We start from the raw sequence: 62,616 nt of genomic DNA on the forward strand, positions 1-62,616 counted from the left end.
AGGAAGCTATGAATCTTGGTAAGTGTGGATCGATAATACAAAGCAAGAGAAGAGAGACCTGCAAATCATAGGGACTAATCTCAATTCTAGCATCCTTGTGTTTGATAATCTTGATGAATTAAGAACACAAGTTCTCTTCTTCATTGATGAACTAATTTGCAGGTCTGAATCAGTTTGTATGCTCCTCTGTATCGCATACGATGCTTGGAGGCAGAGGTCTTACCGGAGAAGAAGACATCCCCTATTGCAATGACGAGACTAGAGGAAAAGGTCTCACCGGAGAAGACTACCTCCCCTATAGCCAATTGCACACACCCACTCTACAAAATACTTTTCTTGTTTCTTTGCCCTCTCCCATCAGAAAGCCCTAGATGGGTTAAACTTGTTAAAAACTGATGAAACCTGTTAAAAACATTAAATGAAACTAAATGGGCAAATTTAAGGCATTAATAGGAAAAAAATCTACTTTGGACATAACCGTATATTTGTGTAAAATTAAGGGCTTTTATGACAATAGTCCGAAAAAGAATTATACTAATAATTTATTTAGGGGTCTATTGGGATACCCCATGGTGATACCGAGTCGAAATCCCACCCCCTAGAGTTTAACGTATTGTCAAAGACTTACAATAGTAATGGGCACAATAAAGAAAACATCAACATATTCAAACTAGTTTTTAGTTTTTAGGATTATCATAAATATATATTGGAAAACAAATATAACTCCTAAAAATCTCTTTTCATATTTGAGTTGCTGAATTAACAAATAATCCATTGAAAGGCTGTCTGTCTTGCTTAATCCTGTACAAGTGTTTATTTAAAGGGAAAATTTCATGTATACCCTTGTTAAATAACAAAATATCGTATTTATCCAGCTTAAAACCTAAATATCGTATTTGTTCTTCTTGACTTTTAAAATATCATATTTACCCAAATTTAATTTTTAAATATTTTTAAAAATCTTTTAATCACTTTTAGTATTTATAATCAATTTAACTTAAAGTTTAAAGGCTAATTGACCAACTTGCCCTTTGATCTTAAACCTTTTTCCTGATTACGTAATGGAAGCTACGACTATGATCTGCACCAACTAAAACCAGCTTCATCCAATGTCGCCATCAACAACATTTGTACAACAAAGAAGCGGGAAGATGGGAATTAAAGTCGGATCAAGTAATTGAACGTGAAACATAGACTGATGTTGTCAATTTTTATAATTGATCAAACAATTCTGATTCATAACATTTTGATTGGAATTTCATATTATCAAAATTTGATTGAAAGTTCTGATTTTTGATTACTCAACTAGTAATTAAGTAGATCAATGTTTTTCATCTTGAATTACAACCTATGCGTTCTCTGTTGTTACTGATTCTAAAATCCAATCATTTGGCTACAATGATCCACTTATCTTCCTAATTTCCAGACAAATTACTATTATCATTTGTTTTGAAATAAGTTAATCCGTTCACCTACTAGATTATCCTTGCATTTTGAACCCAAAACACAATTATTTCTAGAATTAGGTACCATATGAACCATAACCAAGCATGAAGTACCATTGTAAGAAGTGAAAAGGAACCCAAACCTCATATGTAGACAAGAAGAAGAAGCACATAACTTATTAAAAACCAAAACGAAATTTGCCAAACTAGGGCTCAAAATTACATCTATGAAAGTAAATGATCAAGCAATTGATCCTCTCAATTGAGGTGGTTAAGGAAGGAATTTACGCCATGTATGTGGAAAAGGTTTCAAACATGAAAACCCATCTTGCTAAGAGTAAAATCAAAGGCCACCGACAATTTGTTGGTAGTTAATCGATGTGGTTAAGGAACGAAATTCACCTTATAGAAAAATTGGGAAGTCGGTTGTTGGTGTCACCTTTATTCCTCCTTGTGATAAATACCTAGTTATTGATCAATTGGTTTCTTGAGAAAAGGCATAGTTTGAAGCCTGCATGAATTCGGTGATACAGTACTTGATTTCCAAGGTTAGTAGTAACTTGGTCATGTGAAAATGGTTGTAATATTCAAGGACAATATGGTCAATTTATATTTTTGTTTTAAATATAATAATTATAAAACACAATATTTGATTATAAATTATTAAAAAATATTTAAAAATAAGATTTCGGGTAAATATGATATTTTAAAGGTTAACAAGGACAAATATGATATTTAGGTTTTAAGCTGGGCAAATACGATATTTTATTGTTAACAAGGATACACACGAAATTTTCCCTTATTTAGATATGGACTACAATGAAAAGATAAATACGTGATATAATTTGTAAATCTTTCCATACAAACAAAGTTTAAGGTGAGTGATAAATTAATCATGATTTCTACCGTGCAATTGCCAAAAAAATGGTCGAACCAAAGTTCCCACTCTAGACGACAATGCTAATCATTCTTTTTTCTTTTCGATTTGGCCATTCCAACAGAGAGATACTTGTTTATTGAGTGCAAAATATAAAATTTTGATTATTATGATGGAAAGGTTCAACGTCCAAAAGTATAGGGGGTCAAAATGTGGGCTTCGAAAAATTTGAGATGATAATGACCGGATTCCGATACTTGAAGGCCTATTCCCCAAAAACAGAAGGGCAAGTTCACTACGAAACGGAGCAGCAGCCGGATCCAATACCGATATGCTATCGGTAAACTTCGATTGAACTCAAAGTCTCAAATAATTGGTTGCTTAGCAAAACCTACAATTAGGGTTCTTTCAGAAGCAAAATTTCGTACCTGAATCCACTTGACGATCTTAAACAATAGTTTTCTTATCCGACATATTATGAACTGCGAAGTTTGTCAACTCAAAGAACTGGTAATTTCTCATTTTGATTAACGCGGATTCATGCTTTATGGCGGAATCTAGTATCCAATATACATGATTATACTGGGTTATGGATAATCCGAATGGATTACTGTAGATTAACTTCCCTTGCTTGTACTTAGGTTATTTTTCTAAAAGATGAATTTGTCTTCTGTTCGCAGGATGTTGAGTACTTTGAGATACGGGAAGTTCTTCAATGTAAGTTGTTTGTGTGGATCATATCTTCTTGTTTTCCCAATTTGTTCTTATCTGATTACCGAGCCAACTGTACTTGTAATCTTGTATATCGGTGGTTGAAGTACGCCAAGCCAATCCACGAAATGAATTTATGTTAGGGTTTAAATGAGCATTCTATATATAGTATCGTCTTCTTGATGATCTCCATTTCTTCCCGATCTACTTTTACATCCTCAAAAATCTCCTAAAGTTCAAATCGCAGTCATTTTGGTATACGTCTCATATAGTTTCAGGCTTCTTTTGTTGATTTTAAAGGTGGAAGATGGAAGATAAATTGGTTCATCATTCAAATACTGAACTGATCCATCTTCTCATCTACTGATACACTTGCAGGCATCCTGCACACAATTTTCTTTCACAGAGCATTAGGTCTGGTGCGACCCAAAGACATTGATTTGCAACTGTTTGAAATTACATATGTAAGTAACATCTACTTCCTTTATTGATACATATGTCATCTTCATTTATTACTTCATCTATCAATGTATCTATAAATGTAACATATACATCCTTATTACATCATCCATCAATTTATTACTTCATCCATCTTCATTTATTACTTAATGCTGGAAACTTGTTTTTCTAGGTGCAATGTGGTGATGCAGAGCTTGAAAAGAAAGTAGATGAGAAGATTGATCAGTTCATTGATAAAGTAGAGAAACACCCAAACAAGAAAAACCAGGTAAACATTCAGAGAAATAAAACTAACACAAATGATCACTTACATCAAAAGTTTTAAATGATGCAGATATGTTTATCTTTCTTTGAAGTAAAGAACAAACAAGCAACATGGTTTACACACAAAGTTGAACATTTATACTGGGAACAATGGTATATAAATATAAATGTTGCCCAACATCCAAAACCAATTTCTGGAAAGTCTCATCATTCTAAATTGGTTTTAGACCCTGGAGGTATTAAACTATACATATTACCCCTTTTTTTTTTTTTAACTATCACACTTTATATAAAAAAAATTACTAATTTTACAGAAAGTGCATCTGAGGAGAGAAATGCTAGGCGAGCAACACTAGAATCCTCTTTGCATGAAGTTTTATTCCAAATAATCAAATTTGTAAATGAGAAGAAAGATCATATTCCTCCAATACCAAATATGGAGGGAGTTTCATTTCCCTATGAAATTACAATCTCAAGGTTAGTAGTTTTTATTATTTTTTAGTTGGAGTAATAATAATTATATTGTTTTTAACATGAATTTCTGCCTTATTTTTAGTTCATCAGATTCAGCGTTCGGGATGGACATGTTTAAGAGGATGCTCCAGACTGGGCATCCTACAATGCTCAGCTGATTTTATTAAAAAAAAAAAAAATTCTGGATATGCAAAGTGGTATGTCTGTAAAAAATGGATAGTAGTTGTGTAAAAGGGTAATTTGGACATTATTGCATTTGTTCAGATGTACATATTGTTTGATGTTAGCATTTGTCTTGTATGTTATCCTTTCTAGTATCACTGGATATGGTGATGATTGAACAGTTAAATAAATATGAAGAAAAAATATTATATTTGCAATATTATTATGAATTTTTGATTATCTCATGTCTTTGACTACTCTATGAGTATTTAACATTTGATGGAAAGTTGGCCTCATTTATGATTCCAATTCCTTTTAAAAACTTGAACCAAACCTGCCCTAAGAGTATATTTGAAAAACTTACAAAAAAAACCCGATTAGCTCATAAATAAGCTATCTCAATTTTTTTTAAAAGCTAGCTTATAAGATATTTTAATGGTTTCATAAAACATTATATTGAAATAAAGCTTATGCAAGCTAAACATAAACATATATTACAACAAACTAAAAAAAAAAATAAGTTTGCTCTACAAGACCCAAAACACAACCTAAGGAGGTTGGGGGTTCGCCAGCACATAAAAATTATGTGCAATTTATATAGATAAATGTTAGGTAATAAATAGGGAAATTTCTAGAAAAGCTACTATATTTTCAACCTTCTATCTAGGAAGCACTACATTATTATTTTTCATTCAAAACTCATTAACATTTTAAATGTTTTCAGAAAGAGAAACTATTTTGACTTGTTATTTGGAACAAATTAGAACCGGTTTAGGGTAAACGAGTGACTTGTGGATCGAACCGTTAAGCATATATCGATGCCGGTTCTGGTTTTTTGGTTTTTGGACCGGTTGGACCAGTAAAACATGTAATACAGCGGGTACAAGCCATTGAAGCAGTTGCTATCCCATGGTTTAGAACATTTACAACTTTAGATGAAATATTTGAGTTGTTGTCTTGAATCTGTTTAACGAGTTTTTTTTTAAAGAAAACAGATTTATTTAAAATGATGTTTCTAATGTTTATCATGCAATCATAAGATGATGTTTTTGTTGGATTAGTGTCTATGTCCATAACTATTTTGGTATATACTTGACCCGATGGTGCATGGTTCTTTTGGGTTGCCTTCACCAAAGCAACTTGATATGATGAATTATGGAGAGAAAGGATTAAATATGATTTATTAATATATTATGAGAATAATATATTAAAGGAGAAATCATATTGTTTAATTAATATTAGTCAAGAATTAATAAGAATTAAGTTTGTGACTAAAAGACATTAATTAAACTTAAGGGACTAGAACTGTCAATTGTGTGATAGTTGAATATTGGGTTAATGGACTCCATATTAAAGGGGTGGACGAATTCTATGGGGAAACCCATTAGAAATCGTCTAAAGGCCTTAAGGAAAGAGTCCATGGGTTGCTTAGGGCTTAAGCATCCAAATTAGGGTTTCCTTGTTAGATAACCCTAATAGCCTCACTATTTAAGGAACCCTTAAGCCCCAAAAACGTGGTGAACTTGTTCTCTAGGGTTTCCACACGTTTTGGGCAGCCTCCTTCTCTTTTTCCTCTTCATCCTCTTGCTCTTGGTGTTTGTGAACCATTAGAGGAGTGACATTTGTGACTCTAAGCTTTCTAAAGTCAATACAAGAAGGAATTGAGATTGTTATTGCTACATAACAATCAAGGTATGATCTAAACCCTTATTCATATGTTATATTGATTAGATTTAGGGTTTTAAGTCTTGGATTAATGACATGTACAATAGAGAAACCTAGGTCTAAGCTTTAGGGTTTGCATGAGCACATAGGATGTCTTTCGGTTAAAACCCATCAGTGGTATCAGAGCCTAGATTGGTTTCTATTGTATTGATGCATATTTGATCGAAATCAGCACTGAAAATCGAAATTTTTGGGTTCTGAGTGTTTGACTCGCCGAGTCAAGTGTACTCGACGAGTCCAAGTCCAGACTCGACGAGTCGAAACGTCTGACAGCTAATTTTCGCGATTTTCTTCCTGTTTTAGCTTTGGATAATTACCATAAACATATTTTTGTTATAAAATCCGAATTTTATCAATATTTGGTGATTATCCTTACCTAAATAGAAGATAATTGTCAAGATTTAGATAATCTCTTGTTTTATTAGATAAAATTTGATTATTTGTAATTTAGATTTGAATTATCTTGTGAAAAAGTTTCAATTTTTTCCCTTTAGATTTTATAGTTTAAATTTGAACTTAATAGTTTTGTTTTGAAATTTAAATAGTTGAAACCCTAATGTTTTGAAAAGTTTCAAAACTTGCCCTCAAGTTTTGGAATTTAAATTTTGATTGAAAAGTTTAATTTTGAAATATTTAAATTCTAAACCCTAATGTTTTGAAATGTTTCAAAACTTGCCCTCAAGTTTTGGAATTTAAAAGTTGATTAAAAAAGTTTAATTTAGGAATGTTAAATTCTAAAACCCTAGTATAGTTTTGAAAAGGTCAAATCACACCCTTATGGTTTTATTAATTAATTAAGGTGTATAATTAAAAGAGATTTAATAAATCCATATAGTTTTGGTGTACAATTTAATTAAATTAAAAGTATAATTAGAACACCTAGTACTTTAAAAGTGTAAAATACACCCTATACTATATATAACATTACAAGTCTAACATTATATATATATGTATGAGTAAAAGTCAGTCTTACCGTTAGTAGGCCTCATTCACGAAGCTGGTCTATAAGGGGTGTTTAAGGAAATTGCCTATAAAATGGCGATTGAATGGGTATCCACTCTTACCCACCGCACTCTTGACTAGTGGAGGGTCGTTAGCCGAACGGGTAGGATAGGACGAAACCTTCCATTATAAGTATAATGAATTATAAAAGTAACTAAATGTTTTCATAAAATTCCCAATCTTAGTTACTTTAGGCAAAAGTGAATTGATGCAATTCCATGAAATTACACTTTGTGCCCTTGCGAAGACGTTAGTGGAACGCGTGTGGTTAACCGGCACACTAAATGGTTCTAAGCAAAGGTAACAAAGGGTGACTCAATGTTTGTCATAGTTTGGTGGAGCGTGTGTGGTTTACCGGCACATCGAATAGGTGACTGTAACATGTGGGGGCACCATGTAAGTTTGCATGGTTATTCACACCCGCTTTGTGATCCTCGGCATCCCAGTCACAAACTAGAGGGGCATATCGAGATTTAAACATGCCATTGAAATGTTCAATGAATCTCAAAGGATCTAGGAGTTTTCATAGATTTAAAACTTAAAATTCTTTTTCGTTTATAATGGTGGAAATTAGTGAATCGTCATTCACTTACCTTCAAATATTCTGCAACTAGATTACGACATCCCTTTTCTAGGTTGTAGCATATTATGTTGGGTCCTACCCTTAATATCTCATTTGGGTGATTTATTAAGGACTCAATCTATCAACTAACTTGAATTTGTTTTCTCCCGTTTTGTAGATGTCAAAGTTTGACAACTATGGTCTTCCCAAATCCCGTGGAACAAGCATTCCACATGAAGATGATATTCCACGATTCGATCGAGGAACAAGAAATCATGCTTCACTTCCTCCTCCTCCTCCCGTTGTTCTCCCTAACCCACAAGATCGAAGAATTGAAAGGTTCAATGTCACTAAAGCCCTATTGGAAATGAAACATGAAGATGGTAAACCCGTGTGTGCTCACGTCCTAGGAATGAAATCACACATCGATAGGTTGATAATGTTGGGTGCGTCAATCCCTGATGAGTTGGCTATAGGCTGGGTTCTACAGTCACTCCCTTAATCATATAATGAGTTCAAAAGAAAGTATTATATGATGGATCATGATGCAAACCTCATTGACCTAACTTACATGCTTATCGCTGCTGAATCAGAAATGATTTGGCAAAGCAATGGAGCATATTTGTTGGGAAAGTCAACCAACCATGCTTCCGAGGACGTTCTAGGAGAATCGACCTGCGTTTGCTGCCAAGAGAAAGGGCGTTGGATACAAGTCTGCCCTAAGAGCCTGAAGAGTCCAGAAGATGGGAGAGTCAAAGAGTATGACTGTACTTCAGGTAAAATCCACTATCTAACGACATTAAGCTCCTATTCTTTGATTCTTAATACATGATGTGATAAGATTGCATTTGAATGTTTTGTAGGATCAGTGAAAAGAGAGGAAGCTTGATGAAAGAGCAAGATGAGTCTAATCATGAAGAAATGGATCTTGATTGCATGGATTCGAAGATTAGATTTTGAGCTTAGAAAGTTATGATAGAGTTGTTAGGAATATTTATTACATAGTATTTTCAATTGATTTTGCATTGTAAGGACAAATGTTTTCCGCTGCTTTTATAAATAAAATAAATTTTGGTTTGACTCATTTATTTATTTATTTATTTCCTTGCAATGAAATCGTTATAATGAAAAATTGATGTTTGCATATTTCTACAACGAATGGATGTGATTCTTAATTATGTTATTTGTGGAAAAGGTCAAGAATTTACCGAATAAGGAAAGTTTCTCATCGCCCAAGTTTCAATTGGATATAGACTTGGAATCATACAACAAGTGTTGCATGATGAATGAGAAGTTTCATATTTGGAAATTAGACTAATTCGTTGACAAAGTGTCAAGTGAAGGACTAGGAGATCAAGTACACAAGGTTGTGTGTTGATCAAGTCCACCACAAAAGTAACAAAGATATTCGTCATTATTTACTAAGGTTAAGTAAATATGATTACACTTATGAGATTAAGTGCAATTCTTAGTTGATTGAAAAAGGTTTAAATCAATAGCAGAACGAATAAGAAGAATCAAGTAGGCAGAAAGATAAAAGTTTCTCCATTCTATGAAGAAGGGAGAGTACCTTTTATTATGTTTTATGATAGGTCTTAATGATTAAGAACCATATCTCAATTGATCCTCTAAGTGAGTCTTAGTGCAATTATATGTCTAAGAAGAGGAATTAAGAATTGAAGAAATGGTTAAATCAATAAGTAAATCGTACTTCGTTCCAAAACAAGTCTTAGAGTTAAGATTGTGACATTAAGTGACAAATATTAGGAAGGTTTATAACATTCATCAAATATGGAAAGTTGTGGTGTCTTGATAAGACAAAGACCAACTAGGAGCAAATTTTATGAAGTGTTTTGTTTTGATAAAAGCTACACTAACTCTTGAATATTCGTTTGTCAAGAAATGTTTACTGACAAGAGAATCTTATATGTCAAGGAGTCAGTGTGAGTCTTAATGATTTTGAAAGGTTTCAAGAACTAATCAAGAATAAACCTTATCGATCATCACTAGCACATGACTTGAGGTTTACAACCTATCGTGTTGACATTATCTTGTTTTTGTGCCGTTCCAATTGAGTTAATTATGCATGTAAGATCTATGAGTTCTCATTCGAATGCATAAAAGGCAAGGACCTTAATCAATGAAATGTACATTGATGGGAAAGGGTGAGCTGCTTAACTACTTGGAAGACATGGTGGGCAGCCGTGTTACCATAAGGCAAGAAATCAAGATTGAAAAGGTTCAGTCCATATGGGTTTGAATTTGTCATAAACTTTGTTTTTGACGAATTCCCATGGATAGGAACACATACACCATTGAAATCTAAGTGTCATAAGATTTTCTCCCTCATGAAAATGACTGTGAGAAAATGCTTTCGCTAAGAAAGATTTTAAGAAGATAGCAATTGTAAAATTGCATTCTCAAATTTGATTATGGTTACGGTATCCCTCTCCATAATTCGAATTGTGAGATTTGGCAATTAGTCTGAATTGTTTAAGCGCACATATGAGCTATCTTGGATAAAGGTGTATGAGATTAAGAAGCTTAGATAAAAGATTATCAAAGCATTAAGTATTAGAAATATGAACTTAAGAAATTCAATAGCTATTGTTTTTCTGTAAGTTAAGTTGTTTTCTAAATACATGTCAAAGCTAGTAGGAGCATAAGTGTTATGTTTATAATAATCATCATGATAGTGGGAGCATAAATGTTATGATTGTATGATTATTAAGGCAAGTATTGCAAGTTAGCAATATTAATTATAGAAAACAAGAGTCATACTTTGCAAAGTAGTAAAGATGTAAAGTTGTTTTGCTATAATTAAGGGAGAGAATATTATGCTTCATTTCAAATCTAAAAGCTTAGGTTGTGGAATGTTAATAAATTTAGTCAAGAATACATAGTGTGTTCTTAAATTTCGATTATGATTACGACATTCCTCTTCATATTTCAAATTATGAGAACGTAGCACGTAAAATATTACGGCAGAGGATTGATAAAGTATCAAATCTTTATGTAAGACATTATGCATTGTGTCCCATACGCTTTAGGTATAGGATAGATTGCAAATGCTATAATATTTGACCATTCTAAAATTTTCCAAATGTCTGGCGCATTTAGAGGGAAAAGGACAAGAATCGGTTTTGACTAAGATAATTAAACAACTATCAAAGGACAATCCAAAGTTCGCCGAGGATTGGTCGCTTGCGAGTAGTTGGAAGTATAGTATTGGATGAACCATATCGACATTATTATGAATAGATAAGATTCTATTAAGAATGAGTTGTCAAATGGTAAGTATGGAAAGGTTCCATATTGGGAGTTAGATATTGAGAATCTATGTCTAGATTAGAAACTTTTATGCAAAAGGATGTTCAAAGGAATGTACCTTGAGTGAGAGACATCAAATCTATGGAATTTTCTTGTAACAATCTCCGATAGAGGACTTTGTAGTTTCATTGGCAATAGTCCTTGTGACTTTAGTGCAGTGATATTACGAAAGGATCATTGCATAAAATGTTAGAATCTAGCATATTTTATAAGTGGCAAGAATTTGATATTCTTTCACTTGTAGAAAGGATTAGGAGTTGTGAAATGAGTATGATTGGAAATGTGTTCATTTAATCTATATCACAAAGTAAGGTACATAGGTAAACATTGTGTGCATGCTAAGAGCATAGGACAAGTGTAGTAAAAAAATTCACATTGTGTGCATGCTAAGAGCATGGGACGAGTGTAGTAAAATTCAAGTAAGAAGTTGATTACCCAAAATGACAAATAATGAGTAATCGATATGGTGATAAATAAAAGATGTTTTATTTATACTCAAAGGTTTGAGGCCATATGGGATTAGTATTATCCTTGTGTTTCACTTTGCATGTTTTGACTTCCTGAATAATTTAATTGGTTAAGAACAGTCAAATTATTTGAACGGGCCACAGTCGTTCATATGTTGGAAGTAGGTATGAATGAAGACTGTCGTGAATTGGTGTGTGGATTGTCTAAAGAGCATTAGACATAAGCAAATGTTTGCTGCAACGTTCATGAGTGCTTATGAATATGATTGAGCATTGGATAAAACCCACGCTCACTTGGATCACTTCATGGATTTTATCACGAGTGATTGGTGAGACGATAACATCTTATATTCTTGAAACCGAGATGTGTGAGTTGTATCTTGCGAGTCGGTTGCACATTGATAATATGTAAACGAACCAGTAACTTGGTGTTACAAAACATATTGTTGTGTGTGATTTGGTGAGTGAGTGCAAGTGAGCATTGAGTCAAAGTTTATCTGTTCATTTTATCCAAGGTAGGATAAAAGCGATATCTATGGGCCCCTCGATGATTTAGTGATGGCACCTAAGCGCTTGGCCAAGCCGGGACTAAATTGATGTGTTCAATTGTAGTCTGTTGTCAGTCGTCATAAATCTGAATTCGGGAAACAGCACATAGACAGAGAGAATGATTTAGATCCATGTCTCAGTCTATACGACAATATATAGAATGGAGGAACAAATGATCCCTTATCTGAAGGACACACATATCTGATAAGATCAGAGTTGACAACGGCTTTGGAAAGCTACGATTGCAGATCAGGATCTGAAGTCATATGTGGAATAGTTATTAGACTTATCCAAGTGGGAGACTGTTGGATTAGTGTCTAAGTCCATAGCTATTTTGGTATGTACTTGACCCGATGGTGCATGGTCCTTTTGGGTTGCCTTCACCAAAGCAACTTGATAGGATGAATTATGGAGAGAAAGGATTAAATATGATTTATTAATATATTATGAGAATAATATATTAAAGGAGAAATCATATTGTTTAATTAATATTAGTCAAGAATTAATAAGAATTAAGTTTGTGACTAAAAGACATTAATTAAACTTAAGGGACTAGAACTGTTAATTGTGTGATAGTTGAATATTGGGCTAATGGACTCCATATTAAAGGGGTGGACGAATCCTATGGGGAAACCCATTAGAAATCGTCCAAAGGCCTTAAGGAAAGAGTCCATGGGTTGCTTAGGGCTTAAGCATCCAAATTAGGGTTTCCTTGTTAGATAACCCTAATAGCCTCACTATTTAAGGAACCCTTAAGCCCCAAAAACGTGGTGAACTTGTTCTCTAGGTTTTCCACACGTTTTGGGCAGCCTCCTTCTCTTCTCCTCTTCATCCTCTTGCTCTTGGTGTTTGTGAACCATTAGAGGAGTGACATTTGTGACTCTAAGCTTTCTAAAGTCAATACAAGAAGGAATTGAGATTGTTATTGCTATATAACAATCAAGGTATGATCTAAACCCTTATTCATATGTTATATTGATTAGATTTAGGGTTTTAAGTCTTGGATTAATGGCATGTACGATAGAGAAACCTAGATCCAAGCTTTAGGGTTTGCATGAGCACATAGGATGTCTTTCGGTTAAAACCCATCAGTTTTTTTAAGATTTCATCGTCTTCGGGGGACTTTAAGTTAATGAATATACAACTAAATGAGGTGAAGTTGTAGTCTAAAGTGAGGTACAAATAATAAAATATATGATGGAAAAAATATCATGTTATTTTCACTTCAAATGAATGAGTTATGACAGTTTAAAGAATTTTACAGATTCAACATTATACAGAAATGCTGAAAACAATTCAAATTTGATATACCGTGTTTTGGGCTGTAACTCAATGAATATGTAATAATATAAGGTGAAATTATAGTCTAATTGAAGTACAAACAATAAACACATGTTGATAAAAGTATCATGTCATTCTGATTCCAAACGAACAAGGTTTGGACCTTAAAAGAATTTCAAGAATTACCGGTCCAAAACCGGTTTTTACTTGGAATTGGTGTAGCCGAACCAGAAAAAAATTGAGGATTTCATAGTCTAAAAGAAAGTAGAAGGATATAGTGATGCAGGAAGCCTTTAATCGCATTTGTTGAAAAATCTAAAAATCTGGAATTTATCGCAAAGGATGCAGGGCGGCTAGACCTATCAATGAAGCGGGTATGGAGCGAATCATACTTGATCTAAACTCTTTAAAAAATCTAAAAACATGACCCGCCCAGCTCCAATAACCCCCATGGTTTTGAATAATCGAATCCATACCTGTATCCACCAAATCAAGTAATACCCAACCCATTAACCCAACCATTTTTCTATATAAAATGTCTACTTAAACAATATATACATTACTTAATACTCAAAATCCAATAAAATAATAATTATATTTTACTTAAGCATAAAGTTGCATACTTTAGTGTTATATATATATATATATGTGTGTGTGTGTGTGTGTGTGTGTGCACATACATGGATATATAAATGGGGCGGTGTGACATCCCTTTATTTGCAGAACCAATTAAAATTTTCACTTTACGCTTTAAGTTGTTGTGTCGTGGAAAATCTCAGTTTAATTAAAACAGTTTGAGATAACGTAAGTTATTTCATTTTATTAAAATACCATGGCGTCACCATTGATATCTAAACATATGCTATAGCGTAATTTCACTCGACATCCTAACTAGTTTCCAGTAGCCTTAGTTCCGCTAACTTCGATGCATTTAAATTAAGTGAGTCAGGTTTGGGAAACCTGGTGAGATGCATAAGGTTTTCAAGCCCATAATATTCTAATAATAATAAATCATAATAAAATTCCTACAAACAAACATTATATGTGTATATAATTTGATGTAAGACCACCTACCCTGCCCAATCGATTCTCACAAATCCTAATTCGACGATCATCTAGAAGAATCACCTTAAATAATTAATTGTCTGAGTAACTGTTTGACTACACAGCTAAGGGAGTCCTTGGCCAGTGTAAGTCATAATAGAGCAACCAATGTACAAAGTGTTTGATAAATATGGTATTCCATTTTATCTATGTCTGTAGGTTATAAGTCCACACTAGCAACATAACTCACTAGATCACCTGGAATAGCCAGTTATCTGATCTAGACCCACCATTTTTGGTTATCCAAAAAGAGAAGGACTACTACACTTCGCTCTGATCTCACATTCTACCCCAGAATGAGACATATTCTATAACTGCTTATTCAGAACTAAACACCCTTTATTAGTCTATAACTAACCTAAATTAGTAAATTATACTAAAGGCAAATTTGATTCCAATACAGTTCTTACTAAGCAATACTATTATAGTATATAAAAATCACAAAGTGTAATTAATACTATTAACATTTAATAAGCACTTTTATTAAATTATGCTCTTGAAAGTAATTACACTCACCTGACAAAACTGGGTGATTCGAGGTTAGGGCAGCGCTTCGCCTTAACACTTTATCCTTTCAAAAAACCTAGATTTAAATGACACTAATTCTTAATCTATTTTCATATTCCTTGTGACTATAATAATGATAGTATAGATTTCTCAATAATCCAAATCTCCACATCAAGATCTATCAAATAAGGAATAACTGGGTAGGATCATATCGGAGGTAGGGTTCGTTTGGTATACAAAGTATACTGTTTGGAAATCCCACTTTAAACACCTCACTAAATCTAGCCTAGACATAACTCCTATAAGTAGATCAATTGTAACACCCAATCCATTCAGGTAAAATTCCTTCTTTAATCAATAAGCATAAGTGTAAACTTATGATATACGCAGGGCGTAGATTTCCTCTATGTGTTTCGTAGATGGTTACTTGGAGGCGAGGTTTTATAAACTTATGCGTGGCGTACTCAACTAGGGTCCAAATCCTAAATTTGGGGTTTTGAGCCCTATTTCAGCACCTTAACCTTCATGGACACTTTCCATTCTTAGCCTCCATTCCTCCAAACGACTCCTTAAAACCCTAACCCAATATTAGTGCATTGTGAGGTTAAAAGGGTGTTTTTGGTGCCTTTGAAGAAAGAAGAAGGCGGTGGTGGTACTTGGAAGCTTGAATCAACCTTGGATCTGGATGTTCTTCACCCCCATTTATCTCTAGAAAGTATAAAGTTTTTACCTTTATGCCTCCATTGATAGATCTAACTTAGATGTTGAAGTTATGCCATTTTGTCCCATTATTTTGGTCCCTTTGAGTGTGAACGATTCTAGAACTTGTGGAGTGCATTTCTAGAGATATTTAAGGTTATTAAGTCATAAAAATAGAATCTTGGACATTTCTAACCATTCATGCATGAGTTTGAGATCCTTAGAAGTTGTTATGAGATTAAGGCTTGCTCTTGAGCCTTGATTAGCCATGCAAGTGCATAATGTTTGGAACTTTATCACTTAAGACACTTATGTAGACCAGATCTGAGAGACGGACGTGATGCCTTTCTATATTAAGCACTTATGGGATTATTGGCTTCGGTGTGAGTACGCATGGCGTACATATGGGTATGCAACACGTACCCCTATATTGCCCCGCAAAAGCCAAGACACACTCTACATAGGGCGTAGAGTTGGAGTATGTAGGGCGTACTTGGTCTGCATGATGACTTTTAACTTTTGACCGTTGAATTTGACCAAGTTTAACTTTAGGTTATTTGAGGTGATTTGAATAGTAGATTGAGATTGGGTCCCTGTTTATTGTATAGGTGAACTGTAGGGACAATATTTGGAGAAGTGATCAGTTCAACTATCTTTCAGACTATGGGGTGAGTTTTTCCTCATTGTACTTGTGGGTCGAAGGCACTAATGCCGGTCCACTAGGTTATGTATGATGGTATATAGGATGATGTTATGCTGGTTATATGTTCGACTAGTAGATCTATATGATTACATGTACCTACTGGTTATTGATTGTTATTGTATATATCGACATGTTACTGTTTTGTTGGGTTGAGGCGATCTTGCTTAGTGTTGAAGGCCAAGATACTCGGGGCGGTCCAGAAAGGCTGTAGGCCTTGAGAGGCGGTCCAGTTAGGTTGAAGGCCCGGAAAGTGGTCCTACTAGGTTGCAGGCCTTGCAAGGAGGTCCAGTTAGGTTGAAGACTCATATATGCATGTTATCTGTTTTGTTGTGTGGGGGTACTTTGGGGGAACACACTAAGCTTTGGCTTATAGTTTGATTTTGATGGTTTCAGGTACTCAGAGGACAGGAGCAAGGCGAAGGCTTGATTGTGCACTTCATCCTGGATTTTTATATGACTTATGATTTTGGGATACTCTGATTCATGATTATGGTGTTTGGAAAACTATGTTTTGTGTAATTTATGGGTTTTGGAATGGTTTTAAAAATGAACTTTTTCCTTGATTTTTAGGATGTTACATCAATCAGTGTTTTGACTTCGAATCACTAATAAATCTTATTTATGGGTTCATAATAATGATTATGATTATAAATCTAAGTTACACATAAATTAAAATAAGTGCAACCTAACTTACAGAGTTTTCTAGCGAGAACCGGTAACTGTGCGGACAAAACTTTAACCTGGGAACTTCTTTTTCTTGGGCTCTCTGATGTCGTAGGGCCTCACTAAAGTATTCGGGAAATAAGGAGTAAAGGGATAAGGGGTTGGAACCAGAGAGATTGGATGGAAATGGCGTGAGGAAATGGCTGGAAAACGCACATATATAGGCTGGAACAGGAGGCGTGTCGTGCCCCTTGTTGGAGAAGAGTGACGTGGCTCATCAGGTGCGCGACACTTGGAAAAAATCTGGTGGGTCGTGTTTGGCTGTCTAAGCGTGCCGTGCCCCTTGTCTGCGCATGAAAACTTAATTTTCTTTAAAAATTCATATATCCTTCATACGAGCTCCGTTTCTGACGTTCATTATATCCACACATAGCTATCAATGAGTACTGCAACTTTTTTTAGACATCGTCGGCTAATTCTCACTTTATTTTTAAAGCTATATTTTTAATAGGTTAGACTGCTAAAGTCCGTATAAAAATCATAACCTTCACATACGATATCCGTTCTCAACTTTCCTTATATCGATGGATAGGTATTGACGAAATCTTCAACTATAGGTTAGATTTTTTTCCTAACAATCGACCGATTTAATTTTCGGTTTCTGTATCGCACACTGCTAAGCTGAAACTTCGAAAAATCATAATTTCTTATCACGAAGTCAGATGTAGGTGTTTTTTATATTCAAGAGTTCACTTTTTCGATTACTATGAGCTTTTTTTAGATTATTTATCTTAAATATTTTTTATTTTTTATTTTTTTATATAGCTTTATTTATTACATTTCAATGCAAGTTTTCATCCATATATCATATGCACCTAATATCTATAAAATTCACATAAACACACACACACACACACACACACACACATATATATATATATATATATATATATATATATATATATATATATATATATAGAGAGAGAGAGAGAGAGAGAGAGAGCTAGGTTCAAATGTTTTCAGCAACTATTGTGTGCATGAATGCACCAATAGGAATTTAGGAAAAAAAATAAATCATTAATAATAAATATAAGGGTATAATAGTAATCTATACTATAATTAATTATGGTAAATTGATACAATTAAATAATATCCCCTTTTAAATAAAGATATCAGTTTTAAAACCTCACCCCCACCAGATTAGGGTTGTACGCTCCTTCTTCATCTCATACAGTACCCACACACACATAGAGACCCGGTAGAAATACTCCACCCGCATAACAGGTGATGATCCACTTTCCGTCTTAGGCCTCCAAACACAGAAAGTTCCAGAAGGTAGAGCTTCCAATTCCTCGGCTTCTGATGATGAACACAAAGAAGATTCTTCTGGTTCATCAATGAACAGCTTCCGTAATGAACTGGTGATAGAATCAGAAGCATGAATCTCATTATCCTTTGATTTAACTTCATCCTTGATGAGAAGATCGCGATTGAAAAGAGGAAAAACAGTCCAGCCTTGTGAATCGAGTATACAGATTTGTGCAGGAATCGGCTTCCAGGTAGGCACTGTATTATCTTTTTTATTGTAAATTTAGTCATATTCATGTATTTATTAATTACATATGTTGTATGTTTCATCAAATGGAGTATAAAGATTTGTGCATCTGATTTGCCCGCCAAATGTTTGATAAAATGCTTGAATCAAATATTTCAACCATTTTTTTTTTTGTAATATTTGAGCTATCATATCTCTCTCATACTAGCTTGGAATTATATGAAATTTGTTTTTGCATATTCTCCCTTGTGTTAGCTCCAAGTTAGGCTCAGAAGTCATTTAAATTTGATTAATATTGGTTGAGTTATAGTCCTTCGAACATGCGATGTTACAGCTGTATTTTTAGCACTTTTTGTTCAGAAACATTTGTGATCTTTGAACTATCATATTTACCACATTCTAAATTGTAATAAGTTGACCTTTTTCCAAAGTATTGTCCTCTATGTTAGCTACAATGTAGTCATTGTAATTAGATTAAGTCGATAATTTGGATCAGATGACTCGGGGAATACTTGATCAAGTGACTCGAGTACATTCTGTTAGAATAAATTAAAAGTCATTAATGTCTAACGCATTCTGTTAGAATTATAGTTTTATTCTGTTAGAATATACTGAAAGTTATACTATTTTAAAGTTGATTATGTTTTTTTTTGGATTTAGGTTTTGAAGGGGCTGCCATTGATGTGGAAAATGAAGAAAACATGGAGAACGAGAGTATTCTAGCAGAATGCTGTTGTTTTTTAAGAATGGTATTCATTTTTGTTGATATTCTTTTAGAATATTTATAACTATATTAAAATGTATAAAACTTTTAGTCTGTAAGAATATGTATGAATTTGTATTTAAGTTCGGATGTATAAGAATATATTAGAATGTTTGTTATTTTTCAACATCTGATTCAAGAATTTTGTTTTTCTTCAATACTATTCTATTAGAATAAAATTCTGAAAAAAATATCAATCTAACAAAAAATATTCTGATAGAATAAAATCGGTAAAATTTTAAATTGAATTAATTAAAACTTTAAGATTTTTTTTAAATTAGGAGAATTAATCATCCCTAAAAATCCGAAAATTTCCTTTTATAAATGTAGTTATTTGTCCAAAATACCCTTTTGCTAAAAATTGTGTGATTATATGGTACATGTTACCCCATTGTAATATCATACACTTTCAAATCATGTCCATTGATTAATTTCATCCGTTGGTCCAGATCTGTGCATTCTGGCACACAATACTTAGTAAAAACAAAATAACCTAAGCCTATATATATATATATATATATATATATATATATATATATATATATATATATTATTGTACATCTATCGTATGCTATGAGAATGATAAAGAAAATATGTTGTTTGATAATATAAATACGTTCAATCTTACATAACTATTGTCACTAACACACATTCTCACTAATTAAATCGTCTATAAGGTTATTATACACTTATTATTATTATTCTCATTTCTGTTAGATTGTTTTATTGGGTCGTATTATGTCAGAATGAAAATGAGTGAAAAACGATGTGTGAGAACAAAAAAAATTGACGAAAGTGCATGAAAATGACGATATTCTTGTAATATTGAATGTATTTGCATTGCTAAACAAATTATTCTTTTAGTAATTGTCATAGCATACGGCAGATGTACAATAATTAATTTAAATAGAATAACCTATATATATATATATATATATATATATATATATATAATGATTTAATTTTATCTATTTATATAAGATTTCAATCATCGAACGACATACATATAGATTCTTAACTACGCCTACCGATAAACGCGATGTTACATTTATTTTCTCCCTTAGGATGATTCCGTCCCGAAATCATGTATCAACAAATAGACGTGGATAGAAACTCTTAATGTTGCTTTCTATCTCCCAGGCAAGGTTTTGCCCCACCAAATGTTTCCATCGCACAAACACTAAGTCAATCATCTTATGTCTTAATTTCTTCCTTTTGCAGTCAACGATCGCTTGAGGCTCTTCTATAAGCCTTTTATTCTCATCAATCCTTAATTCCAAAAGTGGAATCATTTTGGGTTCTTCTCCTAGGCAATTCCTCAAATAGAAAAAATGAAAGGTGTTGTAGATACCCTCCCGTTCATGTGGCAATTCAAGCTTGTAACCTTGTTTCCCAATCTTTTGAAGTACCTTGAATGGAACAATAAAACGAGGACTTAACTTCCCACATTTTCCGAATCTGATAAGTCCCTTCAGTGGAGAGACTTTAAGTAGCACTTAATTACCGACCTCAAACGTTATAGATCGTCGCTTCTTATCTGCACAACTCTTCTGACTACTTTGAACAACCAACATTCTCTATCAAATCTTTTTCACTTTACCAGCGGTCTGTTGAACCATCTCAGGACACGCAAAGTGTTTCTCTCCTGCTTCCAGTCAACAAGATGGTGTACGACACTTCCTTCCATATAATGCTTTGTAAGGAGGCATCTAGATGCTTGAGTGATAACTATTATTGTAGGCAAATTCTGCTAATGGTAGGTGATTCCTAACTACCAGTGAATTCTAAAGCACATGCCCACAACATATCTTCCAGTGTTTTGATAGTTTTTTCACTATGCCCACCTATTTATGGATGATAGGTAGTACTTAAACATAACTTTGTACCTATTTCTTCTTGCATACTTCTCCATAATTTTGAGGTAAATTGATTGTCTCTGTCTGATATGATCGATAAGGGTACTACATGAATTTTGACAATCTCTTTCACGTAGGTTTCTGCCAACTTCTCCATAGACTAGTTTTCTCATGCGGCTACGAAATGTGCATTCTTTGTCAATCGGTCTACTATAACCCAAATCATGTCATGGCCCTTCTACGTCCTTGGCAACTTAGTTATGAAGTACATGGTAATGTCATACCACTTACCTATGGATGCTGGTAGAGGTTCCAAGCATCCATATTGCTTCTGATGTTGTTCTTTTACTCTTTAACAAGTCACACATTCTGTAACACCCATAAAATTCATGAAAAATTTAAACTTTTAAAATCCCCACAAATCGTCACAGTTTACAAAATAGTTTTCAAAATATGTTTAACATTAGAGTTTTCCTAAAATCATAAATCAAAACATGAGGATGTGCACGATAATGGCTTTGCTTTCCCATGATCATCTGAAGTACCTGAAACATAACCCAAAACCGAAACATCACCAAGCATAACATCATCCTAAATACCAAGATAGCGATCTAACAGATCACTACAATACAATATCATGCATAACATGATATCAATCCAATGGGTCGACATTGGTGCCTTCGAACCGTAATATACTATGAGGAAAACTCACCTCGCAGATTGAACATAACTGATGAAGTCCGACTTCGAAATCTCATTTCTCTAAATGATACCTGTTTCCAGCAAGTGACCCATTCCATCAAGATCCCAAAATACCCAAAATACCCTCAAGGTCCAACTTGGTCAAAGTAAACGGTCAAGGTCAACAGTCCATGTTGACCCAACACGCCGTGTTCCTCGAGCATCCAAACAGTCGGGAAAACCTCATCCAACATGTCGTGTTGACTTGCAAACACGCCGTGTTTGCCTAAGTTCCAACAACCTAATATATCCAGCTTCCTTTTCGTCTCCAAGAGCCCCAAAGGTCAGATCTAGACCAAAATGTGCTTATGAAGGATAAAAGTTTCCAAATTTATCCATTAGGACTACCAAAAAGGTCGAAAAACCCAAATCATAAGCTTGATAATGCAAGGGATCAACCACAATACACCTAATCCTTGAGATCTAAATTCCATCCTTTCCAGAAGTGATTCTAACACCTAAACCATCCCAATGGTTGGTTCTTTTTAGAAATACATGTCCAATGCATGGCTTGAACCAATATTAGGTCAAAATGAGGATTTATGACCTAATATATATGCATGTCATCAGAACTTGATCATATACCAGATCCAAGACACTACTAGGTTACCTTGACCTGGAGATTCATAAAGTTGCAAACTTTATGAGATCCAACCATTGAAACATTTAAGAACAAGTAGCAAAAGGGACAAAACTCAAGATCTAACAACTTTGAGTGATAAAAATCGGGTCTTGGACACTTACAAAGCTCCAGAAGAGTGCCAAACTGAAGAATGGGGTTTGCTTGTTGGATCTTTGCTTCCTTCTTCCACCTTCTTCCTTCTTTAGCCTCAAAACACCAAAATAGCTTCAGAAATGGGAGAGAAAATGATTAGGGTTTCTTTAAGTTCTTGAGGGGTTGATGGGGGCTGAGGGTGAAACAAACCTTAGCCTCCACATTCCTTTAAATAATGAGAAAAATCCGGAAGATTAGGGTTTCATTCCAGTCATCAACACGCCATGTTCCAAGAGGAAACACGCTGTGTTGCCCAAAATGAAACCCAAATCTTCTCATATCTAGATACGCTGTGTTGGTGCCTCCAACACATCATGTCCAATCTCTAGTTATACCCAAGGGGGCTACCACTTGAACAATTGACATGCAATAGAATTATAGGGATGGATTTAGAAGTAGCCGAACATCGAGATGTTACAATTCTCCCCCACATAAACTAGAATTCTCCCTCGAAGTTTGCTGCAGTGAACAAATGCGGATAGTGATCCTGCATCTCAGCCTTTAGCTCATAGGTCCTCTTGGAGCCCCTCCGATGATGTCACCAACCTTTACCAAAGTTACTTCCTTGTTACGCAGAATCTTCATCTTCCTATCAAGGATAGCTACCGGCCTCTCAGCATAGTTTAGGCGCCCATCGACCTGAATATCATCTAATGATACCATGACATCCTCATTCAATACACACTTTCGTAGCTATGAAACATAGAAAGTGTTGTGAATCTGACTGAGCTCCTCAGGAAGATCCAATCTGTAAGCAACCTTCCTAACCCTGCCAATCACCCGAAAAGGCCAAATATACCGGGGCCCTAAATTTCCCCTCTTCATGGAGAACATGACACCTTTCCAATCTGAGACCTTCAGTAATACCATTTCGCTAACCTGAAACTCCAACTTGGATCGGCGTCGGTCGACATAGCTCTTCTAGCGATTCTGAGCGGTCTGCAGCCTTTACCTGATTTGCTGGATCAGCTCTGTGGTCTGAAGGACCACTTCGGTCCACCCCATAACCTTGTGCCCAACCTCACCCCAACAAATCGAGGTATGACATCTCCGCCCATACAAGAGCTCGAAAGGTGGAGCACCAATGCCGGAGTGATAATTGTTGTTGTATGAAAACTCCACAAGAGGCAGTTAGGAGTCCCAACTTCCACCGAAATCGATAACACATGCCCACAACATATCCTCAAGGGTCTGTATCGTCCACTCACTCTGATCGTCAGTCTGTGGATGATAAGTAGTGCTGAAGGGCAACCTCATGCCCAATTCCTTATGGAACTTCTGCCAAAAACGAAAGGTGAACCGAACATCACAGTCTGACACAATGGAGACCAGAACCCCATGACGAGTGTTACGCCTATAGATCCGGGCTAGTCAATTTAGAGATAGGGGTCGAAAATGACTTTTTGACAAAAGATTATTTAGAATAAATAATCTTAACCAAGTTGTAGAATACATCTCAAGGGTTCCGTACATATAAAAAACGTCGAAATCCGAGTTATAACGAAGAAGTTATGGTCCGTCGAAGTTTTACGGCAAAACCGACACGACACCGGGAGATGTAAATAGTGAATTTATAATGGATGACTTTTTAGCCTTAGTGATATAAACAAAAGTTTTAGTATATGTTAAACCAAGAACATAAAAAAAAGAACGCCCAAATCCGACTTCGTATGAGGAAATTTTGAATTTTCTATGATTTGGCTTAGCAATGCACAGCCCGAAACGCGAACTTTAGATCGAGCAGTTTTTGGCCTAAGCGACCTAAATGAGAATTGAATATCTCATTAATAGGAACTCAACAGTAAAAATACAGACGAAAACAGAGTCCGTATGTAGAAGTTATGAATTTTACACGGACATTTAATAGTATAATCTTCCCGTACTGTTAAATTTAAGACTGGTCAAGAATTAGCCGACGGAGTCAAAATAAAAGTTGTAGATCTCATTTTTACCTACATGTGGATATAAATAACATAAAAAACAGAGCTCGTATGTGAAAGTTACGGATTTTAGAAGCCGGAAGTGTGCTATGCGAAAATGGGTGATGTGGCACAATCTTGGCCATTGCTTTCTCCCCAAGTCTTGCCACTAGATGGTGACATGTGGCACCAAGTTCAACCATTTTCACCCTATAAATAGAACCTCTTCCACCCTCATTTTCTTCACACCTTTCTCATTCTTTATTCACTTTACTCTCTCTCTAGCCCCAAACCCCCCTCCCCCCCCCCCCCCCCCCCCCCGAAAAGCCTAGGGAACCTCCCTAGCACGAGGCAGAAGCCACGGAGTGCTCGACAGCTCCGAGAAGAAGAGCTTTTTAGCTCAGGAACGCTGCTCCAAGCAAATCCCGGTTTTCTATAAAACCCACTGTAACTGAGCTACGCCTACGCTATTTTTAATATATCGTTTATTTAATTATAGTAACGTTATTAGGAACTTATAATAAGTATTTGGGCTATTATTATGGGTTATATAAATATTGTTTAACGCCTATATAATAGTAATAATAGTTAGACTATTAATTAGTCTTTAGTCTTGGCAAATAACAGACTAAACTCTAGTGGTAATAATATTAGGTTTCGTCGAAGGAAATTATTTTTAAGAAGCGAGTCTGAGTTCAGATTCACCACATTTTCAAGTGAGTGCATGGTACCTTTCATCTTACACATAGATATGAAGTATTATATATAAATTACGTGCTATGTGTGCATATTATCTGAACACTTGCTGTCTATGATGGATGAATGATTTTATACATGTTTTAAATGATTTAAATATATATTTATTTTATATCCACAAATATGTTGGGATAAAACATGGGTAGAAGAAATAGCTGGTGTGTGATGAAATAAAATGATGAGAGATAGGTGATGATAGGAAGGTGATGATGATTAGGTGATGGATAGGTGATGATGAATCGGTGATGTAGGATGAAAGATACTATAACCTTGTCCGACAATTTGGAGATGTAGTCATCTACTAGAGTATAGATGGCAACCACAGACTATTCTAGACAACCCGTGGAAACACCAGCGAACTTATAACCTGTAGGTGATGAATTACGAGTCCAGGTCATGTTGTGACTGTATATTCATGTGATGATACTCTAACCCTTACTATGAATTACGAGTTCAGGCGACGTTGTAACTACGTAGTCATGCCTTAGGAACGAGCATATAAGGAAATGTGAGGTAAAAAGATTAGAGGTAAATATGATATAGGAGACGACCCTTAAGATAATTCTTTAAGGAATATCAAAGAAGATAACGGGGATGAATCGGTTTGATTGTTTGATGTTTAAATATAATAATTATATTATTGTGGGTTGAAAACCCTATGTACTCACCAAGTTTCCCAACCTGACCCACTCCAGCTTATTTGTATCACAGGTGTTGATACGAAGCTACTTTGCATTGAGAGATTTAAAAGAGATGTAGATCACTAGTGTAAATGAATGTAAGTTCTGTTTATGCTTATGTTTATGTATTGACGATGAAATCCCAAATGTTTTAAATGAATAAAAATACATTTATTTGAAAATGCTTTGATAACGTATTTATCATGTTTTTCTGGGAACAAATTCCGCAACATTTTTATTAAAAGAAGTACTCTAATTTTTATAATGCATAAACAAAATCGGTCTTTTCTAGCCGTGAAAATTGGGATGTCACAACGAGCAACGATCTCGCGAACATACACATCGGTCAACTTCTCGGCTGTAGAAGTCCCCCGAATCGCCAGGAAGTGGGCACTCTTGGTCAATCGATCCATGATGAACCATATATCATCAAAAACCTTTGTCGTCTTCGGAAACTTGGTGATAAAATCTTTCGATATATGATCCCATTTCCACATGGGAACCTCCAGAGGCTGCAGCTTTCCGTTCGACCTCTGATGATCAGCCTTGACCATCTTGCAGGTCAAGCATCTCTTAGCGTACCAGGCTATCTCTCTCTTCATACACGGCTACCAATAGCTCAATCTCAAATCCCGATACATATTGGTGGCCCCCGGATGGATCGAAAAATGAGACTTATGAGCCTCCTCCAATACAAATCTATCTGACCCCACCAGACATCAGAACCCAGACCCGACCACATAAGGTCAGCAACCCATGCCTATTCGTGACAAATCTGTAAATCTCACCCTTGATCCTCTCTTTCTTCTAATTCTCTTCCCGAATATCCTTGGCCTGAGCCTCCCTAATCAATCCCAAAAGCGGAGAATCCGCTGATATCCTTCTACACGACACCCCATCTGAAGACCCAACCGACTTGCGGCTCAAGGCATCCGCCACAACATTCGATTTACTTGGATGGTAAAGGATCTCGCAATCATAATCGTTGACTACGTATAACCACCTGCATTGCCTCATGTTCAAGTTCAACTGATCTATAATATTCCTCAGATTCTTTTGATCCGTGTAGATAGTACAACGGACCCCATATAGATAGTGCATCCAAATCTTGAGGGCAAAAACTACTGCCGCCAACTCCAGATCGTTGGTGCGATATCGCGTCTCGTGTGGCTTCAGCTGCCGCGAAGCATAAGCTATCACCCGTCCCCTCTGCATGTGGACCGCCCCCAAATCAGTCATGGATGCATCACAGAATACCACAAAATCCTCAATTCCATCCGGGAGGGTCAATACATGGGCCTCGCATAATCTCTGCGGAAGGGTCTTAAATGTTGATTGTTGCTTAGGGCCCCATCGTAAATCTACCCCTTCCTTGTCAGATGAGTGAGGGGCACTGCAATTTTGGAGAAAGCCTGAATGAATCTCCGATAGTACCCTGCCAAACCCAAGAAACTCATGATATTCGAGGGAGACTTCGGAACCTCCCACTGCATCACGACCTCGATCTTGGCTGGATCTACCAATATCCCATCCTGGTTAACGAGGTGTCCAAGGAATTGAACCTCTCGTAACTATAACTCACTGCATAAAGCCGTTCTCGCCTCAAAACCCTTAGAAGCTCACGAAGATGCTCCTCATGTTGCTCTCTAGTCTTGGAATACACCAAGATGGTGTTTGTTTTTTGTCCGCAGATCTTCCTGGCCTCTTTTGTCTGTGCGGCGCAGACCACGCGCAGATATTATTAGCCTTCGCAGACTATTTGTTATTTTGAAAATTGCAGACCAAAAATTGTCTGTGCGCCCTCTACTTGGCGCAGCCGTGGACTAGAGTCTTCTAACATCTTCAGAAATCTTCTAGCCTAAAAAACACATATACTTTATTTGTTTTTAGTTTTTTTGAATTTATATTTATTCCAACTTTATTAGTGATAAACAATTTGAAAAAAAAAAGTTAAAATACTTAAAAAAAAGTTACAATACTTTAAAAAAAAGTTCGATGACACAAACAGATATTTTTGACAAATTTATAAATAAAGTTTATTACAATAATGGTCGTTGAAGTTGTTTATATAAATATGAAAAAAATATTATATTCTTATACTTTTTATGTCAAAATTTATAAAACATTATTTAATAAAACATCGTCAATCTCTTAGAAAAAATATTTGTGACACATTTTTAATTGATTTAATTGATAAAATCAAAGTTTTTTATTCCATTCATTTATATATAAAATTCTTTGATTCCTAGTTACAATGTTTAGGCATAACTTTGATTCCTAGTTACAATGTTTAGGCTATGACCTCAACCACGGGGGACCGACTAACAGGGCCCTCCCGGCGAAGACCCGGCGGATCGCGAACATCGGGGATTAAAACAGGAAGACTACAACCCGAGTTCAGAAAACTGCGCGCTACTACGGACCCTACCATCTCACGTACCCGAGACTCAGAATTAGACTACTATTCCCGAGACCAACTCTCTTTTTAGGACCTTATCGCCGCTCGTGAAGAGGAAAGAGAGTAACAGGGTAGACACACGACATTCAAAGAGAGGATGATTGCAGCCAAGTGTCGATTGGCAAAGCTACAAGATGCATCGACCTTGCCTCAGGCATCACAAGGGATGGATCATCGTGAGTAGAGTTCATACCGCTCACAAGACCTGGTAAATTAGGTTCATGAGTATGCGTTGGTGCTACTCAATTATAGGTAAAAGCACGACACTGCAAGGATGTGAGGTAGACCTGCATCGAGGTCAAAATTTTCACTGAAACCATAATTACTAGAGTCATATTAACAAGATGGGCTTAGGATATACCTAACAGACTCGAAGGTCTATTTAGTCTTAATTATATAACTAAGCATACATCAATTGGTCATAATAAGGACCTAGCTTGGGTCAAGTATAAGGTTTCACTTGGATACAGAACTACTAAAATACATGAGTTTACCATATAAAGAATCTCGTTATGAATTGTTTTCAGAACACCCTTAACAACCGAATTATGTTACAAATCGATATAAGATAAACTTAGTTAGAAAAATCGCGACGTATGGCCATTCTAAAAACTCGTTATCGTCTCACCTTTAAACATTTTGTTGAGAAGTTCCTTCTTCATAGACCTATGGGGTGCGATCGTCTAGGAACTAATACACCGGGTCCCATCAAAACTCCTCAGCTAAGTGTGTTCGGACAAACATGATTCTAAGATGAGTAAAGCTTAATGCCCGTATGAAACCTACTCCTACCCATTGCCATAACTCCATCTCAGGAACGTTAGCGGAAACACTAGGAATAGTACAGTAATGTGCAAAAATTTATATGCGTAAATATAAATCATAAGGATGCACTTAAGATAATCATTTCCACTAACGAAGTCGTTTTTCATCGTGAAACAGAGCTATGTCTTCACCAAGAGGCAACCAACCAACTAGCAAGGCGCCAACTCTGCAGATAGACTCTACTACTTTTTAGGTTGCAGTCACGGTAGCCGTGACAGCCGTCATGGCGCAATTTAATGCTAACAACGCCAGCAGAAATGGAAGCGGTACTGACAATACAGATTGTGGTAACAATCAGGAACACCAACGGGTGTCTGCCAACGAAAATACCTCAGGCCACAAACCTACGAACAAGAAGCGAAAGTTTTGGAACAAACAGGAGCGCAACCAATCTCAAAGATCCGCTAAAAGACAACAACCCATGGCCACCCCTACAATTACAACAGCAGTCACGACACATGCCTCGACACTAGCCACGAGGTCTGCCACCCAAACGCCGGCCAGACCATATAAGGGATCACTCCCAAAGTGTAACCAATGTGGCTTCCATCACAATGGGGCTTGCCGAGAGATACACTGTAAAAACTGCGACAGGAAAGGGCATACCGTCCGTTTTTGTAAGGCCCCGATGTAACGCCCGTGTTTATGGGCTTACCATTTTTAGCAATGTAATAGTCTAGGTTAACCTTTGTAACCCCAATTTGAAATAATAAAATGTATTATTTGTGAATTATGTGATTTATGTGTGTGTTTTCTTAATTATTATAACTTAATGAATTAAGAATAAAATGAGCGTCAAAATTTAAGTGTAAAATAAACTTGATATCTTTAGATAATGTTGTAGTAGTTGAAACGAGGTTTCCGAATATATATAGAACGCCCAAATCTGACTTCGTATGAGGAAGTTATGATTTTCTGAAGTTTCGACGTGACAGTATGCACCCCAAATACTCGATTTGAGATCGAGCGGTTTTTAGCCGAAACAATCTAAACGAGAATCGAAGATCTCGTTGTTAATAGCGAAACAATTAAAAGTTAGGCGAGAACGGACGTCAGACGAAGAAGTTATGAATTTATAACGAAGTTTTTCTGTCTCGGCCTTCTAAAAATAAATAATAAAAATAAATGTCAAAATTAGCCGACGGAGTCTAAATAAAAGTTGTAGAGTATGGTCTGACCTTCGCATGGATATAAAGAACGTCGAAAACGGAGCTCGTATGCGAAAGTTACGCAATTTAGAAGTTCGACGAGTCAATTACGCCCATCGTAATTTGAGTACGCCCAGCGTACTCAGTCGGATGCAACTTGTCTGACCAATACTCGAGTGCCACCAGTCGACGCATGCAGTGACGTCAAAGTACGCCCCGTGTAACTCGAGTACGCCCCGCGTACTGAGTACACCCTGCGTAATTTGAGATTACGCCCCGCGTAATCCCAGACCCTCAGCCTATAAATAGAACTCGAAATCAGCCATTTTCTCTTGTTCAAACTCTTCCTTCTCTCTAGTTTTTGCCTCGTTTTGCATGCCATTTGTACCCCGAAGCCCCGGTAATATTCCCGAGCCCCGAAGCAAGTTCCGAAGTCCCGAGGATCTCGAGAAGTGAGATTTCCGAGCCGAAGGCCTACCTGCGAGGAGCCCGGTTTTTGTGAAGATCTTCCAGATCTATCGAAGTATACTACTTCTATAAGCCATAGTGCTGTCGGATCATCTTCTAATCAAGTGAGTGTGTAGTTATTTTCATTCCAACGCAATATTATGAAGTATTTAATATAAAATACGTGCTACGTGTATATTTTGTGGTTATATGTGTGAATGTATATTCACTCTCTTCTATCTCATAGATCTGATATATTCTCTATGAAATACGTGTTATGTGTGTATGCCTCATCTGTTATGTGGAATATGTATTGATTAAAGCATGCTATACAGATTTTTAAACAATGTATAAAAATGTATATTTTTATCTACTAATATGTTGGGTAGAACATGGGTAGATAATTGGTGTGAAATAAACAGATGAGAGGCATCGGTGTTATTGGTGTTATTCTAGTCATTCAGCAGAGTATGGATGACGACCACAGACTATTCTAGACTGTCCTGTGGAACACTAGCAGGCTCATTACCTGTAGGTGTTGTGAACGACGTGTTCACCGGTGTACTCTGTCCCCCACATGGTTGCCTTTAGGACACTTATTGTTGAGGAAGCCCCTCTGCAGTAATGTCCGTCCCGATGAAAATCCTGAAATAAGTTCCTTGTAATAGACGTTATTTTTAGGAACGTAAGGTGAGGATAACGAGAATGGGTAATCGGGTTTATTGTTGATTGTTGTAATTAAATATAATTATTGTGGGTTTGAAAACCCTATATGCTCACCAGGCTCCCAAGCCTGACCCACTCAGTTTATTTGCATTACAGGAAGTGGCGCAAGAGCTTAAGATGGGCGAATCATCAAGTTGTTTTGTTTACAAGTCTGTATATGTATATATTTGTTGAACGACTTGTAATGTTATCGTTTATGCTTTATGATCTGTATCGGAACATGACATCCCGACTTTTGATTATGAAATGAAATCATATTTCTTTATGAAACGTTTTGATAAATATCTATTTTATCATGTTTTGTTCTTGGGAACAAATTCCGCATCTCTTTTAAAAGTAAAAGGATTTACTCTGAAAATGTTTAAAAAACATAAATGAAATCGGTCTTTTCTGGCCGAGATTTTGGGGATGTCACAGTTGGTATCAGAGCATTAGTTTAAGCGAACTAGGAATTTGTAGAATTTCTAGATTAAACTTAGTATGCTAAGTGGAGATTGTGAGATGTGTGTCTGATAAATTTTAGACACGAGCACTAGTTTATTTTAGGAAAGTTGCCTAAAATGCTTTTATGTGCTAAATGTTATATGTTGCCATATATGATATTATTTGTTCGGATCTACGGTTTGTTGCCAACCGGATCTGAAGGTTTATGTGTTTAGGATTCTAAGCGTATGTATACGATATTAGAACTAGCATGTAATCGTTTGGAGTAATAAGGTGAAATTATTCGGTGTGTAGATCAAAAATGGTGAGAAAAAGAAGCGGAGTTGGAAATGCTGATGAAAACAGGAATCAACCGCCTGTAAATCAACAAGTACCTATTGTAGCTGATGTACCTGAGCCGATAACAATGGCTGGTGTACAAATGATGATTTAAATGATGTTGGATCGTCAGATGGAAGAAACAAGACGCCTGCTTAGGCAGGGTAACAGGGAACCATATTAGGACTTTTGTAATGTTTCCAACTGAGAGGAATGACGGGGGAGCCGGAGGAGTGTGACAAACGAACCAGCAAGGGTAACAGGGAACCATATTAGGACTTTTGTAATGTTTCCAACGACAAAAACATTTAAGTACCATATGTTTGTAATGAATTTGGTATGTTTGGTAAAATCACCATCTTTCTAAAAATAGTTAAAATACTCTCTCGTTCAAATCAAACCAAAGACATTCATATATGACCTTAGGACCATTACCTGTAAGATGTGATGACTTTGTACATACATCGGGGTTAATTATAATCAAAATACTGAAGTCTTGAAACAAATAATTCCATCCTGACTCCTATTCCATGTCTAGTAGTAGGAATTGAGTGGGGCCACCCACTCGACGATTTCACCAACATCAACTTACATACGACGTTCATATACCGCTCGATCGTAGGGAGACCTGTCAGGGATCATGATATCAAGTATCATTACTGGCTATCGAAACACACCCACTACTAGTGCTAGACACTGTGGTATGAATCATCTACAGTAATAATGATATCAAATAAAACGGAACACCCTGAAAAGAAACACAAGATACTCTATCACTCTGGTGAGCTCTTCTTATGAATACAGCTTAACGCATGTTATCTAAAAAGATTCGGTTGTCACCATTCAGTTTCGATTAGTATAGTCCTCATCTTCCCGATTTAACGACTACAAAAGGACCCTTCACCTAACCCACCGAATATCGAAACCTTTATCTCCCATAAACGCGTCCAGCACGGACCTCCGGGTCATCTCTCGCTGTGAAACTCCAAAACACGCACCAGAGGAGTGTTATACTTCCCGAAACCTTATCACAAGTATTTACAGGAGACCTTCGGGAATGTCACGCATACAACAGACAAGGTTCAAGCACAGAAGCTTTGGACGGATACTGTTAGTCTACCACTACTACGTGTATACGCGAGGATAATGTATAATTAAGATTCTACGGACATTGGATGTGTGCTTCCGCCCTATTTTCTGTTCCATGTTTGGTTGTGGACTTGGGGCAGAGTCACCCATCCAACTGCCTTGCCAATCTTAAACACATACGACCTATATGTACAAGTACATGATAGATGGACCAGGTACGAGTCCTGCCATGAACTTCGGGCCAAGATTGCCCATAAGGACGGGTGAATGTCCTACCATCCGAAAAAGGTCTAGTCGCGTAAACCAAACCCACATGCTTCCTAACGAGCTACAAGAACTGTCAGGTCAAACCTGTCGAACTACTTAACAATGAAATTGAAGAACCAAGCTTCTCACCCTGGAGAGATCCGGTCTTATTCTTCAAATAGAAAGACAAATTGCTCGTAGGTCCATCGACCTCAGAGGCCCCGACAATATCTCTAGTAGAAACATTTACTATCTGCCTCGCATAGACGAATAGGCCGACCAACCGCAAGGAACGAGGTACCCTTCAGGAATTGGACCCGAGATCCAAATATCACCAATCGTGAGTATTGGAGAAGGATGTCCGAGGACAATCCTCCAAGTTTGATGCGGACGCTACAAGTTCGTAGTGATTACCCTCGGATAGGACCAACCCGCTCGCAGTCTTCATGAACTTAACGAATAGGGTATGCCATTCTTACTGGGATCAGTTTGTCATTGTCCTTGAAAATGACTTGCTTATCTATCCTAGTAGTAAGAAGAAAACAAAAAAAAGCATCTACAACCAACCGTGGGAACAATTCGATCAGAGAAGCCTTACCTGAAGTTCTCTAGATACGAGTTTTGGAATTGAAGAGTCAAATTCCTAAGACACACTATTATTGATGTGGAAATTATTGAGGACCCTTTTAAATTAATCAAAACCATTGAGAAATTGTCAGCACCAAAAGTGTCAACGGGAACACGCCGAAATTCTGGGTCTCGCTGACCTACCGTCTTAGTCCCTAGAGAACTTCTCGCAAATTACAGAACCCCCCTTACGACTTTGACCCTGAAGGGAGCAACCCTTTTCTGGGAAGAGAAGCAAGAGGGAGAAACCTTTAGAACTCCAGAGTAAGAGACCAAATTCCTCTGGAAGCCTCACTCTGGGAAGGCTTAGTACGCTTCGGAAAGCATGGAAAGCTAAAATCCAGGATAATTAGGACCTTCAGGATTCTCGTCAGAATATCTATCCGACGAGACTCTTGTAATCCCCCTCGACGAGATCGAGTTCCACAAGAGCCTCACCTTCGTGGATGAACCGTAGTGACCATGGACCGAGAGGTCAAGCGGACGAAGCAACGCCGCTTCCCATTAGTGAAAGTTCGCTGGAATACTAACCAAGGACCTGGAGTCACTTGGGAGCGCGAGAATCAGTCGATTAGGAAGTATCCCCACTTCTTGGCTCGATTTTTCATGCCTACTCCTTGCTTAAATTCAAATTTCGGGATGAAATTCTCGCTAACGGGGGGATGATGTGTGTCACAACTGAAAATTTTGAGCTATGTAATCTATACATTCAAGTTAATATGAATCAAAAACTTCAATCAAATACATCATACAAGTACCACAAGTAGTCATCAAACAATTGGAAAACCCTAGAAGTTCTTGTTAAGTCTACTTTGGACTAGAACTTCCTTATTGGATCCAAGTGGACCAATAAGCTTCTAATTGGACTCTCAAGGGCTTAGAACCCTAATTGGGCTCTAATTGGACCCACACTAAATTATTTCAACATTTTGGACCATATTGGGCCTAGAATGAAATAAATTAATGACTAGGAACCATAATTAACCTAATTTGACCCTAACTAGTCATAAAAATCACCTTTAAATTTATTTGGACCAAAAATTACTCAACTTAACCATGAAAATTGGGCTTAAGTATTTAAAGTCCAAACATTCTCTTTTTCCTCCAACATTTTCGGCCCAAATCAAGCCCAAGAGAAAGGTTTGACTTTCACATGCCACCTCACTATTGTCCATAGGATCTCCATGCAAGATATTCCCTTTTCCCATGCAAGCATCACTTCAAAATCACCTCACTTCTCTCCTCTCTCTCACTCTCGGCCACATCTCAAACACACACACACATTTCACAAATTCCCTCAAAGAACATTCAAGAAAACTCTCTCATTTCCTCCCCATAAATTCGAGATTTCAAGAAGCTTTCAAGGAGATCTTTCAAGAAAAATCACCATCTAAGGTAAGTTAATGTTTAACTTATGATCTAACTCCCTCTATTCCATTAAAATCTCTTCTAAATTCATTCATATTTGTGATCTTGCATCCTAGAGGTCGGAATCTTCACCAAAGGGTGCTTAGGTCAAAAATCACTTCATTTTCCTTCCATTTTCTTTGCAAAACCGAGCCCCCACACCAAGGTGAGCTTCATACCCCCTATTTTCTGTTTTTATGAGTTTTGTGGGGGGGGGGGGAATACAAGTGAAAGTGTAGATCTATATGTGTTTGTATGCCTTGTATGATTTCCATGCTTATATGTATGCTTTTATGTGTTTTAATGTTGGATCTAGCCATAAAACCCATCAAAACCGAGATATATCTTGTGTTAAATGATTTTAGCTTCAAATATATTTCTAAACACAAAGTGTTTCAAGAAAAATGGCTAAGTGGTTTAGTAATAATTTTCTTTGGGTTAAAAACACAAATTTTGGGCCTAAAATGTGAAAAATACAAAAATAAGGGCCCAAATTGACATTTCACAGATTCTGATGGATGAAGTGTGCCAAAACAGTTTCCATAAAACTATTTCTGGAATTACACTTAATTAGAGGATTAAAAACATGAATTTCAAGCTTAATGGGCTAAAAATGAAAATTTCGGCCCAATGAGGCCCATTATGCGAATTTTTCTGTTTTGGAGGGCCAAAACTGTAACTTTCTGTAAAACAGTGGACTATAAGTGTTCCAAATCCTTTTCAAAGGTTTAAAATGCTTTTTAAATTTAAAAAGGATCAAAGTTGCAAAAAATTTCCCATTTGGGCAAAAATTGTCAAAGTTGCGAAAAGAAGGGATTAAAACCGAGAAAACTGCATTTTCAGGGTCTTAAGCTGTTTTCTATGAAAAATATGCTGGAAAATGTTTATTTCAACAATTTTTGGTGTTAAAATGTCAAGAAAATTGATTTAAATACCAAACCGGAAAATATTTTAAATAAAGGGTTGAAAAGGTAAATTTTACAAACGAGGAGGGGCTGAAAACAGAAAATTTCCAAGACTAATTCTATACATGCAATATGATCAAATAATGGTACTACTACTATCGACAAAATACAATACACTACAATACCAAAAGTCGTTGTTAAACGAATTGGTTCGGTCTCGAACCAATAAAAATCCGAAACCACAAACACAACGATACTATGATACTACAATACTATGATTCATACAAATAACGATTCGGAATACATTATACATGTGCACAGACGTCTACGCACTATCTTTGGGCCCCACAAGTGTAAAATCTTGTTCGTTGAGCCTAGCTAGCCCGACGGCCTGATCTTAAGGCCCAAAGACTTCATCTTACGAAGTGTTGGGTTTTACCAACCCGACACAACGTAACCGGACTTTCAATGGCTGTAGACTACTGGTCCCCAAGGGTCCTTTAGTATCGCTAGTAAAGTCTGCCTTTTTTGCGAGGCGGGTCTGGGACCCCTCGTACCTTTTTATCCCCAACCGGCTAATGGAGTCGTCGAGGCCTTCGTGTCCTCCTTCTCTTCGGATGTGGGACAACAGGACGGTTGGATAGCGTGACTAGTACGGACGACGCCTTCGGGATCGTTAGTATTGCCATAGACTAGTCGTTTGTGTAACGCGTGTTTGTGGCGGATAGTCATGCTCATCAATGATCCAATGTCGTCTGGAATGACATCTTCATGCGTTGCAATGGTTTCAAGTAATTTCATGGAATTCAAGGAATTAGGAAAACATCGGGTTTTCCTAGGGTTTTCAATACATACAAATTCAGAATACATACGATTTCAATAAACAATATTTTACAAGTATAGAAAACAAACAAGCATACTTATGGATCTTCACACCCTTTTTGATTATACTATTTTCAGAAAATATCGGATTTTCTGGTGGTTTTCAAACGATACGAAGCATTGTTTTCAAATACAACTTATGAACTCACCAACATTTCATATGTTGACGTTTTTTTTCAAAATACTTGTATTCTCAGGGAACCAGTGAATCAAGGGAAATCATATTCAGTGACGGTTGCAGTTTATTTTTGTATGAATTGAACAAATTAATTTTTGGGGGAATGTAATGTTTAAACAATGTATGATATGTAAACACTACTGGTTGTACTATGTTAATGAATGGTGACGAATGTTGTTATGTTTCATATATATTCAATGTTATGGTATTCAATTGAGTCACGACAGCCCCCGGACGTTTCCGCCGTCTGGTTCGGGGGTGTGACAGGTTGGTATCAGAGCTTTGTTTATAGTGAACTAGCATGTCGAGCCATACATTGATATGCAACTATAAACCAAAAAGAGGGTCTAACATAACTCTGAACAGAACAAGTAAATAAAACACACTTGCTTGCATTAGGAATAAAGATCCAACGCTGAATCAAACACAATAACACTGGTATCTCGGTTAATTCGGGACTGTTCTTAGTGATACCAAGGAGTGAATGTAGCCTGATCAACTACATTCTCTCCAAGGTAAAATTAACACACGTCTTGATGAGATCGGGATAGCCAGGGAACCTAACACTATACCTTTTATCACCCAAAAAGAAAATGTTTGCTTAGTATGTATAATAGTCATAGCATCCTAGGATAATGTAGCATATTTACGTACTCGCGCAGACAGCATGGCTGGCTTTCATCACCCGGGAGACCCCTACTTCCCTAATCAGGGAAACAACGGCTGGCTAGAGGAGGAGGAGGAGGAGCCTGAGGAAGAGCCTGAAGAAGAACCTGAGGAGGACCCCGAAGAGGAATCTGACGGGGAACCGGAGGCGGAAGTCGAGGGCGAGCCTGTCGAACCCGAAGAAGACGAAGAACCTTTCGAAGAGGAGCTCGATGACAGCGAAGGGGGTGATTCGGACGCAGAGTCCGAGGTCATCGACCCCCCTTACCCGATCAGGGTGCCTGCTTATCGTGTGGGACCCACTGGACCTACCCCTCCTTGGGGCATTGATCTTTGGAGATGGAGCAGACATCAGGGACAGCGACCCCCATTTGGCATGTCACGTGAGTTCTTTGACTTGAGGGACGGAGGACCGGCCGACCGAGCCCTACCGGTCATGGTGAGACGACTACGGGACACCGGCGACCTTGCTCAGGGCACTGCTGATCAAGTACGCCAGTTGTGGACTAGGGTCGAGCGTGCGGAACAGGAGACGCGTGACGTCCTCCGGGAGTTTCACATGAGGCAGGTAAGGTGGGAATCTCGACTTCAGGACGCAGAACGCCTAGTGGCTCGTCTTCAGGGAGCATCCACATCTTCGGCACCACCTCCTGACACAGCTCATCGCGGTTAGGGATAGACTTATCATAGTAGGTTATTAGGAACTATGCTATGTACTCCGGCTCTATGTTTAAGTGACTACACTACTCATGGAGCCGTTATGCTGTCGGAATAGTGTTACATATGTATGCTCCTACGAGCAAATTTTCTTGTACTAAATGCGGATAATATTAATAAACTTTTGTGTGTTTTGCTATAATGTTCTCAGTTGTCATGTGTTGAGACGTTATGATTGTATGCTTGATGATAGTAATGTTTAGGTTCGCACCATACACCTAGCTAGTAGGATCACAACCTCACAGAAACCACGTACACTCAACATCTTTCCGTTTCATGACAGAAAGATGCCTCGCCCAGCTACTCGCGGAAATCCCGAACCAACCCCGCCCGAAGTTGACTCCACTGCTTTCCAGGCAGCCGTGTCTGCTGCAGTCACAGCAGCTATGGCACAACTTCACCGAGGGAACAACGGAGGAGGTAACGGGCAAGGATCCGGAAGTTCGAACAACGGGACGAACCAAAGACTCACTAAAACGTGCACCTACAAGGATTTTGCGAACGCTAAACCCCGAACTTTCAACGGTACCGGAGGAGTGATCGCCCTGAAGCGATGGATCGAGAAGGTAGAGTCGGTATTCGAGATATGCGAGTGCCCCGAGCAGATGAAAGTGAAGTTTGCGGCCTGCACTTTTGTGGACCAAGCACTCACTTGGTGGAATGGTCACGTAGAAGCTATGACACTCCCTGTCGCCAACTCTATTCCCTGGGCAGAAATGAAAGAGATGTTGACGGCTGAGTACTGCCCCCGAGGCGAAATACAGAAGATGGAGCAGGAACTATGGAATCTCACGGTACAGAATGGGAACATCGATGCTTACATATCGAGATTCAGCGAACTATCTCTGTTGTGCCCGGGTATGATCACATCAGAGGGAAAGAAGATTGAACGATTCATCTGGGGACTGACATCCCCCATTCAAGGGAATGTGATAGCTGCGAACCCTGAAACTTTTGACAGTGCGAAGAGATTGGCAAAGAGGCTATATGATCATAACCACAAAAAGGGCGAGAAACCGGTAGAGACTGAGAAGAAGAAGGAGGGTGATGGTAAGAAAGGATGGAACAACAAGAGGAAGGGGCGTCAGGGTCCCGAGACCTCTAAAAAGCAGCAAACGGTGGCAGTTCACGCTGTCACTGCGCCGGTACCAGTCACATCACATGCTCCAGCCTCAGCTGCTTCAAATGCTTCAAGACCCTACTCCGGTACTCTTCCTAGTTGCAATAAGTGCGGCCTCCACCATCACGGCGAATGCAGGGAACTCCATTGCACCAGTTGCAACCGAAGGGGACACACTGCAAGGTTCTGCAGGACTTATCCTTCTCAGAACCAGAGTCAGGGAAACAACCAGAACAACAACAATAACCACCGCAATACCAACAACACCAATGCCGGCAGCAACAATGCAGGGCCTAGCCACACCTGTTTTGGGTGTGGAAGGACGGGACATTTCCGTCGAGATTGCCCTAACAACAACAACTCAGGAAACAGAGGAGCAGGAAGAATGCTGACTATGGGTCAGAGTGATGCAGTTCAGGACCCCGCAGTTGTGACCGGTACGTTCCTCCTAAACCACACTTATGCATGCATCTTATTTGATACTGGAGCGGAGCGAAGTTTCGTAAGTGAGAAGTTTAAACATTTACTAAAACAACAACCCCAGAAGCTAAATGAAACCTATACGGTGGAAATGGCCAATGGGAAAACCGAATCCACTAGGGAGATCTACATCGGATGTACCCTAACCCTCAACCAACACGTCTTACGAATAGATCTGATGCCAGTGTCAATTAGGAGTTTCGATGTGATTATCAGCATGGATTGGTTAAGCCCCCACCATGCTGAGATTATGTGCCACGAGAAGGCCGTTCGCCTTCGTCTCCCGAATCACGAAACCCTAGTAATTTACGGAGACAAACCTAGCACGAATCTTCGTCTTATCTCGTGCATCAAAGCACAAAAACATCTGCGAAAGAACAACTTAGCGTTCTTGGCCCACATAGTGGACAAGGCCAAAGAAGAAATTAACATCCAAGACATTCCGGTAGCGTGTGAATTCCCGGACGTGTTTCCTGAAGATCTTCCAGGAGTACCCCCAGAGAGACAGGTGGAGTTCCGAATCGACCTCGTTCCAGGAGCAACTCCTCTCGCTAAATCACCATATCGATTGGCACCTGCTGAAATGCAGGAATTGTCCAGCCAACTCAGTGAGCTTCTGGACAAGGGATTTATCCGACCTAGCTACTCGCCATGGGGAGCTCCGGTGCTCTTTGTCAAAAAGAAGGACGGATCTTTCAGAATGTGCATCGATTACAGAGAGTTGAATAAACTCACTGTTAAAAACCGCTACCCACTCCCACGAATCGATGATCTATTCGACCAGCTCCAAGGAGCTAGCTATTTTTCTAAAATAGATTTACGGTCCGGGTACCATCAACTCAAGGTCCGAGAAGAAGATATTCCAAAAACCGCTTTCCGAACCCGCTATGGACATTATGAATTCGTCGTAATGCCCTTCGGTCTAACAAATGCACCCGCCGCATTTATGGACCTAATGAACCGAATCTGTCGACCGTTCTTGGACAACTTCGTCATTGTGTTTATCGATGACATCCTCGTCTATTCTCGAAGCAAAGAGGAGCATGGCCAACATCTCCGACAAATCTTAGAGACTCTGCGAACGGAAAAGCTGTACGCCAAACTCTCCAAGTGTGAGTTCTGGCTTCGGAGTGTGAATTTCCTAGGCCACGTGGTTAGCCAAGACGGAATTCATGTGGACCCCTCTAAAGTCAAAGCTGTGGAAGGATGGACAACTCCGACTACGCCCACAGAAATTCGTCAGTTCTTAGGCCTAGCAGGCTACTATAGGAGATTCATCCAAAACTTCTCTAAAATCGCCAAGCCACTTACCTTGCTTACGCAAAAGAGCGTGCCATTCAAGTGGACAGACCGACAAGAGATTGCGTTTCGAGCCTTGAAGCGAGCTCTTTGTAGCGCTCCTGTACTATCTCTACCTGAAGGAACGGAAGACTTTGTAGTTTACTGTGACGCGTCAAATCAAGGCTTAGGTTGCGTTCTCATGCAACGTGGAAGAGTGATAGCATATGCGTCCCGTCAACTAAAGACGCACGAAGTAAATTACACAACCCATGACCTAGAACTGGGAGCCGTGGTCTTCGCCCTAAAAATTTGGAGGCACTACCTGTACGGTACAAAGTGCACCATCTTCACAGACCACAAGAGCCTCCAGCACATCTTGAATCAGAAGGAGCTGAACATGAGACAACGAAGATGGGTGGAGCTATTAAACGACTACGAATGCGAGATCAAGTACCATCCAGGCAAGGCCAATGTAGTAGCCGATGCCTTAAGTCGGAAGGAGTACTCCAATCGCCATACGAAAACGCACTCGATAACCATTCAGTCTCATTTGGCCGCTCAAATTGCATCAGTCCAGGCAGAGGCTATGAAAGCGGAAAATAGAACTAGCGAGGCATTACGCGGAATGGAGAAGAACCTGGAAGTCAAAGAGAATGGGGTATACTACTTCATGAACCGTATTTGGGTTCCAAAAATCGGAGGATTTAGGGAGACCGTTATGAAGGAAGCCCACAAGACACGATACTCCATTCATCCTGGTTCGGACAAGATGTATTTGGACATTAAGCAGCACTATTGGTGGCCTAACATGAAGGCGGAAATCGCAACTTATGTTAGTAAGTGCCTTACGTGTGCCAAAGTAAAAGTGGAGTACCAGAAACCTTCCGGATTGTTACAGCAACCGGCAATCCCTGAGTGGAAATGGGAGGGGATTTCTATGGACTTCGTGACCAAGCAGCCCAAGACGTCGGACGGATTGGACACCATATGGGTAATAATCGACCGACTGACGAAATCTGCCCATTTCCTGCCAATCAAAGAGTCCTACAAGATGGAGAGGCTGACGCGTTTGTACCTACGAGAGATTGTAAGACTTCATGGAGTGCCAAAATCTATCATCTCGGATAGGGACAGTAGGTTCACGTCACGCTTTTGGCAGTCGCTCCACAAGGCCATGGGAACTCATCTTGATATGAGCACCGCGTATCACCCACAGACGGACGGTCAAAGCGAACGAACCATTCAGACGCTTGAAGACATGCTTCGTGCATGTGTGATAGACTTCGGAAAGTCTTGGGATACCCACCTACCGTTGATCGAGTTTTCATATAACAATAGTTATCATTCGAGCATTAAGGTGGCCCCTTTCGAAGCACTGTACGGGCGTAAATGTAGATCACCGTTATGTTGGGCTGAAGTAGGTGACACCCAGCTAGCAAGAACACATACGTCGGATAGGGCAATAACAGGACCGGAAATCATTCGCGAGACCACAGAAAAGATTGTCCAGATCAAAGCTCGATTACAGGCATCGCGTGACCGGCAAAAGAGCTACGCTGATAAACGGCGAAAGCCCTTAGAATTCCAGGTCGGTGATCGAGTATTGTTAAAGGTCTCACCCTGGAAAGGGGTTATACGTTTCGGAAAACGGGGAAAGCTGAACCCGCGATACATTGGACCTTTCGAAATCGTCGCCCGAATAGGTCCAGTAGCATACAGACTACAACTACCCGCGGAGTTAAACGGTGTACACCCCGTGTTTCACGTCTCTAATCTGAAAAAGTGCCTATCAGATGAAACTCTCGTCATTCCTCTTGACGAAATCGGAATCAATGAGAATCTCCTGTTCGTCGAAGAGCCAATCGAAATCATGGACAGGGAGGTGAAGCGTACTAAGCAGAGTCGCATCCCGATCGTGAAGGTACGGTGGAACGCAAAGCGTGGGCCAGAATTCACGTGGGAACGCGAAGATCAAATGAAGCAAAAGTACCCTCACCTATTCTAGCATTCTCAAATCTAGCTTTCAAACAGAATTTCGGGACGAAATTCCCTCTAACGGGGGGATGATGTCACAACTGAAAATTTTGAGCTATGTAATCTATACATTCAAGTTAATATGAATCAAAAACTTCAATCAAATACATCATACAAGTACCACAAGTAGTCATCAAACAATTGGAAAACCCTAGAAGTTCTTGTTAAGTCTACTTTGGACTAGAACTTCCTTATTGGATCCAAGTGGACCAATAAGCTTCCAATTGGACTCTCAAGGGCTTAGAACCCTAATTGGGCTCTAATTGGACCCACACTAAATTATTTCAACATTTTGGACCATATTGGGCCTAGAATGAAATAAATTAATGACTAGGAACCATAATTAACCTAATTTGACCCTAACTAGTCATAAAAATCACCTTTAAATTTATTTGGACCAAAAATTACTCAACTTAACCATGAAAATTGGGCTTAAGTATTTAAAGCCCAAACATTCTCTTTTTCCTCCAACATTTTTGGCCCAAATCAAGCCCAAGAGAAAGGTTTGACTTTCACATGCCACCTCACTATTGTCCATAGGATCTCCATGCAAGATATTCCCTTTTCCCATGCAAGCATCACTTCAAAATCACCTCACTTCTCTCCTCTCTCTCACTCTCGGCCACATCTCAAACACACACACACATTTCACAAATTCCCTCAAAGAACATTCAAGAAAACTCTCTCATTTCCTCCCCATAAATTCGAGATTTCAAGAAGCTTTCAAGGAGATCTTTCAAGAAAAATCACCATCTAAGGTAAGTTAATGTTTAACTTATGATCTAACTCCCTCTATTCCATTAAAATCTCTTCTAAATTCATTCATATTTGTGATCTTGCATCCTAGAGGTCGGAATCTTCACCAAAGGGTGCTTAGGTCAAAAATCACTTCATTTTCCTTCCATTTTCTTTGCAAAACCGAGCCCCCACACCAAGGTGAGCTTCATACCCCCTATTTTCTGTTTTTATGAGTTTTGTGGGGGGGGGGGGAATACAAGTGAAAGTGTAGATCTATATGTGTTTGTATGCCTTGTATGATTTCCATGCTTATATGTATGCTTTTATGTGTTTTAATGTTGGATCTAGCCATAAAACCCATCAAAACCGAGATATATCTTGTGTTAAATGATTTTAGCTTCAAATATATTTCTAAACACAAAGTGTTTCAAGAAAAATGGCTAAGTGGTTTAGTAATAATTTTCTTTGGGTTAAAAACACAAATTTTGGGCCTAAAATGTGAAAAATACAAAAATAAGGGCCCAAATTGACATTTCACAGATTCTGATGGATGAAGTGTGCCAAAACAGTTTCCATAAAACTATTTCTGGAATTACACTTAATTAGAGGATTAAAAACATGAATTTCAAGCTTAATGGGCTAAAAATGAAAATTTCGGCCCAATGAGGCCCATTATGCGAATTTTTCTGTTTTGGAGGGCCAAAACTGTAACTTTCTGTAAAACAGTGGACTATAAGTGTTCCAAATCCTTTTCAAAGGTTTAAAATGCTTTTTAAATTTAAAAAGGATCAAAGTTGCAAAAATTTCCCATTTGGGCAAAAATTGTCAAAGTTGCGAAAAGAAGGGATTAAAACCGAGAAAACTGCATTTTCAGGGTCTTAAGCTGTTTTCTATGAAAAATATGCTGGAAAATGTTTATTTCAACAATTTTTGGTGTTAAAATGTCAAGAAAATTGATTTAAATACCAAACCGGAAAATATTTTAAATAAAGGGTTGAAAAGGTAAATTTTACAAACGAGGAGGGGCTGAAAACAGAAAATTTCCAAGACTAATTCTATACATGCAATATGATCAAATAATGGTACTACTACTATCGACAAAATACAATACACTACAATACCAAAAGTCGTTGTTAAACGAATTGGTTCGGTCTCGAACCAATAAAAATCCGAAACCACAAACACAACGATACTATGATACTACAATACTATGATTCATACAAATAACGATTCGGAATACATTATACATGTGCACAGACGTCTACGCACTATCTTTGGGCCCCACAAGTGTAAAATCTTGTTCGTTGAGCCTAGCTAGCCCGACGACCTGATCTTAAGGCCCAAAGACTTCATCTTACGAAGTGTTGGGTTTTACCAACCCGACACAACGTAACCGGACTTTCAATGGATGTAGACTACTGGTCCCCAAGGGTCCTTTAGTGTCGCTAGTAAAGTCTGCCTTTTTTGCGAGGCGGGTCTGGGACCCCTCGTACCTTTTTATCCCCAACCGGCTAATGGAGTCGTCGAGGCCTTCGTGTCCTCCTTCTCTTCGGATGTGGGACAACAGGACGGTTGGATAGCGTGACTAGTACGGACGACGCCTTCGGGATCGTTAGTATTGCCATAGACTAGTCGTTTGTGTAACGCGTGTTTGTGGCGGATAGTCATGCTCATCAATGATCCAATGTCGTCTGGAATGACATCTTCATGCGTTGCAATGGTTTCAAGTAATTTCATGGAATTCAAGGAATTAGGAAAACATCGGGTTTTCCTAGGGTTTTCAATACATACAAATTCAGAATACATACGATTTCAATAAACAATATTTTACAAGTATAGAAAACAAACAAGCATACTTATGGATCTTCACACCCTTTTTGATTATACTATTTTCAGAAAATATCGGATTTTCTGGTGGTTTTCAAACGATACGAAGCATTGTTTTCAAATACAACTTATGAACTCACCAACATTTCATATGTTGACGTTTTTTTTCAAAATACTTGTATTCTCAGGGAACCAGTGAATTAAGGGAAATCATATTCAGTGACGGTTGCAGTTTATTTTTGTATGAATTGAACAAATTAATTTTTGGGGGAATGTAATGTTTAAACAATGTATGATATGTAAACACTACTGGTTGTACTATGTTAATGAATGGTGACGAATGTTGTTATGTTTCATATATATTCAATGTTATGGTATTCAATTGAGTCACGACAGCCCCCGGACGTTTCCGCCGTCTGGTTCGGGGGTGTGACAATGTGACAACCGTCAATTTCCGGTCAAGTCAAATTCAACTGAAGTCAACAAGTCAAACCGGTCAACTCAATTAGCCTGTGGGTTCTAGGGCTTACGTTAGGTAATTACTTCACAACTTGCTATTCTAATAAGAAGTCATAAATTGAAAAGTACGTACATCTAGATCTCCTTAACCTAAAATTGTGGTAAGTAATGAACCAAACCGATAAAACAATGTTGCATACTCATCGGGAGTGTGTAAGATCCTTAAACAAGGCTTAACGGGGTTTACGGACCTTGCATTGCGAAGCCGGACGTTCACATTTGTCACACACGAAACCTCTCTCAATCGTTTTCACTCTATCTCTCTCTATTTTGAAATCTCTCTTTGTATGAGAAATCTCTCCAAGAATGTGAAATCTCTCCCAAATCTCTCTAAGTATGTGAAATCTCTCCCAAATCTCTGTAAGTATGTGAAATCTCTCACAAATCTCTATAAGTATGTGAAATCTCTCCCAAATCTCTCTTTGTATGAGAAATCTCTCCAAGAATGTGAAATCTCTCCCAAATCTCTCTATGTATGTGAAATCTCTCCCAAATCTCTCTCAAAAGTTCCTTAAACTTTTTATAGTCTTTCGGGACATCCCGACCCTTAACCGGTCAACAATCTCTTAAAACGGGGTAAGAACGGATAAAAAGGACTTAAGGACCTGAAACCCCTCTTAAGGACCCGAAACCCCTCTTAGGAAGCGAACTTGTCAGAAGCGAAGGCATCAGAAGCGAACCCTCCCTTCGGACCGAACCTCGCATAAGGGACCGAACCCTCCCCTTCGGACCGAACCTTCGGTCCATTTTCATCCATTTTGCGTCTTACTCCTTTCGCCCCATTTCGCCTTCGGCCCATGATCAGAAGGGACTGAACCTTGGCCTAGGACCGAGAGGCTTCGCATGGAGCTCATTTTCACCCGGTTTTCGACTAGTTTTGCGTTTTAGGCCCGTTTTTAATTGTTTTAACGCGGGATTTTCACCCAAAACTTTATTTTAACATATAAGGCCCCATATTTACTAATTATCCACGTTTTTGGGGATAAACCTTATCCAAGAAGATTGGGTGAAGTACAAGATGTGGAGTGTCACTATTCACCATACCCACTCCATGTCACTATTCATCATCAGCCCATACCTAGTCATTTCATGGTACTTTTCCCATCCTTTTTCAGCCACACACTTGGTCAACGGTTAGAAAACCCTCTTCTCTCCTCACATTTCTTTCATTTCCTCTCATTCCCCCATCAAGAACAAACTTCATTTTCTCTCTCTAAAATTCAAGATTCAAGGCTATACTCCAAGTTTTTCTTCTACTTTTTGTAAGTATTAACATCCTCCATATGATTATTTCACTTCCTTATACTCAAATCATAGATATCTTACACAAAGTCCATCCTATTGGTGTTAGATCTTCGAATCTTCAAGCAATCTCCCAAAGTGTTCTTGAGTTGAACACTTCTTTTCTCCACCATCCATCTACTGAAATCACATAAGGTGAGTTCATACCCCTACATTTTCATGTTTTCTTAAGTTTTAGGGGGGGGGGGGGGATACAAGTTAAAACACTAAGAACATAACTAAACTTTTCTAACAGCTTTCATCAGAAAAGTTGGACTCCATTCACGGACTGTTTTGGGCAACATAAACATTTTTGTTTTCAAAACTGTTTTAGGTGTAAGTATTTCCAGTTCTTAGATTTAAAATGACTACTTGCACATCTCCATACGATTTTTCTACAATTTATGGTGATTTTTACAAAACTGCCTATCATTTCAAACACCAATCCGGACCAGTATGTGATTATGGAATTTTTCACCCAAGTTGGAGGTCATTAAAAATCATGATAAAAATTATTATTAAACTAGACACATTTTGGGAACTCTCAGAATTTACGGATTTAGTTTTCGACTTCGTATGATTTTTCTATGACTTTTCTAAAACAGTGCAGAAAGGTTAAAAATTAGTTAACAGCATATAACTTTCATAACACTTTGTATTATGTTGAGCAAAGTGTATAACAATAAGTTCTAAATATAGAATGTGTTTCCTTGTTAGTTTATCATCATAAAGTGAAACTTAGTCATTCATGATAAGATTATTCATTCATTTAGAACTCGTATATTAAGCTATAATAAGCATAGTTTATGGATTCATAACACTAATGCATTTTCATAAAAGAGTTCTTATACATTACAACGTTTTGGATAAACTATAATAGGTATAGTTTATGTATCATTTACTTCTCAAACTTATTTACCAAAGGTTTTCAGTTTAGTTTACGTAAATCTGTTAACGAATAAATTTGTGAGTCATTCGCTTCGGGTTACTTCCAAAGTAACCAATTCAAAAAGTCCTGTAAATTGTAACCAGAGTCTCTTGTAGGGAAAACGTGATAGTTGTGTATAGATCTATATTGGGTTTGACAAACCCACACCTGAGCTGCTTGCAACAGCTAGACCGGCAGGTCTATGGTGACAAGTGTCATTTAACAACGACACCTGAAGAACGTCGTATTACGAGGTCGTCTATGTCAAGTATGGTTATGATAGCTCACATGTGCTATTAACAAATCATAAGATTTACGGGTTCTAACTTTAAAGTAGCGAGTTATGTCGATTTAGCTCACTGAAATTACTTTAAGTATGGAAAAAAAAAATACTTGTACGCCTTCATATCAAAAAGGGTTTTATGTCGATTTAAAATCACTTTTTATATCAATAATTACAGATATTGTTGTATATTTTCAGTCTTGGTATTTAAGACTACACACCATTCATTACGGGAGTTTTCTCAAATCAGAAAGGGTTTTACGCCAATTTGAAACCATTTTATATCTTTAAGTATGACAAATACTTGTTCATTTTCGGTCCTGGTATTTAGGACCACATAACTTTTTAAAGGAAAATATTGGATTTTTCTTGGTGACACACAACACATTACAAAGAACGGTTTCCAAACTCTTTATCTCAAAAACTTATGAACTCACCAACCTTTGTGTTGACACTTTTTCAAAACCTACTTGTATTCTCAGGAATTCAGTGAAACAGGAAATCAACAGCGTTTTGAGGATGAGACGATAAATCGTCAAACAGTTCATTTTGTCATCATAATGTAATTGATTTGAAATATGTAAACATATACATTGGTGTAACTTTTTCAATTAATGATGGTTGTATTTACTTTGAGCACTATTATACACGTTGTTGTGATACTATACATGAAGTCCTCCACCCAAGGACGTTTCCGCCATCCTTGGTTTGGGGGTGTGACAGTTGGGCGTACAAGTCTGTACAAGCGGTGTACAAGACTTTTAGCATGTACGCTTAGTGTACAATACGCCCTGTGTACCCAGTTAGATGGGTTTTTGCGTTTGGGCTTTGAGATTGGGCTTTCTTTTGGGCTTGGGTATTTGACTTCTTATTAGGCCATCTAAGTGCACATGCTTTGGACTATGAAAAATTGTTGGGCTTTAGGGTAAGGCCCATGTAGGGGTTTGGCCCAATTTTCCATAAGTAGGCCTTGGATGATTAATTGGTTTTGGGTCTTTTTAGATTGTGAGTTTGTGCCATAGTCTTGAACCAAACTAGGTGAGGGGTAAAATGGTCGTTTTACCCTAAGAATGGATTGTTTGATATCGATTAGAACCCAAATGTTAATCGGGTGTTATTTCGTATTGATTGCTAGGGGATTCGTCAGACCAGCAGCCAAAGATTTACAGTGAGATTCAGCAGTCGATCTGAGTTTCCTCACTGGGTTTAGCAGGTATAAAGAACCAATGCTGGCCCTTATTATTTATGTTAGGATGCTAGGAGTCTCTATGACCCTTGCATGTGTTATGTGCTGCTATGTATACTGGGTGGGGCTTGATGTCGGGCGAGGCCCGATGACTGAAATGTATGCTAGTGTCTTATGATTATTGTATGTGTTATCACGATTATGTGATATATATTGTATGTGGATAGTGGGTAGGGCCTAAGAATAACATATCTGCATATCGAGCGGGGCCCCAGTATGTTATTTATTATGTATGATATGGGGTAGCTTGGGGAACTCTCTAAGCTTTGTGCTTACGGTTTTCAATTTATGTTTCAGGTACCTCTGGTTCCAAAGGGAAGAGCTCGGGATGACTGCACCACACACACCACATAGTTCCACTTTTGTGATTTACTCTGATGGATGTGATGTTTGATACACTTATGTTCATTTGGAATGTATTGATGATGTTTTTCGAATACCGTTTGATTCAAATTCAAAATGAAATTTTTGGGTCATATTTTTGGGACGTTTCATGGGATATAGCCCATAAGTTTGAAAAACCTCATAGATGGTCCCTATGGTGTCAAAACTTTTAACAAATGGTCCGTATGGTTTTAAAACTTTTAATAAATAGTCACTCACCTACATAAAAAGTCTTATTTACCGTTTTAAATATATTTTTGATTCTCTATATTTAAATTTATTTTAAAACAAAAAGGAAAAAGAAAATAAAAAAACCCAACATGTGTCTACATCTCTCTATCTATTTATCTATCTTTTTCTCTCCCCCTTTTGATATACAAGTTGAATCATAGAGTACCCATTGATAATTTATTTCCTAGCCCCAATTATCATCAAAATCTAACAACTCTCATACACCTCCAAAACACACATACTCACACACATAAACATATAATGAAGAACACCATCAATAATGGTAAAGAGATGGTGGCAGACCTCTTTGTCTTCTGTCGACCCTACTTCCCCTATTTTTTGGTTGTTTTCTCTGGGAAAATAACATAGGAGGTTTTGGGGTTGGATTATTTTTGGGGGATTGACAAAACTACTTGAGTCATAGCAGATAACCATAGATCAGTTTGCATAAGTGAGATAAACTAACTTGAAATCGAACCACTTGGTATTGGGTTTACCTCCTTAATTACTGGGGAAGAAGCGAAAAAAGGGAAGGGATCTGGTGGTTTTAGATGATGTGAAAGGGCTTTTCTCCGATCACCACCATTCCTTACGTCACTAGGTTGATCAATAACGAATTCAAAATATCTACCAGGGACGATTACCGGAAGGTCCACCCATTAAAAATCCGAAGAGCTTAGATGGCTTCTTCAGAGTTGCATGTATGATGTAAGATGAAAGATTGAGGGTGCGAGAAAGATGAGACTGAAAACAGGTGTGTGTTTGTGTGATCCCCTCACTGAAATCTCACCAATCGACGATGAAATCTCACCGGAATTCTGAATATTCCTTGAGAGACCAAGTTTCGAAAGTGATCTATAAGATTGGAAAATCTCTGGTCTCACTGAAATGATTATTACTAAGGTATAACTTTTTTAGCCAGAACAGGAGTCGAGGGTAGGAACTAAATCAGAAACCTTATTGGCATCAAAAAAACATATGGGTTAGACATGAAAGTTTCTTGAATTCCTGCGGGATTCGACCCGTTAAATCTTTAAGTGCGCTAAGGTCAAGGAGTTGCAGAACTGTGAGGTTAGAAAGAGAACGAGAGGGTGCCATACATGGATGTGTCAAGGATGGAATCCTTGAATTGGGGGTGAAAGTGATGGACTTTTTTTTCTGGGTTGTTTCTTTGGTGTGTGTATGTATGAATATATGTATGTATGTATATATGTATGTATATGGTTAATTACTTCTTTTTTCTTTTTCTTTTAAATGGTTTTAATTGAAAAAATGTAAAAGAAACTAAAAAGGTATAAAAGTCTTTTATGGGTGAGGGACTATTTGTTAAAAGTTTTGAAACCAAAAGAACCATGGATGAGGTTTTTTAAACTTAGAAACTATATATAGATTTCGAGAAACCACAAGGACTATTTATGAGTTTTTGTCTTAAAAAATATATATATTGTCGACTTTGTTATATGTTAATTGTCAATTAGTTATACAATAACCTGATTGTTAATTATGTTAATTATGGGTTGTAATTAAAATTATAAATACTCATAAAATTTGCAAGATTATGTATGATTGTTGTTTATAGCTAAGTGTGTTTTACAATCAATAGCGGAGCTACATGGGATGAACGGGTAGTACAACAACCCAAAAAAATTGTTTTATATATGAAAAAAAAATATTTGTAAACATATTCTATGTTGTTGTACCCCTAGCTAAATGGATTATACCATGTTTTTAATGCCTGAGATAAGATAACTACATAAAATATATATTTTTCATTTACTACAACAAATGTAAAGAGAATAAGTAGAGGATTAACATGGATGATCAAGTTTTAAATGATTGTTTAGTCACTTTTATAGAGAATGATGTCTTTCTACAAGTTTTTGATGACAATAGCATTGATCGATTTCAAGACATGGCGCCTAGGTGGATTCATCTGTAACTTTTGATTAAACTATGTTTTTTCGATTTATAACTTTAAATATTAAGAAACTCTTTGCATTTGTTATTTTGAATCTTGAAAATGTTTGTACCCCTATACTAAAATTTCTGGCACCGCCACTGTTTACAATTTTGAGAATTACATATAAAAACGACTGACTCTAAAATATGGTAAATATAAATTAAGAAAAAAATGATATGTAAATATTTATATAGGGTGACTCATGGTAAGAAGACGATACATTGGGTATCATGAGAGAAGGTCAACACGAATAAAGACAATGGTGGGCTATGAGTTAGATCCTTAAAATCCCTAAATATCTCACTCCTGGTGAAATGGTGGTGACGTTTGAGGTCGGAACCATTCACACTATGGGAAAAAGTCATCACATGGGTTTACAAACTAAGTGACAAAGGAGACGATTACTACTCTATGAAGACAATGATAGGGGTATGGAACAATATAGCAGTTATTAAACGCGAACTCGAAAGGAAGGACATTCCAGATGACAAAATCATCAAGAAACATCAGGATGGGATTTGTGTATTGTGGAAGTGCGATTTCACTGGGGACGGGAATTATAAGGTAAGTGGCCTTCGACATATCTTGGAAGATAATGGACCTGTGCATATTGCCAAATTTAGTTTGATCAAGGAGATACCCTTAAAAGTCTTGTGTTTCATTTGGAGGGCGAAAGGGGGTTGTATTCCATTAGATGCAACCTTAACCAAAAGGGGTATAAACTTTCAACCACCACATGCTGTCAATGTGACTCGATGGAAGAAACGTTGATCATATTTTAGTGCAATGCGTTTTTGCTAGAACTGTCATGGAATGAATTTTCAAATGGTGTAATGTTCCATTATTAAACATCCACACAGTGTATGAGGTTCTCGACTATGCCTCCAATTGGGGAAACTGTCCCAAGGAAAAGAAAAGATTGTTGGGGCATTTGTTATGCAACTTTTTGGTATATCTGGAAAGCAAGAAACAAACGAATATTTGGTGACAAACGGTTGTGCGCTACGAAAGTAGCGGACAATGTCAAATCGACGACCTTCCTTTGGTTTAAACTAAGCAGTGGAAAAAACTTAAATTGGACTGATTGGAATATCCATCCGATCAAATCGTTGTAATTTTATTTTATTATCTTTATGTCCAGTTATATACTCTTCACTCGTAATACCTTGCTAGTGGTGCTTTTTTTTTTTTTATAATATATTTCTCTTTTGCTGATTCAGAAAAAAGATAAATATTTATATTTATACTTAATTTTGGCATTAATTAACTATTAATACTACAACATTAAACTATTAATAGTATAACATGTGTTTATTGTTTTAAATTGCCCATTTGAATATCTAGTTTCGGCGCCGCTAAATCTAACCATTGTGTTCCGCACTGTGCACGGTACAAATCATGTGGCATATACATTTTCGTTTAAAGTCTAAACACGATAGTAAATATAATATAATATTACGAAAGAGGAAATTTTTTTTACGAAAGAGAACATAATATAATATTAATATTATATGCCACGTATTAATTAAAATATTTTAAAAATGTCACTCATTATTATTACTTTTTAATATAATATTCAAATGTATATAAATAATATATAAATAATATATCAATATTATATATTTTATTCACAGAGAATTTCAATATATATTTTTACATTTGTTAATATATACATTTATTTTAATACGGAGTAATAAATTAATCAAATTAAAGAAAAAGGAAAAAGTAATGAGGAAAAAGAATCAAGTGCGGTCTTCACCGCAGCTCGCACAACACAAAATAAACGTGGTGTTCACCGCATCATCACACGACTAACTAAGCTCACAGCAGGGGGTGGGGCTTGTACACCTCATGCCGATATATATTGTTTATAAATTCTTATGATATTTTTCTAATATTGCAAAAGGAAGTCCTGCTATTAAATTAATTATTATTTCACACAGAAACTATAAATTATAATTAATAATTAAATTTACAAAATCAAAATTGTGACTGAAATGTTAATTAATGTCATTATTGGTAGGGCATTAAATTTGAGGATGGTTGATGCAATAAGTGGATGAGTTTAATTTTTGTGTACAGGGATTCTACTCTTGATTGAATATAAATTTCAACACATTTTACAAAAACTATAAACATCCAGAAAAGAAAACCCCTTAATTTCTCGTCGAGAATATGCCGAGCACCACCACTTCACCGAAGCACTTCGTGCTGGTTCATGGCCTATCCCACGGAGCATGGTGCTGGTACAAGGTCGTGAGCAACCTGCAATCCGCCGGCCACCGTGTGACGGCGGTGGACCTTGGTGGTTCTGGGGTGCACCCAAGTCGACTTGAGGAAATAGCCACCTTCTCCGATTATGTACAACCACTGATTCAGTTTATGGAGTCGTTATCTGGCGATGAAAGGGTGGTGTTAGTTGGGCACAGCTTTGGTGGACTTCCTATCTCCGTCGCCATGGAGAAGTTTTCACACATTGTGTCAGCTGCCATTTTCATCACCGCATACATGCCCAATTGCAGGGATCCACCAGCACTCCAGATGAACCAGGTATAAATAAACACACGATCGTTTCTTTTTAGCTCTCCCCCCCTCTATCTCTCATAGTTTTTCATTTGTTTTTTAGTACTTCAAGAATTTGAAGCCGGAAACTTATATGGATTGTCGGTTCACGTTCAAAGATGGGTTGCCAGTGTCGGCGGAACTAGGATGCGATTACCTAGCCACCGTGATGTACCGGAGTTGCCAATCGGAGGTGCGTCCTAATCTTGACGTGCACTGATCATATATATAGATATGATCAGTTGTATCACAATCTTAGTTTTCATGTGATAATTTGGTGTAGGATTTAGCATTGGCAAAGATGTTGATAAGACCGAGTAGGTTATTCTTGGAGGACATGAGCAAGGATTCTATTCTTACCATAAACAAATATGGATCGATTAAGAGGGTTTATGTAATATGCGAGAAAGACCAGGTGATGGATGAAGAATTTCAAAAGTTCGTCGTTGAAGACAGCCCCCCAGATGAAGTAAAATCCTTTCCTGAAGCTGGTCATATGATCATGTTATCAAAACCGAATGATTTAGCCCTCTATTTACAAGAAATTGCTAATACATACCCATAAATTTCGTGCTTATATATATATAACGCTTGAATGAGTGGATGGCAAAGAGGCATCGCAAGGGTGTGGTGGTAAGGAATTGGCTGAGCTGGAGGGAGTTGGGAGTGGTTGTGAGTCCAGATGGCCAAAAAAAGTCTCGTCATATAATAAATGTTTATCAAAGGTGAATCACAAAATATATGGAATAGTGGTGATGTGATTGTTATTCAAGATTTGTGCACCTCATATGATCATTGTTAGCTTAATTCATGCTAGATTTGTCAACACTTTCTGTTTATTTGTAGGGCTTGTCGGTGCCTCGGTGGCACCTTTGTATGAATTTTAGTGTCATATCAACTTGGTATTTTTTTTTTCATATATGTAAAGCTGTTTTGGAGTTACTAGGATTTTCAAGAAGTGGACGCTTGCTTGATTCAGAAAGTGCAAGGGTTGAAATGAAACTTGAAATTGTTTTCATTTAAAATTGAAAACAATTTAAGCCTTTAAGGTCTTTATTTATTAGACTTATTCTTGGAATGAACACTTTTTCTCCAATTCTTTTACCCGTAATAATTTGAGCTAATAGTTTTTTGTTTTGTTTGATTGAATGGAAGGAGCGGAGCCATTCTGTAATTCTCATTTTGCGTCAAATGGTTAACACGAGAAAATTACGTAGGAAGGATATTATAGTTCTTTTCTTGAAAGCATACGAGTTTTGTACATAATTAAAATATAAGTTATAATGAGATGGAGTATATGTGTTATGTGTCAGTTCAACACAAAAACAGTAATTAATTTTTTGTAAGATATTAAAATTATTATTTCATGAAGTTTTATCAATCGCCTATGGAGAACATATCCAGAAGAAATGATACATATGATATATCTGTTGGAAATTAGAAAAGACAATTTGTATGCAGTTTTAGATGAGTTTTGCTTTATCCAAAACATAAAAAGAAAGAAGGGTAGAGGGGCTGCGAGAGGCTTTAATTTCTTAGATTAAAATGAAAGACAAATTACAAGGTGAAAAGAGATATTAAAAGGTGCTATCAACTTCAATTTAAGCTTACAAATACTAACTAACTAGCATTAAAAGTCAATCATCATCTAATGTAAATATCACACTTGTTAGTCTAGTAGAGGTATATGGTATTTGTTGGTGATTTTATCACAAAATATATTTTAGTGTAATGGACTTAACAAGTGTTTTAAAAATAATGTTTTAGTTATAATACAAGTTAGGAGGTGCGGGAGTGCACACTTGTATTTACTAAATATTATTAGTACTGAACCTTAATCTACTGAAACTGCTGTGACTTATCCGTTGATTGGATAAACCTGTGAAAACGGCTATTGAAACACATAAGAAAAACACAGAACGTTCTTTCACTTCAACTTCTTCAATTGTTCTGATTTTGTCTTAAATCGGAATTGTTGCATCAAGAATTATCCCAAGTTTGGATTTCGTGATACCCAAGGCATATAGGATCGAAATATCAAACAAGGAAAGTGTTAACACGAATCCTGTTTGTGATCCAGATTTCCAATAACCCTATTTCGAATTTCCCCAACAGTATTTTCAAACATAGGGGAACAAAAGTCAAGTTTGTATGGAGGTGAATAAATGTTGATGACTTTTGTGTTCAGTTTTAATAATCACATTTTCCCCCTTAAACTGGACCAAGCTCAATATTTGTCACTCCGATCATATGTTGCATTTCACCCTGCTTCACATGTGTCAAGGCTTTAGTAAAAATGTCCGCTCGTTGTTCTTTGGAAACGATATGTTCCACTACAATTTTCCCTTCCTCAATACATCCCGTTATGGAGTGATAACATGTCAATGTGTTTGCTTCTACCATAAAAAAAAATGATTCTTCATCAAGGCAATTGCCGACTTCTTGTCAACATACAATGTGATAGGCATAACATGATGTCCAGTAAGGCTGTAAGCTCCTTCGGGTGTTGCGTAGCACTTTCCAGGGGCAGGTGCGTTATTGCTGGTGGAAATAGTTCGTGAGGTTGTTGATGTGTCAGATAATGATGGTTCGAACCCTAAGTGGGGGAGAACCGGGTGGTTTATTGAGAGAACCAGAGATTTGTGCAAGAGCGGTTAGGGGTTGGATGTAGAAACCTGCGGCTTGAATTCAAGAGATCAGGGTCATTGGTGGTCAAGGAAAGCTGTAGGGCGAGATAATGCATGTGGTGTATGCCTGAGAGAAGGATGGGTGTCTCCACGGCGGGTAGTCAATGGTCAGGAATCTGGTGGTGGTCAAAGTCGTTTCAAGTGGAAGACTCGTAAAGATGGTATGGGCAGTTGAGAACTTCTGGGTTGAAATATGGGTAGCAGATTATCGAGTAGCCAATTCCTGGGCTAGGATGTGTATTCTTGCTTGAATTTTGAGCAGTAGTGGAAAGGGTTTCGGAGGATCATCAGTGTGTTCTGAAGGGTTAGCGCCTTCCTTGTATTCCAATTGAGTGTTTGGATGCACTGAAGTTGCGCATCGAGTGATATCAGAAATTATTATGGGATTCAGAGGAAATGTATTGTTGTGTGTGTATGGTGTTAGGAGTAAGGGAATCAGTGGTAGAGGCAGGACATTGTAATGCTCTGTTAGGGTGTTTTGTGGTTTCCGTGTATAGCATCCCAATTTCAGAGTTATTTAGAGTCTTGGGTTAAGATGACTAGTGATGTATCATGTATCCACGGTTCCAGTGGGAGCCCTTCGTGTATTGTCATCAAGAGGGATTATTTAAGGAAGTGGATCTCCGCAGAGGTAGGTTCTGTGTTATGGCGGTTGCCGCCAGAGTTTGTAATGCATATCGGGGCAAGTGTGTGTATAACTATCTATGATAGTCTTCGGTGCATGAGTTAGTGAACATAGTGTGGCGTTGTAATGAGAATGAGAGTATAGGGTGAAGCTATAGGGAGCCGTAGTATTCACCAGTCAGAGGGTGTTGTGATGCTACGGGGAGCCGTAGTACTCACAAGTCAGAAAGAGAGAGAGAGAGAGAGAGTCGTGATGCTACGGGGAGCCGTAGTACTCACTAGTTAGTTGGCGTTGTGATGCTACGGGGAGCCGTAGTACTCACAAGTCAGAGGGAAGGAGTCGTGGTGCTACGGGGAGCCGTAGTACTCACTAGTTAGTTGGCGCTGTGATACTACGGGGAGCCGTAGTACTCACTTGTCAGAGGCTGTCGTAATGTTGTGGGAAGCCATAGTACCCACTAGACGGCAAGAGAGTGTGATGATGGAGTGTTCTCCGATAAGTGCATGATGCAGAAGAGTTTGGGGCTTGAGTAGCCCTAGTGTTGAGTTTTTGGAGCCTAGTGGTTAAACCAGGGCGAGACTGGGGTCTCCGTCTCTGTCGGGAGGGTCAGCGAGGCGCGCGGGAGAATATGCGCAGCAAATGCCAGAGGTTAGAGCTGAGTCGATCTCCATTTGGATTGTATTTTTATGAGGAAAAGGGAATTTCGTGACTTGCATGTCACTGGGCTGTGATAGTGGTCACGGGGAAGAAGTTAGTGAGATGTTTTGGATCATGTTATGTGTCACCTCTGGGGGTTCAGCTGAGGGGCCAAAAGCTGACCTGGTGCTCGGTATCGAGGATGAATGCGAGAAATGAGATAGAGTTTACCATGGTGATGTCTGCGGACACTTCAGAGCGAGCGAACGATTCGGATGCTCGAGGATATGTTTCGGGCTTGTGTATTAGATTTCGGGGGGAATCGTGGCCCGTATTTGCCCTTGGTAGAGTTTTCCTACAACAACATCCATCATTAGTGCATCAGTATGCCACCCTTTGAGCTGTTGTAGGGAAGGGAGTATCGGACCCCATTTGCGGGGAAGAGGTAGAGCAACGTGTGATGGGAAGTACAGAGATCGTGCTTCGGACGTCAGAGCAGATACAGTAGGTCAGGCAGAGGTTGTTGACCGCTCAGAGTCGCCAGAAGAGTTATGCGGACAGGTGCCGGTCCGAGCTCGAATTGTTGGTCGGTGACTTTGTACTCCTGAAGGTCTCTCCTTGGAAAGGAGTGATTCAATTCAGGAAGAGGGGCAAGTTGGGGCCCCGATATATTGGTCCTTTCCGAATGATCGTGAGGGTAGGCTGGATAGCCTATCGTTTGGATTTGCCAGCAGAGTTGGGGCAGATTCACGACACTTTTCATGTGTCGCATCTGAGGAAACGTTTAGCCGATGAGTCGGCAGTGGTTCCAATAGAGGATATTCAGGTGGATGCGAGCCTGAATTATGCTGAGAGACCAGTGGAGATCGGAGATCGGAAAATCAAGGTTCTGAGGAACAAGGAGGTACCCTTGGTTTTGGTTCGGTGGCAGCATTGTAAGGGATCCGAGATGACCTGGGAGCCGGAGCGTGAGATGCGTGGGCAGCATCCGGAGTTATTTGCAGAGCGAGATGTCGAGGGCGAAGTCTAGTTCTAGTGGGGGAGAATTGTAACATCCCGGAACCCCAGGTGTTATTTATTCATATATTTTTGGTGTTTTGTGAGGGGACTCGGCGAGTTGGAGCTCAAACTCGCCGAGTAGGATCGCGGTTTTGGACGCGGGTTCGCGCCTGGACTCGGCGAGTCCACGCTGTTTAATGAAACCCTAATTTCCCGGTCCTGAGCCCTATTTAAGGGACTTTATGGCCTTCATTGCGGCTACCTTCGACCTTGGGAGCACCAGAGCAGCTGAGAGTTCTTGTGAGTGAGATAAGAGGCCATTATTCACCATTTTTGTGTGTATTTGCAAGAAGGGAAGAGGAATGCCAAGCTAAGGGAGTTGGGGAGCTTAGATCTACTCCTATTTCGACAGAGGAAGCTAATTGAGGTAACATTCAGAGCTTATTCTCGTGTTTTTCTTGATATGGCCAAATCTAGGGTTTCTTCATGCCTTGTTTTCCTTGTATTTGGAGTATGAGAGGCTCCATGGGGAAATGGTACCTAGATCTGGACCTTAGTAGGTCCAGAGAGTCCCAAATGCCATGCTTTATGCCTTTCCTTTTGAGTTGGAGACTTAGGTTTCCATTTTAGATGTCATTTCATCAAAAGAGGCCTTGTAGGCGTTGCTTAGTAGCCAAGATTAAGACTTTACGTGATTAATGTGCTTGGGAGGGCTAGATCTATAAGTTGTTGGAGCGGATCTGACCTCAGAAGCGAGATTGAGTCGATGCATGGCATGGACTCGCCGAGTCCGAAGAACAGACTCGGCGAGTAGCATGAAGATTGTCCTAACCACTCAGCGAGTGGTCTTGCTGAGTTAAGGGATGACTCAGTGAGTCAGGGAGAGTTAAAGAGGGTTGGCAGGTGGACTGAGTCAAGCTGGAACTCGCCGAGTTGTTCTTGAGACTCGGCGAGTTGAGTCGTGGTGGCCCCGCGATTATGCCAGGTGAAACTCGTCGAGTCAGAGAAGTACTCGACGTGTCAAGAGAGGATCCGAGGGAGTCAGTGGACACATGTAGACTCGCCGAGTCGCCCTAGTGCACTCGCCGAGTCCGGTCAAAGTTGACCGTTGACTTTTGTTGACTTTTAGGGTTTGGTCAGCGATGTGGCCTTTGGGCCAAGAGAGAGGTAAAATGGTATTTTACCCTTAAGAGGGTGTCAAGAGAGGGTTGATCCTAGACTCGAGAGTTATATTCATGAGAGTATTTGCCTTATGTGTTAGGCGGTGGCAAGTTCGAGATTCAAGTGTGGGGATATCTGCTTTCTACTTGCCAGGTGAGTCTTCTCACTATACTTTACCTTGAGTAGGTAATCAAAGTTATGTGATAGAGTATTTGTATGCTATATTCTTGTTATGTGTTGTACTACATTATTTCTATGTGATTTATGTTGTGCATGTTTACAGAGTTGGAACCGGAAGGTTCCTAGAGTTAGAATCGGAGGGTTCACAGAGTTAGAACCAGAGGGTTCATAGAGTAGGGTCCACGGACCCACAGAATTATAGCCTCGAGTGGCTAATATATGTATGTGTGGTATTTTGGGGAACTCACTAAGCTTCGTGCTTACAGTGTTTTGTGTTATGTGTTTCAGGTTTCTCTCAGGATCACGGGACGACACCGGCTCGATTGTACACACCAGAGAAAG

General features: G+C 38.1%; 2 protein-coding genes across 3 annotated transcripts; both read left to right on the forward strand.

Annotated features, from left to right (window-relative positions):
* The first annotated feature begins 2,586 nt into the window (after positions 1–2,586).
* On the forward strand, positions 2,587–4,632 carry LOC145087561 (meiotically up-regulated protein). 2 transcript variants are annotated; one of them, XM_079025526.1, is made up of 7 exons: positions 2,587–2,832; positions 3,003–3,039; positions 3,412–3,497; positions 3,665–3,760; positions 3,827–3,992; positions 4,071–4,233; positions 4,321–4,632. In XM_079025526.1, the coding sequence occupies exons 1-7, from the start codon at positions 2,800–2,802 to the stop codon at positions 4,346–4,348; spliced, it is 609 nt and encodes a 202-aa protein (XP_078881652.1). In that variant the 5' UTR covers positions 2,587–2,799; the 3' UTR covers positions 4,349–4,632. The 2 variants fall into 2 exon arrangements, with proteins under 2 accessions (XP_078881652.1, XP_078881651.1); XM_079025525.1 differs by having other exon boundaries at positions 2,588–2,832; positions 4,313–4,632.
* A 50,903-nt stretch (positions 4,633–55,535) lies between these two features.
* On the forward strand, positions 55,536–56,928 carry LOC145087562 (methylesterase 10-like). Its single transcript, XM_079025528.1, has 3 exons — positions 55,536–55,974; positions 56,051–56,179; positions 56,270–56,928. Exons 1-3 carry the CDS (start codon positions 55,600–55,602, stop codon positions 56,549–56,551), a joined length of 786 nt encoding a protein of 261 aa, XP_078881654.1. The 5' UTR covers positions 55,536–55,599; the 3' UTR covers positions 56,552–56,928.
* Positions 56,929–62,616: the final 5,688 nt, after the last annotated feature.

This window comes from Lactuca serriola, chromosome 2 (genome assembly GCF_051521515.1).
Source record: "Lactuca serriola cultivar US96UC23 chromosome 2, Lser_US96UC23_V15, whole genome shotgun sequence".
Lineage (NCBI taxonomy): Eukaryota > Viridiplantae > Streptophyta > Magnoliopsida > Asterales > Asteraceae > Lactuca > Lactuca serriola.

What these genes read in the sequence shown, in the direction of transcription:
- LOC145087562 (XM_079025528.1), top strand. Translation starts at nt 55,600, where the DNA reads ATGCCGAGCACCACCACTTCACCGAAGCACTTCGTGCTGGTTCATGGC. An exon ending in CAGCACTCCAGATGAACCAG is followed by an intron (nt 55,975 to 56,050) that starts GTATAAATAAAC and finishes TTTGTTTTTTAG; the next exon opens with TACTTCAAGAATTTGAAGCC. An exon ending in ACCGGAGTTGCCAATCGGAG is followed by an intron (nt 56,180 to 56,269) that starts GTGCGTCCTAAT and finishes AATTTGGTGTAG; the next exon opens with GATTTAGCATTGGCAAAGAT.
- LOC145087561 (XM_079025525.1), top strand. Translation starts at nt 2,800, where the DNA reads ATGAACTGCGAAGTTTGTCAACTCAAAGAACTG. An exon ending in ACCCAAACAAGAAAAACCAG is followed by an intron (nt 3,761 to 3,826) that starts GTAAACATTCAG and finishes TAAATGATGCAG; the next exon opens with ATATGTTTATCTTTCTTTGA. An exon ending in TATGAAATTACAATCTCAAG is followed by an intron (nt 4,234 to 4,312) that starts GTTAGTAGTTTT and finishes CCTTATTTTTAG; the next exon opens with TTCATCAGATTCAGCGTTCG.